Consider the following 61,016-nt stretch of genomic DNA (forward strand, 5'->3'; position numbering starts at 1 on the left):
TAATATAACAATGTTGTGTGACTGTCCCCACTAATATAACAATGTTGTGTGACTGTCCCCACTAATATAACACTGTTGTGTGACCGTCCCCACCAATATAACAATGTTGTGTGACTGTCCCCACTAATATAACACTGTTGTGTGACTGTCCCCACCAATATAACAATGTTGTGTGACTGTCCCCACTAATATAACAATGTTGTGTGACTGTCCCCACTAATATAACAATGTTGTGTGACCGTCCCCACCAATATAACACTGTTGTGTGACTGTCCCCACTAATATAACACTGTTGTGTGACCGTCCCCACCAATATAACACTGTTGTGTGACCGTCCCCACCAATATAACACTGTTGTGTGACTGTCCCCACCAATATAACAATGTTGTGTGACTGTCCACACCAATATTACAATGTTGTGTGACTGTTCCCACCAATATAACAATGTTGTGTGACTGTTCCCACCAATATAACAATGTTGTGTGACCGTCCCCACCAATATAACAATGTTGTGTGACTGTCCCCACCAATATAACACTGTTGTGTGACTGTCCCCACCAATATAACAATGTTGTGTGACTGTGCCCACCAATATAACACTGTTGTGTGACCGTCCCCACCAATATAACACTGTTGTGTGACCGTCCTCACCAATATAACAATGTTGTGTGACTGTCCACACCAATATAACACTGTTGTGTGACCGTCCCCACTAATATAACACTGTTGTGTGACCGTCCCCACCAATATAATACTGTTGTGTGACCGTCCCCACCAATATAACAATGTTGTGTGACCGTCCCCACCAATATAACAATGTTGTGTGACCGTCCCCACCAATATTACAATGTTGTGTGACCGTCCCCACCAATATAACAATGTTGTGTGACTGTCCCCACCAATATAACACTGTTGTGTGACTGTTCCCACCAATATAACACTGTTGTGTGACCGTCCCCACCAATATAACATGTCCCCACCAATATAACAATGTTGTGTGACTGTCCCCACCAATATAACAATGTTGTGTGACTGTCCCTTCCAATATAACACTGTTGTGTGACTGTCCCCACCAATATAACAATGTTGTGTGACCGTCCCCACCAATATAACAATGTTGTGTGACCGTCCCCACCAATATAACAATGTTGTGTGACCGTCCCCACCAATATAGCAATGTTGTGTGACCGTCCCCACCAATATAACACTGTTGTGTGACCGTCCCCACCAATATAACACTGTTGTGTGACCGTCCCCACCAATATAACACTGTTGTGTGACCGTCCCCACCAATATAACAATGTTGTGTGACTGTCCCCACTAATATAACACTGTTGTGTGACCGTCCCCACCAATATAACAATGTTGTGTGACTGTCCCCACCAATATAACACTGTTGTGTGACCGTCCCCACCAATATAACACTGTTGTGTGACTGTCCCCACCAATATAACACTGTTGTGTGACTGTCCCCACCAATATAACAATGTTGTGTGACTGTCCCCACCAATATAACACTGTTGTGTGACTGTCCCCACCTATATAACATTGTTGTGTGACTGTCCCCACCTATATAACATTGTTGTGTGACCGTCCCCACCAATATAACACTGTTGTGTGACCGTCCACACCAATATAACAATGTTGTGTGACCGTCCCCACCAATATAACACTGTTGTGTGACTGTCCCCACCAATATAACACTGTTGTGTGACCGTCCCCACCAATATAACACTGTTGTGTGACTGTACACACCAATATAACAATGTTGTGTGACTGTCCCCACCAATATAACACTAACAATGTTGTGTGACTGTCCCCACTAATATAACAATGTTGTGTGACTGTCCCCACTAATATAACACTGTTGTGTGACCGTCCCCACCAATATAACACTGTTGTGTGACCGTCCCCACCAATATAACAATGTTGTGTGACCGTCCCCACCAATATAACAATGTTGTGTGACCGTCCCCACCAATATAACAATGTTGTGTGACCGTCCCCACCAATATAACAATGTTGTGTGACCGTCCCCACCAATATAACAATGTTGTGTGACCGTCCCCACCAATATAACAATGTTGTGTGACCGTCCCCACCAATATAACAATGTTGTGTGACCGTCCCCACCAATATAACAATGTTGTGTGACCGTCCCCACCAATATAACAATGTTGTGTGACCGTCCCCACCAATATAACACTGTTGTGTTACCGTCCCCACCAATATAACAATGTTGTGTGACTGTCCCCACCAATATAACACTGTTGTGTGACCGTTCCCACCAATATAACACTGTTGTGTGACTGTCCCCACCAATATAACAATGTTGTGTGACCGTCCCCACCAATATAACAATGTTGTGTGACCGTCCCCACCAATATAACACTGTTGTGTGACTGTTCCCACCAATATAATGTCCCCACCAATATAACACTGTTGTGTGACTGTCCCCACCAATATAACAATGTTGTGTGACCGTCCCCACCAATATAACACTGTTGTGTGACCGTCCCCACCAATATAACACTGTTGTGTGACTGTCCCCACCAATATAACACTGTTGTGTGACCGTCCCCACCAATAAAACAATGTTGTGTGACCGTCCCCACCAATATAATAATGTTGTGTGACCGTCCCCACCAATATAACAATGTTGTGTGACCGTCCCCACCAATATAACACTGTTGTGTGACCGTCCCCACCAATATAACAATGTTGTGTGACCGTCCCCACCAATATAACAATGTTGTGTGACCGTCCCATCCAATATAACAATGTTGTGTGACTGTTCCCACCAATATAACAATGTTGTGTGACCGTCCCCACCAATATAACAATGTTGTTTGACTGTCCCCACCAATATAACACTGTTGTGTGACCGTCCCCACCAATATAACAATGTTGTGTGACCGTCCTCACCAATATTACAATGTTGTGTGACTGTCCACACCAATATAACACTGTTGTGTGACTGTCCCCACTAATATAACACTGTTGTGTGACCGTCCCCACCAATATAATACTGTTGTGTGACTGTCCCCACCAATATAACAATGTTGTGTGACCGTCCCCACAAATATAACAATGTTGTGTGACCGTCCCCACCAATATAACAATGTTGTGTGACCGTCCCCACCAATATAACAATGTTGTGTGACTGCCCCACCAATATAACACTGTTGTGTGACTGTTCCCACCAATATAACACTGTTGTGTGACTGTCCCCACCAATATAACATGTCCCCACCAATATTACACTGTTGTGTGACTGTCCCCACCAATATAACAATGTTGTGTGACTGTCCCCACCAATATTACAATGTTGTGTGACCATCCCCACCAATATAACAATGTTGTGTGACTGTCCCCACCAATATAACAATGTTGTGTGACCGTCCCCACCAATATAACAGTGTTGTGTGACTGTCCCCACTAATATAACACTGTTGTGTGACCGTCCCCACCAATATAACACTGTTGTGTGACTGTCCACACCAATATAACAATGTTGTGTGACTGTCCCCACCAATATAACACTGTTGTGTGACTGTCTCCACTAATATAACACTGTTGTGTGACCGTCCCCACCAATATAACAATGTTGTGTTACTGTCCCCACCAATATAACACTGTTGTGTGACCGTCCCCACCAATATAACACTGTTGTGTGACTGTCCCCACCAATATAACACTGTTGTGTGACTGTTTACACCAATATAACAATGTTGTGTGACTGTCCCCACCAATATAACACTGTTGTGTGACTGTCCCCACCAATATAACATTGTTGTGTGGCCGTCCCCACCAATATAACACTGTTGTGTGACTGTCCACACCAATATAACAATGTTGTGTGACCGTCCCCACCAATATAACAATGTTGTGTGACTGTCCCCACCAATATAACACTGTTGTGTGACCGTCCCCACCAATAGAACACTGTTGTGTGACTGTCCACACCAATATAACAATGTTGTGTGACTGTCCCCACCAATATAACACTAACAATGTTGTGTGACTGTCCCCACTAATATAACAATGTTGTGTGACTGTCCCCACTAATATAACACTGTTGTGTGACCGTCCCCACCAATATAACACTGTTGTGTGACTGTCCCCACCAATATAACAATGTTGTGTGACCGTCCCCACCAATATAACAATGTTGTGTGACCGTCCCCACCAATATAATAATGTTGTGTGACCGTCCCCACCAATATAACAATGTTGTGTGACCGTCCCCACCAATATAACAATGTTGTGTGACCGTCCCCACCAATATAACAATGTTGTGTGACCGTCCCCACCAATATAACAATGTTGTGTGACCGTCCCCACCAATATAACAATGTTGTCCCCACCAATATAACGCTGTTGTGTGACTGTCCCCACTAATATAACGCTGTTGTGTGACCGTCCCCACCAATATAACGCTGTTGTGTGACTGTCCCCACCAATATAACAATGTTGTGTGACCGTCCCCACCAATATAACAATGTTGTGTGACCGTCCCCACCAATATAGCAATGTTGTGTGACTGTCCCCACCAATATAACAATGTTGTGTGACTGTCCCCACTAATATAACAATGTTGTGTGACTGTCCACACCAATATAACAATGTTGTGTGACTGTCCACACCAATATAACAATGTTGTGTGACGTCCACACCAATATAACAATGTTGTGTGACTGTCCCCACTAATATAATAATGTTGTGTGACTCTCCCCACTAATATAACAATGTTGTGTGACTGTCCACACTAATATAACAATGTTGTGTGACTGTCCACACCAATATAACAATGTTGTGTGACTGTCCCCACCAATATAACAATGTTGTGTGACTGTCCCCACCAATATAACAATGTTGTGTGACTGTCCCCACTAATATAACAATGTTGTGTGACTGTCCCCACTAATATAACACTGTTGTGTGACTGTCCCCACTAATATAACACTGTTGTGTGACCGTCCCCACCAATATAACAATGTTGTGTGACCGTCCACACCAATATAACACTGTTGTGTGACCGTCCACACCAATATAACACTGTTGTGTGACTGTCCACACCAATATAACAATGTTGTGTGTCCGTCCCCACTAATATAACAATGTTGTGTGACTGTCCCCACTAATATAACACTGTTGTGTGACTGTCCCCACTAATATAACAATGTTGTGTGACTGTCCCCACTAATATAACAATGTTGTGTGACCGTCCCCACCAATATAACACTGTTGTGTGACCGTCCCCACCAATATAACACTGTTGTGTGACCGTCCCCACCAATATAACACTGTTGTGTGACCGTCCCCACCAATATAACACTGTTGTGTGACTGTCCACACTAATATAACAATGTTGTGTGACTGTCCCCACCAATATAACAATGTTGTGTGACTGTCCACACCAATATAACAATGTTGTGTGACTGTCCCCACCAATATAACACTGTTGTGTGACCGTCCCCACTAATATAACAATGTTGTGTGACCGTCCCCACTAATATAACAATGTTGTGTGACCGTCCCCACCAATATAACAATGTTGTGTGACCGTCCCCACCAATATAACACTGTTGTGTGACTGTCCCCACTAATATAACAATGTTGTGTGACTGTCCACACCAATATAACAATGTTGTGTGACTGTCCCCACTAATATAACAATGTTGTGTGACCGTCCCCACCAATATAACACTGTTGTGTGACTGTCCCCACTAATATAACAATGTTGTGTGACCGTCCCCACCAACATAACACTGTTGTGTGACTGTCCCCACCAATATAACAATGTTGTGTGACTGTCCCCACTAATATAACAATGTTGTGTGACCGTCCCCACCAATATAACAATGTTGTGTGACTGTCCCCACTAATATAACAATGTTGTGTGACTGTCCCCACTAATATAACAATGTTGTGTGACCGTCCCCACCAATATAACAATGTTGTGTGACTGTCCCCACCAATATAACACTGTTGTGTGACCGTCCCCACCAATATAACACTGTTGTGTGAACACTGTTGTGTGACCGTTCCCACCAATATAACAATGTTGTGTGACCGTTCCCACCAATATAACAATGTTGTGTGACCGTTCCCACCAATATAACACTGTTGTGTGACCGTTCCCACCAATATAACATTGTTGTGTGACTGTCCCCACCGATATATCAATGTTGTGTGACTGTCCCCACCAATATAACAATGTTGTGTGACTGTTCCTACCAATATAACAATGTTGTGTGACCGTCCCCACTAATATAACACTGTTGTGTGACTGTCCCCACCAATATAACACTGTTGTGTGACTGTCCCCACTAATATAACACTGTTGTGTGACTGTCCCCACCAATATAACAATGTTGTGTGACTGTCCCCACTAATATAACACTGTTGTGTGACTGTCCCCACCAATATAACAATGTTGTGTGACCGTCCCCACTAATATAACAATGTTGTGTGACCGTTCCCACCAATATAACACTGATGTGTGACTGTTCTACCAATTTTGCACTGTTGTGTGGCAGTACTGCCAATTTAACACTGTTGTGTGACTGTCCACACCAATATTACAATGTTGTGTGACTGGTTCACTGTCCCCACAAGCTAGTTTGTACAGCAAAGCCCATCACTCTGACTGTTAGCATGGTAATGTGACACAATATGGTAACTGACGAGTTCTTATTATTAAACACATCCTGGTCACGGCACCAATTATGAGGTATACTGTAAGTAGAAAAGATATGTTTTTTGGTTGATGAGTTAAACGGGCTGATTTCGATATACAAATAAGTTATCTACTAAATGGCTCAAGCAAGGAATAATATGCTATGTGTGTAGCTCGGTCGTTGTCTTGAATGCCGAAGTATTGAGAGAAGAGTTTGATAGGGAATCAGAATTCAGTCTACGTTAGAACTAGATTTATGAATTAAATAGAAATACGTAGCTCTATCATTCCCTGGAATAAGGCAATTTTGAGGGAAGAGTTTTCTAGTAGAATCAAAATTTAGTCTACATTAGAATATATTTGATAAAGATGAAATGACAATACAACCAACATTGGAAATATTTATTACTTCAAATAAAACAACATTCGGCATAATATATATTAACAACTATATAAATAGATACTTATATGCCTTTTATAACATACTTAATCAGCATACCTGAATTCAATGTCCTGTACTTAGTACATAATGTCAGCAGATGAACGATACATAAAACATTTTAAATGTTTTAACACATAGTATTAATACAAGCATCCATATTAATTTCATAAAAAAAACTTTCACACTTATAACAGCTTACTATCTAAAGAAAAACGATTTCGTCTATAGAAATTTAAAAAGTATCATTCATGTTTCTTACATATCATCTATTAGATTGAAGAAAAACAGCATAACATCAGCCATGGAACTGCCGTGGCTTACAAGTCAATCAATGTATGTTTCATTTTGCCTTTTACCCCAGATTAAACTACAAGAATGCTACCATTTATTGTGTGCATTAGCCATAGGTGACAGTATCGGTTAAAAATGTTGACAACATGTATGTATATAATCATGCTTATAATATATGTACCCTCTGCTGACCGATACTGTAACCAGTGGCTTATAAGTAAACATCGTTACTGCTGACAATGAATATAAAATGTAAATATGCAATGAGATGATCAAATAATTAATCCCCGTTACCCAATCCAATATTAAGCCAGATTTCTTTTCTGAGTTTCTTCCCTTTGATTAAGATTTGTTTATGTTAAAGTGATCTCCTACGCAGTGATCTCCCTTGACAAGCAACACTAAATCCACCTAAATATCTCAGTTGAGTGACTGTTTTTAACACGTATTAATGCACTATTAAATTCCAGTTCCATTAAAAAACGTTTAAGTTTAAACAGATAAACAAATCATATCAAATGGAAGAAAAAAACACACTTTTTTTAATGACGTCACGTGATATTGAAAATGATCACGTGACTTATGTGACGGCAGTGATTACTGTACAGAAATGGAAAGTAACCGCTATGTGGCGTCTGTAACTTGTCATCAGCTAGCAGGCACATCACTGCCATCAATTTCTACTTGGGAGTTGAGAATATCATCTTGAAATAACGTAGCTAGGTGTCGCAGTTCGGTGAGGACCTCCACTGATTTAGCGAACATGAGTGTACCGTCACCATGGCTCAAAATAAGCTGACACTTCAGTGCCAAACACAAGTCCGTCTCCATTGTTTCCAGGGCAACGCTGTGCGCTAAACCTTCACGATCTGTAAAAGACAAAGAAAGCAACATAATAACACTACACCGAAACTAAATTATAGGTTAAATTATTGCAGTTTAAACATGTCTTCATTTTTTCAACTAAAATTTGACGACATTGGCGTTTTTGCAATCTTTCAAGCACTTATAAAACTTGTATACAATATGTACTTCCGTATTGTTATTTAAAACATATTAATAATTTTGTTCTCTATTCATTGAACATTTTAAAGCTGCACTCTCACAAATTGACAGTTTTGATAACTCTTTGGTTTCTTGTCTTTAAATGAGCTATTTTTGCGCAAATGTGTGGAATCAGATGAGATAAGACTGGTGGCAAAAGATCAGATCACAGTTTTCATATTAACGTTCGAAAATTGATGTTTTATAGCTAAAAGCGTTAATAACGCTTGAAGAAAAATGCAAATTTCGGCAGTTATCCAAGCAATTGAGATCTGTCAATGGATGATTGCCATCGAAGTGTATTATTGCATACATAATTAAGATTCCCAAGAGTCAAGTCATTATGTTTAACTGCTTATTTGAAATTATTACGATCTACTTGAGGCGTAGTTAAATGTTATGATTTCTGACAATGTAAACTGTCCATATACATCCGATGTTGTTTTCGATAGAAAATGACCCAGGAGTTCCGAATGACAATTACCTGGACAAAACAGCACAATGGCTGACAACAGAGACAGCTCCACGTCGGAGAGAGTCAGTGAACGAAGTCTCCTTATCACAACTTCAAGGTCTTTGAACAGAGATCCAAGAAGTCCAATATTCTCGAGTCGGTCCTTTTCAATTACAATATTGAGTTTCCTGTTCACAAGCGAGCTACCGTCAATTTCTATGTGGGTGGAGTCACTGATAGCTGAAATCTCGAGTAGGCCGCTTTTTATGAGCAGTCTCTGATCGCTCTGTGTGAGGTTCTTAAAAAGTGGAATGTCTTTAGCGAATGCGGTGATGAATCGAACTGTCCCTGGTAGATACCGGAAGTAGAGATGTTTGGCGTCCTCTTTTTCCTCTATGAAAATCTGTGACAGAAAAAGAAAGAAGATTCCATATTGAAATACAATGAAATTTAAAGTTAAATAATGCCACTCCTTAAATAATATGGACTCCTTAAGGAATGCCCTTCCTTACGTTTCATTTTATATTGAATGCCCACTCATTAAGTTACCTAACATATGCAAATTTGCAAAGCACCTCCTGAAGTTTCATTATTTATTCGACCCCCCCCCCCCTTCCCCCCCCCCCCCCCCCGCATAAGGTTGCATTTTTTATGCTTCGCCCCTCCTTAGGCTTCGTTAAATATTGAATGCCTCTCTTTAAGTCCCATTAAATATTGAATTCCTCATTCTTAAGTCGCATGACATATGCAAAGCACCCACCCCTTAATTTACATGGCATGTTGAATGCCCCTCCTTAAGGTTTATTAAATATTGAATGCCCCCTTCTTAAGTTGCATGACATTATAAAGCCCCTTCTTAAGTTGCATTACATATGCAAAGCCCCTTTTAAGTTGCATTACATATGTGAAACCCTTCTTTTAAGTTGCATTGCATAATGTAAAGCCCCTTCTTAAGTTGCATAACATATGCAAAGTCCTTTTAAGTTGCATTACATATGTAAAACCCTTCTTTTAAGTTGCATTGCATATTTAAAGCCCCTTCTTAAGTTGCATTACATATGTAAAGCCCCTTCTTAAGATGCATTACATATGTAAAGCCCCATTTAAGTTGCATTACATATGCAAAGTCCCTTTTAAATTGCATTACATATGTAAAGTCACTTTTAAGTTCCATTACATATTCAAACCGCCTTTTAAGTTGCATTACAAATGCAAAGCTTTTTTTAAGTTGCATTACATATGTTAAGCCCCTTCTGAAGTTGCATTACATATGCAAAGCCCCTTCTGAAGTTACATTACATATGCAAAGCCCCTTTTAAGTTGCATTACATATGCAAAGCACCTATTAAGTTGCATTACATATGCAAAGCCCCTTTTTAAGTTACATTACATATGCAAAGCCCCTCCTTAAGTTACATTACATAAAAAAAAATATGCAAAGCCCCTTGTTTCATCTCAGGTTTCATTAAATATGCAAAACCTCTTTTAAAATTGTATAAAAGTTGCAGAAAATATGCAAATCCCCTCCATTTTCCCAGTACTAAGGGATATAAAATCGTAAAGACATATTTAAGCATTATCAAGAGTTGTCTCCGATTCCCAAACATTGAGCTACATGTCTATCGAACTATTTGCTTCCTTATTTGATGTCGCTATGCAATGCCCCCCCCCCCCCCACTCCCACCCACCCCCCTTTTCCGTATTTCGCCGTAGATTTATTTTAATTTCAAATGTAGTGAGTTCTTGATTTAAGTACGCATAAGTTAATTGCTGTGACATGAGATAAATATCATATTTCCGACGCATTTTGAAGTAAGTCGATACAAGGAAGTCGGACAAATATTGCTGGAGATAACACTATTTATGTACTAAAGCTACTGTTCACTGGAAGTGTGATTTGCCAATCCACCGATCGTATAGTTTGCCACGATGCATATGCACGTAGCTAATGATAATCCTCATTCAACTGATAATAATGGCCAGCCAGAACCACAATAATTCCTTCAGATAATCTAACTTTGAAAAAAACCCATCGTATCTCTTATATTAATATCACTGTGTAGAAATTCAAATATTCACAAACTAAGCATAATAAATAATGCTCAAACTAACAGATTTACAGATTATTAGTTTCTCAAATCAATAAATGTTTTTAAAAAAAATCTACAATCTAAATATACCTGATTTTGTTGAAATAGCGCTGAAAAGTCGTCAAAATCTTCACACGCTTTTCGGTACGCAGCGTGTACGGTAAGCACCATTTGCTCGGTACGAACTTGACGGTCAAGTTCATTCGTGGAATCCTGAGGCATGTACATGAAGCTGGCCTTCGCTGGTCGATCCTTTTTCGGGCACCTGCCCAGTCGCACAGCTGTGGACAACAGAAAAGATAATAAGCTTTGGTATATCATGGCATATTCGTGAATATCTTGAAAAAATAAGCGTTTTATGTGCCGACTGGGTATGACGTCATCGCTCATGAACAAACGAAACACAATACAGCCAAAACCACATGTGATCGTTGTGTAGGTTGGATACTTAAATATCGACTTTCAGTCCTTTGATATTTTTTATAAAGTTATAATACTAGTATGAAATTTTAATAAAATTCCAACATATATAATGATATTTTTCAAATAAAACAGGTATTAAAGAATTGTATAAAAATGACATGATATTACTCTTTAAATAACATCAAAGGACTGAAATGCCATATTTTAGATACCAAGTTATGTGACGATCACATTTGGTCAAAATGGCTGCCATGAGAGTTAACACTGTCTTTTACAACTCCGGTAAAACATGTTTTAACTTGCTTTTATGCAAAGTCATTATTTTGCACCACACGCCAAGATTCATAACTATTATTCCAATAAAGGTGTTTTTGTTATGAAAAACAGGCAGAGATTGGCAGTCGGCCATGCAGTACATTTAAAGCTGCACTCTCACAGATATACCGTTTTTACAACATTTTTATTTTTTGTCTTGGAAAGAGCAAAACTTTGCGTAAATACATGCAAACCAATGATAAAAGATTGCTGACAAAAGATCAGATCGCAGATTTCATATTTCCGTTCAAAAATTAATGTTTTATGGTTTAAACTGTTACTAACGGTTTAAGAAAAATGCATAAAATATCCATTTTATAAATCTGTGATCTAATTTTTTGTCAGCAGTCTTATATAACTGGTTTCCATGTATTTTCGCAAAAATTTGCTCGTTCCAAGACAAAAAATAAATAAATAAAAGTTGTCAAAACGTTCAATCTGAGAGAGTGCAGCATTATGCACCAGTCAATTGTAACCACGGCCCCCCAGGTCCGGGGAATAGCGGGGACTTTGACTTTCGATCCAGCCAACCCCGGTTAAAATTCCCGCCCTGCGGGGACGAACAGATGGTAAAATCCCCGCCAAATTCCCCCGCACCCCAGGGACCCTAGGTTAGGCCCATTCCCCGCTTAAAGCTGCACTCTCAAAGATATACCGTTTTAACAACTTTCTATTTTTTGTCTTGGAAAGAGCAATTTTTTGCGTAAATATCTGCAACCAATGATAAAAGATTGCTGACAAAAGATCAGATCACAGATTCTTATATTTCCGTTCGAAAATTAATGTTTTATGGCTTAAACCGTTACTTACGATTTTAGAAAAAATGCATAAAACATCATTTTTTGAACTTAAATATAGAATCTGCGATCTAATTTTTTGTCAGCACTCTCATATAACTGGTGTCCATGCATTTTCGCAAAATTTGGCTCGTTCCAAGACAAAAAATAAAAAAAGATGTGAAAACGTTCAATCTGTGAGAGTGCAGCTTTAATTTATGCTTAAAAAGGTTTATGGTTGAAATGACAACCCGAAAGTTTTCTCAAAGATAGAAAATTACATTAATGATTGAATTATAAAATATTAAACTGGAGAACAACATGGAAAAATTTGTAACCGACCCAAATTTATTTCCCTCATGGGTCGGTAGACAATTACAGTCGGTAACAGAGTTATAAAATATTTAACAATGGAACAGCATCGAACACTAGCATTTAAAAGGTTTGCATGTGTTTGCAATGGACCGACCCAAAGTATTATCCCCATGGGAAGGTAAATTGAAAATTCCTGGGCTAAGCAAACTTAGAGCAAGACTATTGTAACGCCTTCAGTTTCTATATTTAGTTACAACCATTTTGCACCAAACCCTCGAAATACATTATATAACCTGACCGGTATTCATAATGCATCTTAATTTATTTCCGAACTTAGTTTAATTCTAAAAACGTTTATAGTAACTTAAAAGAAAAGTATATGTGTTTTTGACATATAAGTACGTATTTTCAATGAAGTAAATGAAAAGTAAATGAAAATTTTAATAAGTATTTTAGAAATTGGTAAGTTTCAAAAGCTTTAAAGCTCCATTACAACAGCAATATATGGGTGATATTTCATTAAATACAAGAAAATGATATTGACATCAAGATTATTTGAAAAAAAGACGGCATTAAAGCTGTAGCATCACAGTTTTTAACCTTTTTATTATTTTTTATCTGAATAAGCTTATTTTGGCATCAATGCCTTTAATTCAGTCATATAAAATAACTCACAATAGAACATATCTCAATTAATCAGTAAACTGCCGAAAATTGCATTTTTTCTAAAAGCGTTAGTAACGCCTTTAGCCATAAAACATCAATTTTCAAATGTGAATGTTAAAAACTTCGATCTGCTCTTTTGTCAGCAGTATTTTATCCCTGGTTTCCAAACATTAACGCAAAAATTGGCTCATTCCAAGACAAAAAAAAACACTAAAAATATCACCAAAACAATTAATCTGTGAGAATGCAGCTTTAAGAAAAGTGATAATTTGGTTGAGGTTTACCTTCATGCGACATTCCGACGGCTATACATTTCTGTAGTCTGCAGTACTGGCACCGGTTCCTGCTGATTCGCATGATAAGGCATCCTTTCGGGTTCTCACATGCTTTATATTCCATTTTCTGACGAACCGTTCGGCGGAAAAAGCCCTGCAAACAGAATGGTCGGGAATGAAAGTAAATGCCTAGGAAGTCGCATGTTCAGCCGACAGTTCCTCTTGGAAACAATTCCGGGGCATGAGATGGATAGCAACGTATTTTTAAGACAATTAGGTTTAATTCACGGACCGTTTGTCGAAGAAAGCCGCTAGACATTTAGATTTTCGTGGTCAGTTCCTCGAAAAATATAATCCTCGAAAAAGGTTGTCCGGTTTTCGCAGTGGTTAGCGTACTCGCTTCTCACCTTGGCGACCCGGGTTCGATTTCCGGCCTGGGCGCATGTAAGTCTGGTTGGTGGTCGCCAAGCCGGACAAGTGGGTTTTCTCCGGGTACTCCGATTTACCCAACACCACAAGACCACACTCTCATGCAACATCGTACCAACAAGAGTGACATTGTACAAGTTCTCATAACTTTCTTCACAATCAGTGTAAAATATATAATGTTTAAAGAAAAAAATCCGCGACTCGGATGTTCCGCCAGTCGGGAGAGCCCATAATCTTCAAGAAACGGTCACGATGAAAAAGAATCGGTTCTTCGGATACATGTTTTATAATTAAACATATTGACCTCAAAATCGGTAAGGGTTATCTACTGAACATGATCAATACATATACAAAGTTTGAAGAAACCACACCAGGTCTTTCAAAAGTTCTTGCTCTGAAATAAAAGCGCCCGTAACCACGCCTACTAAACGCAAGCTCCTTCACTTTTCGGTGATGCAAAGAAAATGAGCTAGCGACACACCCGTTGTGTTGACTTCTTCACACATGAGTATGATTTATATTTGATTGAATACTTTTATTTTAAAAATCAGAGAATGTGGTACCGTGTTAGAACACTTTTACTGCAGGTTGGCAACGAATTCGTTTTAATATTGGGCAAACTGTGGCTCTTCCGAATCGGATTTGTGCATACTTGTTTAGATCTGCTAGCATTTGAAGAACACTCCGTTGCTTACACACACCGTACTTTATGAAACATTATTATTGCTCTGATAAAGCACTGTGGACAACGGGAAAGCCCATAATATCCGAAAGGCATTAAAGCTGCACTCTCACAGATATATCATTTTTACAACTTTTTTTATTTTTTGTCTTGGAAAGTGCTTTTTTTGCGTAAATGTCTGCAACCCAATGATATAAGATTGCTGACAAATAATCGGAATAGTTTTACATATTTCCGTTCAAAAGTTAATGTTTTATGGCTTAAACCGTTACTAACGGTTAAAGAAAAATGCATAAAACATCAATTTTTGAACTTAAATATAAAAAATCTGCGATATAATTTTTTGTAAGCAGTCTTATATAACTGGTTTCCATGGATATTCGCAAAAATTAGCTCGTTCCAAGACAAAAAAATAAAAAAGTTGTCAAAACGTTCAATATGTGGGAGTGCAGCTTTAATCTTTGCAGTAGCAAAATGTTATTTAATGAAAAGCGTAACAACTTTATGCATAAATGGAAAAATAATAATTGGTTTCTTAAGATATAATCATCGACATGTTAATCCAAGAATTGTTTGATTTTCGGATAACAAATTAACAAATGTTCGCTTTGTTGGCCATGCGCAATAATATGTTGTTGTTGTTTTTTATATATATTTGACTTTAAGTGTAACTATTTTGGACATATCAATAACAAAACAGTAGCAGTAATGAACTATCGAGCTGTACTGGTCAAGAACGAGGGTCAAACGAACAATGACCATGGTCAACATTCGGTCAGCCGATCAGAACAAAAAGGGAACATGGGCGTATAACAATACATTTAGCTGACCATGCGACCTCATAGTTTAACATTACCGCACCGACTGAAAGTGTTAGATAACCTAAACACAACTTGACTCCCATGCCCGGGTTATCGACCAGTACAAAATGGTCATTTATTGAAGTGGTGTTGAAGCCGATTTTAAAATATTAAAGTTGCACTCAGATTGACCGTTTCGACATTATTTTTATTTTTGTCTCAGAATGAATCCTTTTTGGCAAAAGGTCGGGAAACCAGTGATATAAGACTGCTGACAAATGATCAGATCGCTGTTTTTAATATTCACTTAATTTTTTAGTCATAAAACATTTTTTCCAAAGTAAATATGAAAACTGCGATCTAATATTTTGTACTGTAAAACTATAGTACGACCATCATCGATATCATCACCACCAAGTTCAACTACGGCAACAATATACTTTTAACCTTACACCCTTCGCAACAGAACACACTAAAGTGGAACCTTGTTATCATCATCACAAACTTCAACTACAACAACAACATATTTCTTATCTTACATCATTGGCAAATGAACGCAATGTTGTAACACCTTGATTGTCGTTTACTGTAAAACTACAGCACCACCATTACAGCTATCATCATCACCAACTTCAACTACAGCAACAATAAAGTTATTACCTTACATCCTTCACAACTAAACGCAATGTTGTAACATATTGATGGTCTGAACAACTACAACACCACTATCACCGCTATCATCATCACCAAACTACAGCAACAAGATTTTTCTTACCTTACACCCTTCACAACTGAACACCCCATAGTGAAACCCTGATGATTTGTCCCCGCAGACGCGACATAGAATGTGCTCATTGTTGCCCGACCCATACTTTTCTGCAAAGACACATTTTTAACGTTTTAACAACGTTGTAGCGAACTTAATTTTAAGATATTTAGGCCACACCAAATTGATATTTAGTTCCTCGGATTTTTGCCCAAAAAAATGGAGCGAGCGAGCGAAATAAAAATAAAAATATTTTTTTTTTATCATTTTTCATAAAATATGAAGCGAGCGCAAGCGAAAAACATATTAAAAATGGACAAATTACACTTCAACCTATAATTAAACTCAAAATATCTGGTTCACAGGTAAAAAAATTGGAGCGATCGCATGAAAAAAATAAAAATATTTTTTTTACATTTTCAAAAAAACAGGTGCGGCGAATCCGAGGAACGAAAGATCAATTTGGTGTGGCCTTATAAAAAGATTTGTTTGAGATCGAAATGTAAGGGGTTTCATAAAAATAACAAAATGGTTATTTTTCAATTTCTGGCTGAAGTCGAGATGATCTATTTTTAGATCTTATTTGTACTAGCGTTAACAGCTTATGCTAAAATAAAACTGGACTAGCGTTAAACTTTGTATATTTTTTTTTTCATTTTTAATTATCAAGCTATTTTGCAATTTTTCTTCCAATTTTCATTGGTTACATTATCAGATGAACATACCAGAAAGTGTATCATTAATTTTCATTTTATTACGTTTTAAGAAGAATGTGCGCCTGGCAGCATTTAGAATGATACTCATTAAAAAAAAATTGAGTTGAGACAATATTCGCTTTCTTTAAAGGGAAGCGCTCATTTTTGTAAGATGCATGTGTTGTATGAAGTCGAACAAATTGAATAGTCAGCATTAGCAACAACGTTTTACTCATTTTAATGTAAATCACTTTTTCACTTAAAATACAACCTACATTTTCAAGCTGAAATAACATTTGAGTGATTAAGAATGGCTCACTCCGCCCATTCTTAATCATTTAAATGTTATTTCATGTCATCAAACTATTACTTGGTGTGACTATTTGTAGTATTCTATTAAGTACCCTTTTTCTTGTTTTTCCCGGACATATTGCTCGGAAACTGGAAAGTTGTTCCTATCACCATGCTGACTAGGAAATGACGTTACACCTCTGAAAATGGAAGACCAATCATTGATAATTGTTATTATGCATACAATAACACAATTCAAAATCCATAAACGATACATCCCCCTATGACACAACATATGGTTCAGTCTGAGTTGATATAATTATATATTGGTTGTTTTTTATATAAATATAGATACAAAACAAAACACAATACACAATCCAGGATTGGTTCAGTCTGAGTTGATATAATTATATACTGTTTTTATATAAATATAGATACAAAATAAAACACAATACGCAATACAGGATTGGTTCAGTTTGAGTTGATACAATCATATATTGTTTTTTATATAAATATAGATACATAACAAAACACAATACACAATCCAGGATTGGTTCAGTCTGAGTTGATACAATCATATATTGTGTTTTATATAAATATAGATACAAAACAAAACACAATACACAATCCAGGATTGGTTCAGTCTGAGTTGATACAATCATATATTGTGTTTTATATAAATATAGATACAAAACAAAACACAATACACAATCCAGGATTGGTTCAGTCTGAGTTGATACAATCATATATTGTGTTTTATATAAATATAGATACAAAACAAAACACAATACACAATCCAGGATTGGTTCAGTCTGAGTTGATATAATTATATACTGTTTTTATATAAATATAGATACAAAATAAAACACAATACACAATCAAGGATTGGTTCAGTCTGAGTTGATACAATCATATATTGTTTCTTATATAAATATAAATACAAAACAAAACACAATACGCAATACAGGATTGGTTCAGTCGGAGTTGATATAATCATATATTGTTTTTTTTTTATATAAATATAGATACAAAACAAAACATAATACACAATCCAGGATTGATTCAGTCTGAGTTGATACAATCATATATTGTTTTTTATATAAATATAAATACAAAACAAAACACAATACACAATTCAGGATTGGTTCAGTCTGAGTTGATACAATCATATATTGTTTTTTATATAAATATAGATACAAAACAAAACACAATACACAATTCAGGATTGGTTCAGTCTGAGTTGATACAATCATATATTGTTTTTTATATAAATATAGATACAAAACAAAACACAATACACAATTCAGGATTGGTTCAGTCTGAGTTGATACAATCATATATTGTTTTTTATATAAAATATAGATACAAAACAAAACATAATACACAATCCAGGATTGGTTCAGTCTGAGTTGATACAATCATATATTGTTTTTTATATAAATATAGGTACAAAACAAAACATAATACGCAATACAGGATTGGTTCAGTCTGAGTTGATACAATCATATATTGTTTTTTATATAAAATATAGATACAAAACAAAACATAATACACAATCCAGGATTGGTTCAGTCTGAGTTGATACAATCATATATTGTTTTTTATATAAATATAGATACAAAACAAAACACAATACACAATTCAGGATTGGTTCAGTCTGAATTGATATAATCATATATTGTTTTTTATATAAATATAGATACAAAACAAAACACAATACACAATTCAGGATTGGTTCAGTCTGAGTTGATACAATCATATATTGTTTTTTTATATAAATATAGATACAAAACAAAACATAATACACAATCCAGGATTGGTTCAGTCTGAGTTGATACAATCATATATTGTTTTTTATATAAATATAGATACAAAACAAAACACAATACACAATCCAGGATTGGTTCAGTCTGAGTTGATACAATCATATATTGTTTTTTTATATAAATATAGATACAAAACAAAACACAATACGCAATACAGGATTGGTTCATTCTGAGTTGATACAATCATATATTGTGTTTTATATAAATATAGATACAAAACAAAACACAATACACAATCCAGGATTGGTTCAGTCGGAGTTGATATAATTATATACTGTTTTTTATATAAATATAGATACAAAACAAAACACCATACACAATACAGGATTGGTTCAGTCTGAGTTGATACAATCATATATTGTTTTGTTTTTACAATTACAGATAAAAAAAATACATAATTACATAATACACAGTCCAGGACCGATATTGCCCAAATATTGGTTCAGGCTGAGTTGATATAATTATATATTGTTTTTATATAATTATAGATACAATAGAACAATACAAAATCTACTGGCCGATATTGCCGAAAATATTGGTTCGGTCTGAGTTGATATAATTATTTATTGTTTTTATTTAACTATAAACATAATACACCAATCAGGACCGATACTGGCATTTATGAGAATCGTTCATTCGGTCGTATTGCCAGAGGTAGAGAGAAACCATAGATACTTGGAATTTTTCCCTGCTTTGGACTACATGATTAAGTTTTCGGATAAAGTGTCTTTTCTTAATATATCAATAAACGTTTAGCATTACTTTAAGAATAGAAAATATACTCCCTTTTTTCAATAAAATAGGTCCATATTTTACAGAAAATATGGAAATCAAGATAAATTACATCAATACTATATTTTTTATGACATAACTTTTCACAAACTTGGTCATGTTGTGGACTTTTTATTTAAATTTTATAATAATTCCAAATAACAAAATCTGTTTATAATGGTTAAAATCATTTATGTACCAATAAGGTGACCGTATTAAAAACAAGGTTAATTTTTCGTATTGGTCGACGTTTTATCACGTGACTTCAACGGGGTTTTCATATGTGTCACCACGGGTCAAAACCGATGTAAACAAACAAGTAAGTGACGTTAATTTCTAAATAACCTCTTTGACATAAAAGATATGAAAACATTTCTTAAGCTAACTATGCTATTTTCTGAGTATACATGTGTGAAATAGTTTAGATTTGCTTGTATTGAAGTGATATTTTTGCCAATGATTGCATCTTTAAATGAAATTTGCATCGTAACAAAAACATTTCAACCATTATACGTTTTCATTTATTTGGATGTCTACATGAAAGTTTATCGTTGTCACACTTGAACAATTCATTTTCATACAGATCTCTAAATAAACTATAACCTGTACTTAAAGATGCACTCTTACTCCTAAATAAGATTTACCACAATTAATACCATTGTTTTGATATATAAAACATTCAATAATTATTATTGATATATATATTTAGTACAAATACCTTAAACAGGCTATAACATTCAATAATTATTATTGATATATATATTTAGTGCAAATACCTTAAACAGGCTATAACATTCAATAATTATTATTGATATATATATTTAGTACAAATACTTTAAACAGGCTATAACATTCAGTTACACAATTTAGAGCAAAAAGAACCACAACAGCATACCTTTTATGTAAAGTCTGACTAAATCCCACAAAAACTTTGACTTCGCTGATTCTGCACATACACACTCACAGTACAAAATAACACCGGTTTCAATGCGCATGTCCTATTATCATTCATTCTTATAAACGGATATAAATACTGTACTTTAGCACAAGTGCACTTCTATCAAGACAAGTCGACCCATTGTGCAGCGACCTTACCAGCATAAGTAGGACACTGCCTTAATACGTGTGTATAATATGGTCGATTAATTGCTGTTTACTTTAAGAACTTAGGCTTCACATTCTTAATACCCTACATCAGACAAAAGCGTCAAAGAACAGTAATGACAAACCATTGAACATATTGTTTTTGAATGAAGAAAAAAGAAAGTTTATAGAAGAAAATATAACACACTATATATAACATTAACTGGGAATACGAACGTTGACATGAACAGCAGTACTACGAATACAAATATGAGTTATGCTGCCCAGCCCACCGCCCAGCCCATGTACGGCATGCAGACCCCCCAGAACCCCCAGCATTATTCAGCGGGCTACCTATCTTCGCCGATGTCACAGTACAGTCTACCCCCGCCCCAGAACCCCTCCCCACAACCCGGTATACCCCCATGGGCCTCCGAACTCTTAGAAGACATAAAAGAACTCAAGTCCGTCCTTCCAAGTATAAATAAAATAGAACAGACACTTTCTATAATGAATGCAAAAATGTCAGATTTAGAAGGAAACCTCAAAAATATAGACATTAGAGTCACAGAAGTTGAAAATTCCTGCAAATTTATTAGCCAAGGCTTTGAAAAACATTCACAGGAACTGAAAACGGCCAGCGAAACAGTAAAAAAAGTTGACAAAAAATGTATTTCCCTTGATGCTACACTGAAAAAGGTAAATGAAGAAAATGAGATACTAAAAAGCAAAGTGCTTGACCTAGAAAACCGCTCAATGAGAAACAACTTGATGTTTTGGGAAATCCCTGAGCAAACAAACCATGGAAGCCCGGAGAACTGTGACAATTTGGTAAAAAAGTTCATATCCGATGAGCTTGAAGTCGATGCAACAGCAATGACATTTGAACGAGCCCATAGAATCCCGGCGACAATAGGTCCAAACACCAAAACGCCCAGGCCAATGGTTGTGAACTTCCACTATTTCCAGGAAAGAGAAAAGGTCATGGCGGAATCGGCAAAACGTTCACAAGCCCTGCGAGGAAAAGGTTATGGTGTCGGGCCACAGCGTCCGAAGGAAATACGTGATGCACGGAGAGCACTTCGTGACGTCATGGATAACGCTCACGCCCGTGGACAGCACGTAAGAATGTATGGCGACAAACTATACATTAACAACAAGCTGTATCGCCCACCACCAATGGAAGGAGAGACTGCGGAAGCCACTTCCGGGAACAAGGGACGTCAAGAGATGCAACTGAAGATAGTTAGCTGGAATGTGAACGGTTTAGTGCGGAAATTAGCAGATCCTGATTTTCTATGTTACCTTAAAATATATGCTATTATTGTTTTGAGTGAAACCTGGTTATCGAAAAACACCGCTTTTAATTTAGATATTGAAGGTTATGATTGTAAACATTTATTTGGAAACAAATCCAGAAATACACGTCAAGGACGTGCGAGTGGTGGATTGACAATTTATTATAAACAAGAACTCAAAACAAAAATATCGATTGAAGAACTGAATCAAAGTGGTATTATTTGGTTTAAAATTTGTAAAACTTTGCTTGAAATAGAAAAAGATGTATATATTTGTGCTGTATATATTCCGCCCAAAAACTCTCGTATTATTAATCAAAATGAGATTGTTTGTTTGAATTGCTAGAAACAGATATAGAAAAATATGACAATAAAGGTATATTGCTCTTAACAGGAGACATGAACAGTAGAACATCGAACTGTAAGGATTTTATTGCATTTGATAGATACCTTGATGTCGATAGTAATACTTTCTTGGATACAACAGAAATCCCAAAGCGAAGTAATAAAGACGTAATTATTGATGACTATGGCAAAAAGTTAATAGCATTATGTAAGTCAACAAACTTATTGATTGGCAACGGTCGCCTTGACAACGACGCAAACGTTGGCAACTACACTTTCAAAGGTCTAAACGGATCAAGCACTGTAAATTATGTGTTGCTTAACAGGAACGACTTTGACTTCATACATGACTTCGAAATTTCAGCTCCAAATGAATTTTCAGATCACTGTGCACTCATTTTTACATTGAAGAGCAACATAAATTCAAACGAAAATATTAATGATGATTCCGTGCCAGAAACATACATAAAATACGATGTAAATCAAACAGAACATTTTAAAAACGAAATCAACTCCAAAATTAACGTAATTACACAATTAAGATTAAACTTAGATGATAGGCAAATAGATGAATCAGTGAATAGCTTTGCTGAGATAATAAAATCATGTGCGGCTAAGTCTTTTGGTAAAATAAAAACACCAAAAAGTAAAGAAAGTAAAACAACCAATCGAGCCAGAAATCCATGGTTCACTGAGGTTCACTGAGGAATGTAACAATGCAAGGAAAGAATATAGAAACAAATCCCATGAAAACAGAATAGCTTATATACGGTACAAAAATATTTATGATAAAATTAAAACTAAGCATAAATTAAAATATCGGAGGGACGAGGGAATTAAAATAACTAAACTAGCAAAAACGGAGCCAAAACAGTTTTGGAAATACATTAAAAAAACAATATAAAACTAAAAAAAGCAACAGAAAAGTCACCGCCAAAAAATGAATTATTCGATCATTTCAATTCGCTTCTACGGAGACGAACCAAACAGAAACAACCAACAAAATGAAAATACAACAGAAGGAAATATACAAAATGAAACACTCGATAGTCCTTTTTCAATCACAGAACTAAAAAACGCAGTATTTTCACAAAATAATTCAAAAAGCCAAGGGCCTGATCAAATTACTGCAGAAATGTTTAAAGATACGTTTGAAATACTATCACCATTTCTGTTAGAGTTATATAATAAACTATTGCGCGAAGGAGAATATCCTTAATCTTGGGGGGTTGGCATTATTGTTCCAATTTTTAAAGGGGGAAATCCAGGCGAAACCAAAAATTATCGTGGCATAAAAGAATAGCACAGCACTCATCACACTCTTTGCACAATCTATTTATAATTTATAATCAAACGGATTTACCAATTTCAGAAAAAATAAAATTTTGTTCAACACATTAGTTGCACCAATACTAAACTATGGCGCAGAGATAATTGGATATCACGAATGTAAAGACATCAAACTAATCCATAACAAATACTGCAGAAAACTTCTATGTGTAAAAAAATCAACACATATAGACGCACTAAATGGAGTACTTGGGATTCTCCCAAAGGAAAATCATTCTAATTAAATACTGGTCGAAACTACTAGACAGTAACCCAAACTCTTTATTATTCAAATCGTACAGTATGCTTAAAAATACAGTGGACGATGGATCAATTAATAAAGCCAACTGGGCATTTCATATAAAAAGCATTCTACAAGAATGCGGAATGAATGACATATGGGTGAACCAAGCAAGAACTCAAATTAACACCACATTAATTATTCAAAGAATAACAGATATCTATAAACAGTCATGGTACTCAAGAATATACAACTCTAGTAAATTTGAAACATACTGTCTATTTAAACACGAATTTGTACTTGAAAATTATCTAGACCGAATTAAATGTAAAATGTAACGAAAAGCTTTAACCAAATTTAGAACCAGTTCTCACACACTACAAATAGAAACGGGGAGATATAACAATATACCAAGAACACAGAGAATTTGTACAAACTGCAGTCAAAACCAAGTAGAATCAGAATACCATTTTCTTTTAGTATGTCCAAAATTTAGGGATGTACGTAAACAATTCTTTAAACCATACTATTGCCACTGGCCTAATATACACAAGTTTACAAAATTATTATGCGAAGAAACCATTAACACAACCATCAATATGGCAAAATATATATACCATGCAAATAACCTAAGAACTTAAAATAAATAACATCATTATTCAATCTCACCAGCTGGACAGTCTACATATGAATAATACCATACAACATATTGCAACTTACCATACATTGCTGCAACTAATTCGCTATATAATCACGGTTGGAATGTCATTCACAAATGTATAATACATTTCATTCATAGAAAGTTGGTTGTAGTACCACATAGCACGTGGGTGTCAAGTCATTGAGTACATACAAAAACACGAGTTAGCTCAAGATATTTACGACTAGATAAATACTACTACATCTAACTTCTGTTAAACAAACACTCGGACTTTGGTGAATTAATTTTTGTTCTATCAAATTGTTAATAACAAAATGTTTTATTTAAGCATTCTAGATTTACCTTTAATTGCAAAATAATTTACTACTACTGACTAACAATCATTTATCTTTATGTTCACGTTTTATTTTTATGCTTCTCGCTAAGTTCTACCTGTTTGCTCATAAACTGTTTGTATGCTTATAGGCATTATTGCCTGAATGCATTAAAAGTTGTTGTTGTTGTTGTTGTTGTTGTTGTTGTATATAAGAAATAGGCCATCTTGACCTGGGATCAAATTCATAGAAATAAGGCTTACGTATACAAATGGGAACATGTGAACTACAAACTTGTACTTGTGTTTGATAGTGTTGATAACTGCTTCTGTAGTATTTGATAAACACATGGTAAAGCTGCATTCTCACAGATTGAACGTTTTGACAACTTTTTTTATTTTTTGTCTTGGAACGAGCCAATTTTTGCGAAAATCCATGGAAACCAGTTATATAAGACTGCTGACAAAAAATTAGATCGCAGATTTTTATATTTTAGTTAAAAAAATGATGTTTCAGGCATTTTTCGTATAAGACATAAAACATTAATTTTCGAACGGAAATATGATAATCTACGATCTGTTTTTTGTCAGCAATTTTATATTGGTTTGCAGATATCTATTCAAAAATTTGCTCTTTCCAAGACAAAAAAAACAGACAAAAAAGTTGTAAAAATTGTATATCTGTGAGAGTGCAGCTTTAACTCCGAAATAGTTAGATGACAAGAATTAAAATCTTAATGATTTATAATTGTCGAAGTGAGTGAACGTGACTACCATTATCTTAGCGCATGGTAAAATAAAGGTATTATAATAATAAAAAAAACATTTGCAAGTTTTGATTATTTTACATTTGATTTCAGTTAAAAACAACAACAACAAGATACAAGATACAAACTACAAGAATCTTTATTTAAAGTCGGGTATATATATGCTTACAAGAAACATTTACTCAATGGGCTACTTTCCGACATGAATAACAAACATACGTAACATAACAAAACATAGCACAGATCTGGTGACCTTAAAATAAAAGCGTACTGTTTTAAATATGTACAATATTGGAATAAGTATTTACAAAGGCCGTTTCATATTATAGTCATGCATACAAGCTGCAATTACTTTATGTATAATGAACTTTTGATTATTTATTTTACGAGATAAAGAACCAGCAAACGAATCCAAAATCGTGTACGGTCAAGAGGCATTTATTTATTCATGCATGCATTCATTGACTGATTTATTTATTTATTTATTTATTTGTTTGTTTGTTTGTTTGTTTGTTTGTTTGTTTGTTTGTTTGTTTGTTTGTTTGTTTGTTTGTTTGTTTGTTTGTTTATTTATTTATTTATACCAAACAGGAAAAAGTGTAAAAGAGAAATTAGGCCTCGTAATGTTTATAAATATGTTTGTGTTCAATTGGTTTCATTAAAGCGGCTCACTCATGTTTTGGGCTCCAAAAAATAGGTTTCCCGGTAAGGCATCTAAAAAGCACTTATTTTATCATTATTTTACTTTATGATATCGAAATTGCATTAAAATTACTATATACAGTATAAAAATAAATTGGTTTTAGTAGGGTACTAACCCACGCCGGTAAAGTCAAGTAAAAATTTAGTAGACAGAGCCTTTACCACTATGCCATCAGGAATAACACATCAAAAAGGGATATTTTGACATTTTCCGAATACATTGATAACATCACGTGATAATGTCAATGAACCAATCACACAGCAATTAAATCTCTCAATGCCATGAATGCCATTAATAACGATACTGAAAATTATATCTTCAAAGACGAAATTTGAGCATATATCAACTTTAGCTGAAGTGTTCCAGCTGCCAGTATCTTAGCTTTAATTCGTAGCAAAAAATTGCATTTTACAAACCATGAGCCAGTCTCTTTAAAACAATGTTTACGATATAAGGTATAAACAGTGTCTATTGTATATGTGTGCTTCTATTGACGACGTGTTTGGCATAAGTCCCAAGAAAACAACATTCAAGAATAATTTGTTTTTTTACAGATATCAGAATTATATATCATTTTCTCAATTAAAATTTGTTGAGAATTGTGATCAATATCAATACCGCTCATAGAATGTATCGATGAAATATCTGTGAATTTGACTTAAATTGGCAAAAAAATAGTATGTTCCTATACACAAATTTATTTACTCTATATTTCAACCCAAAAGTTATTTAAATTTCAATACGTAAAAAATAATTACTGTAATTCGATTCAATGCCTTCTGATCAGTTTGAATTATTGCCTTTAAAAAATAAAAAATATCTCTCATATCGAAGAAAAACATATAATGTGTTTTATGGAGATCGTATATCATAATGTTCACTATTTGTTAAATGAATTGTAGTAAAAATTCATTTTGTTTTAAAGCTGCACTCTCACATATAATTATACCGTTTTTACTGTTTTATTTTTTGTCTTTTTGCGTAAATACCTGCAAACCGATGATAAAAGATTGCTGACAAAAGATCAGATCACAGATTTTCATATTTCCGTTCGAAAATTAATGTTTTATGGCTTAAACTGTTACGAACGGTTTAAGAAAAATGCATAAAACATCAATGTTTTAACTTAAATTTACAAATCTGCGACCTGAATTTTGTCAGCAGTCTTATATAACTGGTTTCCATGCATTTTTGCAAAAATTGTCTAGTTCCTAGACAAAAAAAGTTGTCAAAACATTAAGAGAGTGCAGCTTTAAGAGTATCTTTAAAAAATAAAATATCCCTCATATCGAAGAAACCATTTTATGTGTTTTATGAAGATCGTATATCATAATGTTCACTTTTTGTTAAATGCATTGTAGTAAAGATTGGCTCGTTCCAAGACAAAAAAAAATATAAAAAAGTTGTCAAAACGTTCATTCTGTGAGAGTGCAGCTTAAATTCATTAGAAAAATGGACCTGTAGTAAAATTTCAATCACACACAAATAAGCTTTGCTTCACAAATGTATTCTTTTCCCTATACAACAAACTTAATATAATTATTGCATACGTCAGAATGCCTTATTTCCATGCATTTAGAATATTGGACTTATTGTCAAATACCGCCACGCTCTCCTGCCGATTCGTCTGAAGGTTATTTATAACTACTTTTCGGTTTGCTTTAGTGCACTGGTAAATGCATGCACGGCCTAGTTACCGCCAGAAGTTATCGGCCTATTTACTCTATTGCACAATTCGCTTACCGAGGTGGCATACAAATGTTTATCCGTCTCCAAATGTTACAATGCGGTGTTATCTGTTATCGGTGTTGTATAATACGCGCATAAAAAGATGACCACTAATGTTTATACCGATTTTGTTTAAGTTTTATTGTTAATTCACACACTGTAAAAATCATTCGGAGCTCCTCCGCCATTTTTATCGAAAACAACCTCGGATGTAACCCGGTACATCAGTAAAAGTCGTTCGTAAAAAAATTGAAGCATTATATTATTGATTAAATAAGGTGTTTAACCTTGTATTTATAGATCTAAGTTTAAATTGATTACACCATCGAAATGTATAAAAGCAAACATAATAAAGATTACCAAGAGTTAAGTCATTAAGTTAAACTGCTAAATTGAGATTACTACGCGATCTACTTGCAGCGTGTTTAAAGTGTACCGATTTCTGACATTGTAAACCGTCCATATATATCTGAGGTTATTTCGATAGAAAATGGCCGAGGAGCTCCGAATGGTAAAAAAAATATAATGAAATAATTTCATACATTCGTAGATCATCCACTGATCGGTTAAATTAAATGAATTGAAAAGTTAAAACTTATCAAATGAAATAAGAAGGCTTATGACATGTTTTTGCTCTATAACGACGATATGTTTCAGCATGTTACAATGAATTGGCCAAACAATGCGCGAAAGTTAAATCGACAAGGGGTGGTATTCAATATTCAACTTAAGTTAAAGCTGCACTCTCACAGATTTACCGTTTTGACATTATTATTTTTGTCAGTTCTAAATAACAACTGATCCGATTAGCTACATCATTCTTAGATCCAATTAAGACCAAAACTGAGTACCAGGCCAGTCGTTATAGCTTAATTAAATCAGTAAATGAGTGTCGTACGAGTGTTAATTCTAGCGGCTTTGCGAATATTTCATAAAAGCTAATAAAATCAACTATTCATTGTACGAATTATAATAATTGTAATAATTGTAATTGTAATATATTTAATATGTATATGAAACACACAAAAAATGTATAGTTTACGTGTAATAAATTCTGTTCTGTTGCACGTAAAGGGAAAAGCACCAGAATATGAACTTTAGGTTACTTTTAAAAATCAACAAATTGTAGATATTTGGACTATTATGAATACCTCGGCACGTTTGCAAAGTACAGTTACTGGGATGACATGGTTAATTTTGTCATTGTCATTGCTAGCGGTGTTATGCTCTGCCCGATAACTTTATTCAGATCACTTTTCGCATGAGAATGATTATCATAAAAAAATTCGGAGCTCCTCGGCATTTTTTTTATCAAAAACAACCTTGAATGTACAATGTATGCCGGTACATCAGTAGAAGTAGTTCGTATTTTTTTTAATTAAATCATTAATTTTAGCTTGTATTTATTGATCTAAGTTTAAATTGATTGCCAGTGAAATGCATTATCGCAGACATAATTAAGATTCCCATGAGTTAAGCCATTAACTTTGACTGCTAAATTAAATTACTACGCGATCTATTTGCAGCGGACTTAAACTTACCGAGTATGTAAACCGTCCATACACGTTCCGATTGTCATAAAAAAACAACTTTGGTACTAAATCGTGCTTGCTTGGTTATACATCAGAAAGAAAATAAAAAAAGAAGTAGAACATCTAACGTAAATGTTTATCTTTTATTCGAATAATGTCAAATAAATATTTTATATGAGAACTGAATACGATTCGCTATCTGATTACACATCTCTCTATTTTAAATTTAGGTTTATGACTTGAAGGTTCAACTGCCTCCAGACAACGGAATCCTTAGCTTTCAATCATAGTTACTTCGCGCATGCACAGAGAGAGTAGCGGACTATGAAAGATAGCTACGAAATTCACCGTCATCACTACAAGATAATTATTTAGAATACAACCTACATTTTAAGCCAATGAAATTAAGCCAATGAAATTGCAGATAGCTAATCATTAAGTTGTAGACTTAATCATTACGAATTCTACCTTTCGCTGGTGTTTAAATATCCCTCTACTGTCACTCATCCGATGTATAAACACTCCTTTAAACATCCCCCTACTGCCACTCATCCGATCTATACACACTCCTTTAAACATCCCCCTACTGCAATGCATCCGATGTATACACACTCCTTTAAACATCCCCCTTCTGCCACTCATCCGATGTATACACACTCCTTTAAACATCCCCCTTCTGCCACTCATCCGATGTATACACACTCCTTTAAACATCCCCCTACTGTCACTCATCCGACGTATACACACTCCTTCAAACATCCCCCTACTGCCACTCATCCGATGTATACACACTCCTTTAAACATCCTCCTTCTGCCACTCATCCGATGTACATACACACTCCTTTAAACATCCCCCTTCTGCCACTCATCCGATGTATACACACTCCTTTAAACATCCCCCTTCTGCCACTCACCCGATACATACACACTCCTTTAAACATCCCCCTACTGCCACTCATCCGATGTACATACACACTCCTTTAAACATCCCCCTTCTGCCACTCATCCGATGTATACACACTCCTTTAAACATCCCCCTTCTGCCACTCATCCGATGTATACACACTCCTTGCGTCCAATTTTGCGTTGTCAATGTATCAGCCAATGAGGTTCGCTACGCCCATACCCTCCATTCTTATCGGCATTAACAATTTACTTCATGTCATCTAACAATTACTTAGAATACAACCTACTTTTATTACAGATAGGCAACTATTAAGTAGTAGACTTAATCATTCAGATTTTCAACTTTCGCTACGCTCACCCCGCCAATTCTTAATCATTTAGAATTCACTTCATGTCATCTAACTATTACGAAGCTACAGGGAATGTGGTTAGTGGCCCACAAATATGTGTGCGAACACCAAGTATGAAACATACTTCATTTAATTAACATCATTGTATGTAATCTTTTCCAGCTGACGTGTATGTATAAATACACACTGTGCACAAAAACCTATGAACTGTCTGCACGCGTGTGAACAAACATAACTGTTAAACACGGAAAGGCAGGTGCGTAGCTTTGCTGTAAAGAGTGTGTAGTCCTAGTTCTACGAGGGTTTTGGTGGCACACCTTTCACCCCTGATTTATGTTAAGCTAAGCTTTTTGATATGCAATTTGGCTTGTATTTCGTATCGTTAAATATTTTTATAAGAACATTAATATCCTAACATTGCTTTCATATGTATGACAATTCAACGTTAACATATATATTTGCATTTTTACGTATTCGCAAACAAAAATGTAGGCCACGGCCTTCACAGCTTAAATAAAGCTACGCCCCTTGCAGGAACACATTGAATGTATTATACAGCCGTGTTACCAATTGTTGCTAAACGAACTTAACATATCTGCACTAAGGAGTTTATTGCCCGATTTCTGTATACTGCCGAATACTGCACTGGTTTTGCACCACATTGTTAATCATGAGGTAATATGTAAACTAACATGGATTGCATCTATGGACGTCTCATTTTACGATAACGTTGAAGATAATGGATTGGCCTTAGTATAAGATAAAATTAATGCGGTACACTGATGTTTACCTGGCCTGGTGTTCAATATTATTATTAATTAGATATATGAACGATGTAGCTAATCGGATTGGTTTTTTTCAATAACTGGAACAATAGAGTGAATAAAATCAATAATGCATGACCATAACATTAATTAAGTTGAATATTGAATACCTCTGTCCAATCTTTTCCATATAAGTTTTTAAATAGAAGCAAACTTCTTTTGAATGCTGAAAGTAGCACTTTTTTCAACATTAGTTTGATCTCATTTAAACATATTTATTTTACAAAGTTTGCGAAACAAGTCATTAGAACATGATATTAATCACTCTCGTTGGCACGATGGTACGCGAGATGGTGGTCGAAGGAAATCAATTAATCAATCTTGGTGGCCTCATACCAAACTCACGGGCGCCCGGGCCGCAAATCGAACCCGGGTCGCTTAATTAAGTGGGAAGCGAGTGCGCTAACAGAACAACTACGTAATCAGACAATATTACAATCATCCTGTACGTGCAGTCAGGCACGTTTTGTCATATAGATTTATATAGTTCTATATTTGCCTTATGCTTCATTTATATCTTAATGACCAACAAAGACGTGGGTTGTCCGGTTAGCGCAGTGGTTAGCGCACTCGCTTCTCACCAAGGCGACCCGAGTTTGATTTCCGGCCTGGGCGCATGTGAGTTTGGTTAGTGGTCACCAAGCCGGACAAGTGGGTTTTCTCCGGGTTCTCCGGTTTCCCCCACAACACAAGACCACACTCTCGCGCAACATCGTGCCAACGACAGTGACTTAGCATAAGCTATCATAGCTTTCTTCACAATCGTTGTAAAATATAAATAAAGACGTGGGTACATTAGTGTATGAGCCGCAACGCGTGATTTTGGGCTTTCAGACATATACTTGCTTTGATTGATTTATTGGGTATTTTCAATAAAATGACATTTTAGGAAGTTATAATGCAATGTTAAATAGCGATATTTCTAAAATTGCGTAAAATACTAGTTAGTTCTAACTGCATTCATCCTTCAACGTTGTAAAGAAAGTTCTGTTAGCTTCATTCGGAATTCTTCGGCCATTTTCCAACGAATGGACGGTCTACAATGTCAGAAATTTTTAACTAGTTTAACTACGCTGCAAGTAGATCGCTAAGTAGTTTCAATTTAACAGTTAAACTTAAACTTGGTATACAAAATACGCGTTAAAACACTACTATTTATTAATAATATTAATTAAAATTTAACGAACTACTTCTACTGATGTACCGGCATACATCCGAGGTTGTGTTCGATGAAAAATGGCCGAGGATGATCGAATGATTTTAGCTTATGCTAAGTCAATCTCGCTCGCACGATGTTGCGCGAGAGTGTGGCCTTGTGTTGTTTGTGAAGCCGGATAATCCAGAGAAAACCCAATAGTCTGGCTTGTTGACCACGAACCAAGCTCACATGCCCTGGCAAGAGACGTGTTTACAAGTAAGGCCATGCGCAATGCGCATTTTTAAAACTGAATTTGATCATGACGTCATTCCGAAAGTACATTTTTGAAGCGACGAGCATCATGGACGTATCAATATTCCAACTAGCTTATGTTTTTTGTTGTATTACCTTACAAGGCATCCATATGAAACAACAATAGAATAACGTTTGATGTTTCACTTTTGTTTCTTTAAATTATCGGACCTGTTTAGACAGACACTATGAATGCAAGTCATATAACTTCGGGACGAAATACGTGGTTGCTATCGAAACTTTAAAAAAGTAAGTGTCATAAATCGTCAAGAAAACGATGCGCCAATGGCAATCCTTTAAAAAGAAAGGCGTTTTGGAAAATAATAAACCCATGGAAAAACTCATTATTCTGACATTTTTTTCTAATGATTATGTAGCTCAAATGGCCGAAATCACACGATGCGACCCATATTTTATTAACATCACTGCCCTACATTCTGATCTCGGTTCACGGTGAACTTTAATCCGCTTTATAATTTCATTAACATCAATGTCCTACATTATGATCTGGGTTCACGGTGAAACTTAAATCCGCTTTATAACTTCAGTAACATCACTGCCCTACATTCTGATCTGGGTTCACGGTGGAACTAAAATCCGCTTTATAATTTCATTAACATCACTACCCTACATTCTGATCTCGGTTCACGGTGGAACTAAAATCCGCTTTATAATTTCATTAACATCACTACCCTACATTCTGATCTCGGTTCACGGTGGAACTAAAATCCGCTTTATAATTTCATTAACATCAATGTCCTACATTATGATCTCGGTTCACGGTGAAACTTCAATCTGCTTTATGATTTCATGAACATCACTACCCTTCATTCCGAACTCGGTTCACGATGAAACTTAAACCTGCTTTATAATTTCATTAACATCACTGCCCTACATTCTGATCTCGGTTCACGATGAAACTTAAACCCGCTTTATAATTTCATTGACATCACTACCCTACATTGCGATCTCGGTTCACGGTGAAACTTAAATCCGCTATATATTTTCATTAACATCAATGTCCTACATTATGATTTCGGTTCACGGTAAAACTTAAATCCGCTTTATAATTTCATGAGCATCAATGTCCTACATTGTGATCTCGGTTGACGTTGAAACTTAAATCCGTTTTATAATTTCATTTACATCATTGCCCTTAATTCTGATCTTGGTTGGGTGAAAAGTAATTACGCGTTATATATTTATGTCACTATCAAATATACAAGTAAATGTATTAACAGAAATAGCCATAATGCTGCATCAAACCGTGAGTATGGTCACCGAAATAGTCATAATGCTGCATCAAACCGTAAGTATGGTCACCGAAATAGCCATAATGCTGCATGAAAACCGTAAGTACGGTCAACTAAATAGCCAAAATGCTGCATCAAACCGTAAGTACGGTCAACGAAACAGCCATAATGCTGCATCAAACCGTAAGTATGGTCAATGAAATAGCCATAATGATGCATCAAACCGTAAGTATGGTCAACGAAACAGCCATAATGTTGCATGAAAACCGTAAGTACGGTCAACGAAATAGCCATAATGCTGCATGAAAACCGTAAGTACGGTCAACGAAATAGCCATAATGCTGCATGAAAACCGTAAGTACGGTCAACGAAGTAGCAATAATGCTGCATCAAACCGTAAGTACCGTCAACGAAATAGCCATAATGCTGCATCAAACCGTAAGTACGGTCACCGAAATAGCCATAATGCTGCATCAAACCGTAAGTACGGTCAACGAAATAGCCATAATGCTGCATGAAAACCGTAAGTACGGTCAACAAAATAGCCATAATGCTGCATCAAACCGTAAGTATGGTCACAAAAATAGCCATAATTACTAGCCACACCTAAAGTGTTCACATAAAAAGCCATAATTTATAGCCGTCCCTGTTTAACATAAATAATATAAAAGTAAGTATTATAAAGTCGTACACTAATGTTTTCCCGGAAAAGCAATAATTTATAGCAATATATAAAGTGTTCACATAAATAGCCACAATTTAATGCCATTCATAAACGCGTCTACCCAAATTTACATTTTTCCCCACTCATAATTTTCAACTGTGATTTCAAGTTTGACAATAATTTATAGCTTTTTATTAAAGTTTTCCAAGAAAAGACATGTTTTAAAGTTAATATTGCCTCAAGATGTAAGTCATTAAAAACAAGAAATAGGATTGGTTGGGAAGTTGACTGAGTGTAGTTCACCATATGGCTTACTTGTACTGAAATTTAATTTTATTTCATGTCAAGGGCATTACAAGTAAAATGCTGAAATGCAGACAAGGCTGTTGATATATTAAGAAAGATGGTTAAATAGTTAGGGAAATGTTATGTAATAATGTACAATTTAGATGCTTAAACTAAAGTGCAATTGTTTCAGGCTTAAGAGGGATTTTGGCGTGTGTTTTTTCCCCTTAGTAGGAATTGTAGTGGGATGAATAATAATCTTGAGCGGCCAAATTCCGATCAAAAACAGGCGAACAAATCCCTGTGTTTTAATTTGGAATCTTGGGCGGCCCATACACGTTGAATATATTTGACAATAATGTTAATGACTGAATCAAATAGTATTATTTTTTGCCACCCAAGAAGTTATCATTATTATTATTATTATTATTATTATTAGTAGTAGTAGTAGTAGTAGTAGTAGTAGTAGTAGTGGTAGTAGTAGTAGTAGTAGTAGTAGTATTATTGTTATCATTATTATTATCATTATTATTATTATTATTATTATTATTATTATTATTATTATTATTATTATTATTATTATCATTATCATTATTATCTGTATCATTATTATTATTATTATTATTATTATTTTTATTTTTATTATTATTATTATTATTATTATTATTATTATTATTATTATTATTATTATCATTATTATCATTATTATTATCATTATTATTAATATCATCATCATCATCATCATCATCATCATCATCATCATTATTATTATTATTATTATTATTATTATTATTATCATTATTATTATTATTTGATCTCAATCAACCATATTATGTATGAAACTAATAATATTGATAATGTTTCTCAAATATTGACATTTTCCGTGGTAATAAATTGATCAAGTGTTCAATTTTGATCACTCATATTATTGATGCAGATCAATCCATTATTTGTGTGTCCCTGTATCGCTTGTCCGAACATCATTGCAAGTCAGGGCGAGCAATCACGTGACTTAAAAGGGGTTCTAATATTGGTCACCACTAGGTCACCTTGACCTAGACGCTACTGACATCAAATGCAATCCAAATTTACATATTTACATAAGCTTCCTTCAGAACATTTTTCAGCAATATAAGTTATTCTTTATTGATTTTTTTTAGTGGAAACCATATTTCTTTGAACAGCGACCCTGAACTTACCGAACTCAAAGGGAGTTGTTATAATTATGAACCTTTCTTTTTACAAAATAATGATCGTCATCACTGTTATCAATTCTATTTATCATTATTTTAATCATTTTGTTATCATTTGTTGTTTTTATCATAATGACTTATATTAAGACCATTTTTTTATCTTTTTATTATCATTATTATTCATCTTTATTTCACTACTTCTGCTCTAATTATGATTATTTTTACCATTGTTTATTTATCTATTTTTTATTTATTTAGTTATTTGTGTAGTTTTTGTATTTTTTTTGTATTTTTTATTTATTTATTTTTTTTTTATTTTTTTTTTAAATACTTTTTTTTTTCTTGTTAAACCAACAGGCACAACACTTTTTAAACCTTCTTGAACCCTTCACATCAATCTTTTTTACCTTACTAATACTAAATTATTCCATGAACATTTGACCATGAACTGATTACTTTTCAAATGTGTTAGGAGACGTTAAAAGAACAAACGGCTTTCAATCGCACGGTTTTCCTTGACCTACCTATTTATAATCATTCGTATTCATCAGAGGTAGGATATTGATAAATCTATTGCACTCATAGCATCATCGCTCTGGTGTACGAGAATGACTTTTAATTAGAGAAAAATATTATTATGAATGAGATGGTTATTGCCCTCGTAGTGGGATACTTGCCCGAGCTTGCCTCTTTTCAATAATGACTAAAAGTGCATCGAGTAACCTACATTGATATTATAGTCAATGGGTCAACGCCTTTAATGCGCAAATGAGCTAATATCTACATTAATAGTTATACCCTGGCATCGGCTATACAAACATAATAGTCATGGCCTGGCATCGGTAATATCTACATAATAGTTATAGCCTGGCATTGGTAATATCTACATAATTGTTATACACTGGCATTGGTAAAATCTACATAATAGTTATACTCTGGTATTTGTAATATTTGTATAACCCGGCATCGGTAATAGTCTACATTATAGTTATAACCCGGCATTGGTAATAGTCTACATTTTAGTTATAACCCGGCATTGGTAATAGTCTACATTATAGTTATAACCCGGCATCGGTAATAGTCTACATTATAGTTATAACCCGGCATCGGTAATAGTCTACATTATAGTTATAACCCGGCATCGGTAATAGTCTACATTATAGTTATAACCCGGTATTGGTAATAGTCTACATTATAGTTATAACCCGGCATCGGTAATAGTCTACATTATAGTTATAACCCGGCATCGGTAATAGTCTACATTATAGTTATAACCCGGCATCGGTAATAGTCTACATTATAGTTATAACCCGGCATCGGTAATAGTCTACATTATAGTTATAACCCGGCATCGGTAATAGTCTACATTATAGTTATAACCCGGCATCGGTAATAGTCTACATTTTAGTTATAACCCGGCATCGGTAATAGTCTACATTTTAGTTATAACCCGGCATCGGTAATAGTCTACATTTTAGTTATAACCCGGCATTGGTAATAGTCTACATTATAGTTATAACCCGGTATTGGTATCCTTTTCTGTGATTGACAACGTGTTCTGACTTGATCCTACATTTTCAGCACAGATTCTTACAAAAGCTTAGGTCAATATTGTACCCGCATTCCTCATCCAAAAGTCATGTAACTTCAAATTATTGAACAGTTAGTGAATACTTAACATGACAATTTGTTAGGAATGTGACTCTCTTATTTAAAATCAATGCACACACATGTAAAACAAATATACATTACAAGTGATAAACCTTTACCTACTTGCTCAATAATGCATTTATGGAAAATATTAACGACTGATAACAAGACCTTGTATTTAACAGCTGAAAACACAAAAAAAAATAGTAAATGATAGGTGAGTGGTAAATATTTACAGTGATCTTCTATCATCTCATTATGTAGACGGTAAAAAATATCGTGTTTTCTGCACCTTTCTTTCAAATTAAACACGATATCATTCATAAGAACCATTGCTTTTGATATTCATTCATCATTTTCAGTAAATTTAAACAATTGTATGAATTACGGTACATCATAATTGGGAGTAAGAGTGCATCTTTAACATTGAAGAATGATATGCTGAAATGTTGAATAACCAAGCGACATTTTACCATACTGTTAACCTTGACATATGTTTAATTACATGTGCATCAATATTAAAGCAAAAAAATAAATAGTTTATTATTATTGAAGTACCAAAATATATATTCTTTAAGTAGGTGCTACAGCGCTTGGAAATATATGGTACCTTCACCTACATATTTGGCACTAAAAATCTTACCTACACACCGGTCAAATCTGAACTGGCACTTCTAATCCCATTTCAAACAATTAATCAGTGTACTTTAACCTCCGCGTTCTTCAAACAAAAATCACCTTGTAATAAAACTTTTAGCATGTAGAAATTGATGTTAGAAAACCAAGCGACATTACAGCGGCAATACATTGAACTATCGCTGAAGTATGTCAGGCCGCCCTGCTCTCGCTTCGTGTCAATGAACGCTTATACAGTGCAGACGATATTTTTATCGAGTGCAGCTAGGCTATGCTAAGAGCGCGCGCTGTGCAGTTTATTTCTGGTTAATAACCTCGTTGCATAAATATGGCATTGTACAAACTCTGCGAAAATTACACTCGCGTTGTCACAAACAAACACAGCAAAACATCTCTTGTTTTTAAGATGCACTCTTACTCCGAAATAAGATGTACCACAATTAATACAATTGTATTTATTTTGCATAGGATGCTTACAAATGTATACAAACTGAATATTTGAATACTTGAAATTTGAACAGATCTATTAAACTGAATATTTGAATACTTAAGATTTAAACAGATCTTTTTAGTGTTAAACATTCGACACAGAGTGATTTGGAGTGTGTGTTTAACTTGTCCTTTATTTAAGTCCCATGATTATTGGATGGATGCCGGTACAATATTGACCTAAGATTTGGTAAGAACAATGAAAGTGCTGAAAATGTAGGTTAACACAGCAGATCTGGGGCGGTATTCAACATTCAACTTAAAGTGACACTCTTATTCATAATCAAAACATACCCATGTATAACAAACACAAATTTTGAGTGATAAACAATTTACTAAATAATGCATTGATGGACAATATTGATTACTGAAAACAAGATTGAAACCGAGTATTTAATAGCTGAATACGCAAAAATATTAAATGGTTGGTGAGTGCTAAAAGATTTACTGTGAAATACATTGAACTATCGCTGAAGTATGTCAGGCCGCCCTGCTCTCGCTTCGTGTCAATGAACGCTTATACAGTGCAGACGATATTTTTATCGAGTGCAGCTAGGCTAAGCTAAGAGCGCGCGCTGTGCAGTTTATTTCTGGTTAATAACCTCGTTGCATAAATATGGCATTGTACAAACTCTGCGAAAATTACACTCGCGTTGTCACAAACAAACACAGCAAAACATCTCTTGTTTTAAAGATGCACTCTTACTCCGAAATAAGATGTACCACAATTAATACAATTGTATTTATTTTGCATAGGATGCTTACAAATGTATACAAACTGAATATTTGAATACTTGAAATTTGAACAGATCTATTAAACTGAATATTTGAATACTTAAGATTTAAACAGATCTTTTTTAGTGTTTAACATTCGACACAGAGTGATTTGGAGTGTGTGTTTAACTTGTCCTTTATTTGAAGTCCCATGATTATTGGATGGATGCCGGTACAATATTGACCCAAGCTTTGGTAAGAACGATAAAAGTGCTGAAAATGTAGGTTAACACAGCAGATCTGGGCTGGAATTTAACTTTAAATGACACTCATTCAGAATCAATATAAACACTTGTATAACAAACATATATTTTGAGTGATAAACCTTAACAATTTACTAAATAATGCATTGATGGAAAATATTGATTACTGAAAACAAGATTGTAACCGTGTTTTAAATAGCTGAATACGCTAACAAATATTAAATGGTTGGTGAATGCTAAAAGATTTACGGTGATCTACTATCATTTTATAAGGTAAAAATAACATGTTTTCTGCATCGTTCTTTCAAGTTAAACCCGGTATCCTTTATAAGAATCAATGTGGGTTTTTTTAAATGTATTCATCCGTTTTGGTATATTTAAACAATTGTGTTAATCCTTTGAGGTAAATGTTATTCTGGACTGAGAGTGCATCTTTAGGTAAATATTATGGCCACTCTATTGGTCTTCTATAAATTACCAGTAATCCGATTAGCTACATCGTTTTTAGATCCAAATAAGACTAATAATGAATACCAGCCCAGGGAGCACGTTGTAGCACACAGAAACGGAGCAAACTGCCTGCAACAATGATCAACTTCTTTGAAAATACGACATTTTGCCGAAAAACGAGAGTAACGGTACTGAAATTGGCTTGCATTTACAAAATTCCGTTCAAATGATTACCTGAATGCTGCTGTTCGTAATTACGCTATTTCTTATAATTCCCTTATTTTTGAACGTTTTTCGATATTTTGTGCAGAAAATGCCATTTGAAGTATCCTTTTTATGAAAGTATATCAGAAAGGGCAAAATGGAAATTCTTCTACTTTACGCAATCGTTTATGATAGAGAGTTACGGCGGAGCAATCTATATGTAGATCGGCGCAAGCTTATCAGATTTTCCCATGTGTGTATTAAAGTATTCATGTAACAGCTTGAATTATGAACTACATAATGAAGTACAGCCAATGTAAGGGACTCGCACACAGCCTTCACACTCACAATGTGTGTATACCACGTGATAAATTACATTATATATGCTACGTCGGAAGGCCATATTTTGCTTAAACTGAAGACTTAAATCAAAGATAACTTTTCCTTTACTACACTATTTTAAATAAAACAAAGGGCAGTCTATGCCGCTTAAATAGCCCTGCCTTCATTGTATTACCGCAGTTTGATAAGGTGATCAGTTTCATCAAACACTTCGACAAACCAAAATAGTGTTTTGACAGTGCTCCGTCAGACGGCCGTTCTGTGAAAAGGTTTGTCGAAGTGTTTTAAGAAACTAAACCCTCAATCAAACTCTGGTAAAGACAGAAGGTGGTGCTCCGTAATAGACTATGCTTTGTTTCATTTAAAATGGTGAAGAAATAGTGAAGTTATCTTTGTTTTAAGTCTTCATTAGAAGCAAAAAATTGCCTTCCGACGTTGCATTTATGACGCAATTTATACACACACTGACTCACAGTTTCTTGATATTTGGACTGCATTTTTGGCTACCTGATTCGAGCGATTGGTGGACTTAAGTGGATTGTTTGTTTACTATGTGTATCATAGAGTACTAGAACACATATTTTATGATTCTCAGTCCAAGAAATCCCCTAGGGACCAAATCTGTTACCGCTCGAATCAGGTAGCTCGACTGGCCAAAAATGCAGTCCAAATACCAAGTAACTGTTTTTACTTTTAGAACATTGTTTCAAACTTTGGTCAAAACGAGTTTAATACTTGGTTTAAAGTGACACTTACAAATCAATATATACACCTCTATAACAAACATACAATTTGACTGATAAATCTTTAACTACTTTCTAAATAATGTATTGATGGAAAATATTAATTACTGATAACAAGATTGTAAGTATGTATTTAATAGCAGAAAGCGCAAAAATATTAAATGATTGGTGAATGCTTAAAGATTTTCTGTGGTCTACTATAGTCTCATAAGGCAGAAATACCGTGTTTTATGCTCATTTCGTTCAAATTCAACTCGGTGTCCTTCATAAGAACCTTTGTTGCGACATTTATTCATTCTTTTTGGAATATTAAAACAATATTAAAAATTGTGGTAAATATTATCTGTGAGTAAGAGTGCATCTTTAATATTTGGTTTAATAAATTACATCAAACTGCAACTGGCAGCTTTGAACATTACATGTACATTCAATCATAACGTTATTTAACATTCAACAACGGTACTAACGCTTTTTTTTAACCCAAAATACATTTTTCTGTCATATTTTAAAATAATTTTACCCTTGCTGTAAAATGGTTAATGCTTTTCACTAAGTAATAGTAAGATGACATGAAGTAAATTCTTAATTATCAAGAAAAGGTGGAGGGAGCGTAGCGGACGAGCCCTTCTTTATCATTAAAATATTACTTTAAGTCATCTAACTGACTTTGAATTCCACCTCGTTGTCTTATACATTGTAAACGCAAAATCTGACGTTTGTATCGGATGAGCCGCAGTGGGCGGACCTTTAAACACCCGCGAAAGTTGAAATTCTTAATGATAAAGCGTAGTACTTAATGATTGCCTATCTGAAATTGCATTGGCTGAAAAAGTAGGTCGTATTTTAAAACGCTTTTTTACATCATAATAAAAAAGTAACTCTGTATAATTTTGAATTTAAAGACAATTTAGAATACAAACGCCAGGACTGCCAATGTGTAATGCAATGAGATTGTATCCTTAGTCAGTTAGATGACTTCAAGTAATATCTTAATTATAAAATAATCTAAATCATTAAGACTTTACTCCATGTCTTTTAAATATTACCAAGTGGCCAGTCACTTCGATAGAGAGATTTAATAAATGATAATTGCGTTTTGATTTAACACTGAAAGTGTGTTTCCTGTGTTTTAAGTAGTATGTCTGAATTTAAATTGAAGTGTTCCAGACATAACATTTGCAAAGAGGAAATAATTCATTGATTGCCCGTATCATTTTAGCTTTCTTTTGAGATATACCGTAAGGTATTCTTTTCAACTCGTCTGATTTTTCAAGGAAAAGGTCGAGCTCACGTTGTCGTCGGAGCGCAAAATTAGCCTTGACCATAACTCTAAAATTGGTGAAGATTAACAAATGTAATTTGGTACACATGTTGACGGAGACAATACACGCATGTACATAAAGGCCCATAACTCTGACTTTAATAAGTGTTAAATCATGCTCCTATTCTCACTGAACAGAAGAAAATGACATACGAGCGTTGACGTTCGCTCCGAGACGCTGTTGTTTGAATCGTGCACTGTGTACAGATATGTTTCAAATATTTTCCACAACCTATTGATGTGTAAACCTTTATTCTCGCACTCGGGCCTTGTCCATTCGGCGAGTGCTCCGATAAGATTGTAAAGCATTTTATTTTATTTTTTGATCCAAAAGTGCACAGACAGAATGTAACCCTGGTTAGAGCTACCCTGGTTCTTTTACCTGCACTAATGTATAGCACTGTCACGCGGGACCCCCATTTAACGTCCATCCCAGAAGACGATTAGAATTGTTAAAGTGGTGCGGCGGGGAATCGAACCTGTGATCCCTGGATAACCAGTCAAATGTGTGACAACTAGACCACGGATCCGCCATTTCCGTTTCAAAAGCAGAAGATTGTTAATTATACTAGCCTGTGTAACAGTTTGTGTCGATTTTTGTGGCGAGAAATGGTAAGGCAATGTACCTTATATATATGGTAGTGTTATATTTGATGAAATAAGGGCAGTAATCATCGCCCATTTGGCGAACACACGCTGAAAGTGACGCTATTATTCAAAATCAATACATACACATGTATAACAAACATATATTATGAGTGCAAAACATTTAACTACCTACTAATTAATGCATTTATGGAAAATATTATTTACTGATAACAAGGCTGTAAGGTGTTTGCTTATACTAGTTAGTAAATAACAAATTTCAACAAAGCTGCCATCATGATATATGTGAGACCATTTGGAAGAAGTAGGCCATCTTTTAAAAGTACACATGATATATCGTCGCAAACCTCCGTTACTATGAAACATTCATGATCGATCGCATTTTTGCGTTTTTTCTGCATGAACGCAGTAGGGCAAGCGTGAAAATTCCATGCAGCGCGCTATTTACATTTTAAATAATTTTTCATTACAATTCAAAATTAGAAGTATCTTCTGCAATTGATTTTGTGTTCTTAAAGAAATGCAACCGACGTTTGTGTAAAAGAATAGCTAATACTTATTACGTCGAGTATCATTGGTTAAATGATGCCGCGCTAATCCAATCGAATCGCAATATTGAAATAAACAATGACGTCATTGCCATCGTCAACTCCTTGCCTGTTTTACAATACGAATTATACAAAGGACTATGCGAATGTTAATATTCAAAAATGAACACTGTTTAGGCGCACAAGGCCTTTTAAAGGCACAACCGACAGTGAACTAGAGATAGAAGCATATAAGCAACGCCAAATACCACTAACAAACCACATACTCATCAAAATTATTATTTGGGCCATGTTTATACTGTTTTGAGCTTTCGGTTTTATTTGGGTCATGATAAAACTACTCTGATTTTTTCGGATTTATTGCAGCATAATGAATCAGGTCTGATAATTCTGAGCTTTCGGTCTTATTTTGGACATAATGAAACAGCTTTGACCTTTAGGTCTTATGTTGGACATAATGAAACAGTTTTGACGTTTAGGTCTTATTTTAGACATAATGAAACAGTTTTGACCTTTCGGTCTTATCTGGGGCATGATGAAACTGTTTTGACCTTTCGGTCTTATTTGGGGCATGGTAAAACTGTTTTGACCTTTCGGTCTTATTTGGGGCATGGTAAAACTGTTTTGACCTTTTGGTCTTATTTTGGACATAATGAAACAGTTTTGACCTTTAGGTCTTATTTTGGACATAATGAAACAGTTTTAACCGTTAGGTCTTATTTTGGACATAATGAAACAGTTTTGACCGTTAGGTCTTATTTTGGACATAATGAAACTGTTTTGACCGTTAGGTCTTATTTTGGACATAACGAAACAGTTTTGACCTTTTGGTCTTATTTTCGACATAATGAAACAGTTTTGACCGTTAGGTCTTATTTTGGACATAATGAAACAGTTTTGACCTTTTGGTCTTATTTGGGGCATGATAAAACTGTTTTGACCTTTCGGTCTTATTTGGGGCATGATAAAACTGTTTTGACCTTTAGGTCTTATTTTGGACATAATGAAACAGTTTTGACCTTTTGGTCTTATTTGGGGCATGATGAAACGGTTTTGACCTTTTGGTCTTATTTGGGGCATGATGAAACTGTTTTGACCTTTCGGTCTTATTTGGGGCATGGTAAAACTGTTTTGACCTTTTGGTCTTATTTTGGACATAATGAAACAGTGTTGACCTTTAGGTCTTATTTTGGACATAATGACACAGTTTTGACCTTTTGGTCTTATTTGGGGCATGATGAAACTGTTTTGACCTTTCGGTCTTATTTGGGGCATGGTAAAACTGTTTTGACCTTTCGGTCTGATTTGGGGCATGGTAAAACTGTTTTGACCTTTTGGTCTTATTTTGGACATAGTGAAACAGTTTTGACCTTTAGGTCTTATTTTGGACATAATGAAACAGTTTTAACCGTTAGGTCTTATTTTGGACATAATGAAACAGTTTTGACCGTTAGGTCTTATTTTAGACATAATGAAACAGTTTTGACCTTTTGGTCTTATTTGGGGCATGATAAAACTGTTTTGACCTTTCGGTCTTATTTGGGGCATGATAAAACTGTTTTGACCTTTAGGTCTTATTTTGGACATAATGAAACAGTTTTAACCTTTTGGTCTTATTTGGGGCATGATGAAACTGTTTTGACCTTTTGGTCTTATTTGGGGCATGATGAAACAGTTTTGACCGTTCGGTCTTATTTGGGGCATGGTAAAACTGTTTTGACCTTTTGGTCTTATTTTGGACATAATGAAACAGTGTTGATCTTTAGGTCTTATTTTGGACATAATGAAACAGTTTTGCCCTTTTGGTCTTATTTGGGGCATGTTAAAACTGTTCCGACCGTTCGGTCTTATTTTGTGCATAATTTAACTGCTCTGACCTTTAGGTCTTATTTCAGGCATGATGAAACCAATCTGACCTTTCGGTCTTATTTTGGGCATATTTTAACTGCTCTGACCTTTCGGTGTTATTTGGGGCATGATAAAACTGTTTTGACCTTTCGGTCTTATGTTGGACATAATGAAACAGCTTTGACCTTTCGGTCTTATTTGGGGCATGGTAAAACCGTTTTGACCTTTCGGTCTTATTTTGGACATAATGAAACAGTTTTGACCTTTAGGTCTTATGTTGGACATAATGAAACAGTTTTGACCGTTTGGTCTTATTTGGGGCATGGTAAAACTGTTTTGACCTTTCGGTGTTATTTGGGGCATGGTAAAACTGTTTTGACCTTTCGGTCTTATTTTGGACATAATGAAACAGTTTTGACCTTTAGGTCTTATTTTGGACATAATGAAACAGTTTTGACCGTTAGGTCTTATTTTGGACATAATGAAACAGTTTTGACCGTTAGGTCTTATTTTGGACATAATGAAACAGTTTTGACCGTTAGGTCTTATTTTGGACATAATGAAACAGTTTTGACCTTTTGGTCTTATTTTGGACATAATGAAACAGTTTTGACCGTTAGGTCTTATTTTCGACATAATGAAACAGTTTTGACCTTTTGGTCTTATTTGGGGCATGATAGAACTGTTTTAACCTTTCGGTCTTATTTGGGGCATGGTAAAACTGTTTTGACCTTTCGGTTTTATTTTGGACATAATGAAACAGTTTTGACCTTTTGGTCTTATTTGGGGCATGATGAAACTGTTTTGACCTTTTGGTCTTATTTAGGGCATGATGAAACTGTTTTGACCTTTCGGTCTTATTTGGGGCATGGTAAAACTGTTTTGACCTTTTGGTCTTATTTTTGACATAATGAAACAGTTTTGACCTTTAGGTCTTATTTTGGACATAATGACACAGTTTTGACCTTTTGGTCTTATTTGGGGCATGTTAAAACTGTTCTGACCGTTCGGTCTTATTTTGTGCATAATTTAACTGCTCTGACCTTTAGGTCTTATTTCAGGCATGATGAAACCAATCTGACCTTTCGGTCTTATTTTGGGCATAATTTTACTGCTCTGACCTTTCGGTGTTATTTGGGGCATGATAAAACTGTTTTGACCTTTCGGTCTTATTTTGGGTATGATAAAACTGTTTTGACCTTTGGTCTTATTTGGGGCAAGATAAAACTGTTTTGACCTTTCGGTCTTATTTTGGGCATGATCTAACTGTTTTGAACTTTCGGTCTTATTTTGAGCATGATCTAACTGTTTTGAAATTTCGATTTTATTGCTGCATTATGAGTCTAGTCTGATAATTCTGACCTCTAGGTCTTATTTGGTGCATTATCAAATTGTTTTGTTCTTCTTGCAGCATATGAATCAGTCTAATAATTCTGACCTTTCGGTCTTAATTTGGGCATAATGCAACTTTGAACTTTCGCTGTTATTTGGGACAGAATGAATTTTGTCTGACTTTTCGGCTTTATATCGGCATAATGAATCAGGTCTGATCATTTTGACCCCACGGTCTTAATTTGGACATCATGAAACTATTTGTCAGAATGAAACCAATTATAGTTATTGTATTGCATTACTCCTTTAATTTGAATACAAATACCATGAGTATGCTATTTAAATACAACAAAAAGCATATTAACACATATCAAATAGTTATACTTTCAATCAAAACCTCGTTCTAGCAACCTTTAATAAAAAAATACAGTTTTAGTAGACAAACCTAGTGTTCGTATTTAGAACATGTGCACAGCCATAGGGAAAATGTCACGATGGCTGTTTCTTATTGATGCCTTATTGCGCATGTAGGCCATTTGTAAGCGACAATTAAAAAAGCCCTGATTCCCTAGTTGTAGCCCTGCGCATCGCCATTAAATGGAGGATTCTAGTACACTTTCAGTGCGAATGTAGTTAAATTACAATAATTGTAGTTCACAGATGCGGTTACATTGAAATATAGTTATTTCTATATATGTATACCGAATGTGTTTAATTTTCGCTGTCTGCTGTGTGTCCAGATGGCTGTCTGTAACGTCCACTGTACGTCGCCTGTCTATATCCGTGGCTGTCTTCCTGTCCGTCTACCTGTCTGCTTCAATGTCTGTCTTCCTGCCCGCCTGCCCTGCCCGCCTGCATGTCTGCCTCAGTGTGTGTCGTCCTGCCCGCCTGCCCTGCCCGCCTGCCTATATGTCTCAATGTCAGTCTTCCTACCCGCCTGTCCTGTCCGCCTTTCTGTCCGTATCAATGTCTGTCTTCCTGCTCGCCTGCCCTGTCCTGCCCGCCTGCCCTGCCCGCCTGTCTGTCTGTCTCAATGTCTGTATTCCTGCCCGCCTGCCCTGCCCACCTGCCCTGCCCGCATGCCCTGCCTGCCTGCCTGTCTGTCCCAATGTCTGTCTTCCTGCCCTGCCCTGCCCTGCCCTGCCCTGCCCTGCCCTGCCCTGCCCTGCCCTGCCCTGCCCTGCCCTGCCCTGCCCTGCCCTGCCCGCCTGACACAATGTCTGTCTTTCTGCCCGAATGCCCTGCCCTGTCCGCCAGCCTGACTGCCTGTCTGTCTCAATGTCTGTCTTCCTGCCCGCCTGCCCTGCCCTGCCCTGCCCGCCTGCCTGTCTGTCTCAATGTCGGTCTTTCTGCCCACCTGCCCGTCTGCCTATTTGCCCTGTCGGCCTGCCTGTCTGCCTCAGTGTATGTCTTACTGCCTGCCTGCCCTGTCGGCCTGCCTGTCTGCCCGCCTGCCCTGTCTTCCGGCCCGCCTGCCCCGTCGTCCTGCCTGTCTGCCTCAGTGTATGTCTTACTGCCCGTTTGCCTATTTGTCTCAATGTCTTTTGTTCTGCCCGCCTGCCCTGTCGGCCTGCCTGTCTGCCTCAGTGTCTGGCTTCATGTCCGCCTGTATGTCTGTTTCAGTGTCTGCCTTCATGCCCGCCTGTTCTGCCCGCCTCAGTGTCTGCCTTCTTGCCCGCCTGTTCTGCCCGCCTCAGTGTCTGCCTTCTTGCCTGCCTGTTCTGCCCGCCTCAGTGTCTGTCTTCCTGCCCGCCTGTTTGTCTGTCTCAGTGTCTGTCTTCCTACCCGCCTGTCTGTCTGCCTCACTGTCTGCCTTCTTGCCCGCCTGCATGTCTGCCTGCTTGTCTGCCTTCCTGCCCGCATGCTTGTCTGCCTCAGTGTCTGCCTTGATGCCCGCCTGCCTGTCTGCTTCAGTGTCTGCCTTCTTGCACGCCTGCATGTCTGCCTCAGTATCTGCCTTCTTGCCAGCCTGCTCTGTCTGCCTCAGTGTCTGCCTTCTTGCCCGCCTGTCTGTCTGCCTCAGTGTCTCCCATCTTGCCAGCCTGTCTGTATGCCTCAGTGTCTGCCTTCCTGCCCGTTTGCTCTGCCCGCTCAATGTCTGCCTTCTTGCCAGTCTGTCTGTCTGCCTCGATGTCTGCCTTCTTGCCCGTCTGTCTGTCTGCCGCAGTGTCTGCCTTCCTGCCCACCTGATTTGCCCGCCTGCTCTGTCCGCCTGCTCGGCCCGCCTTAGTGTCTGCCTTCTTGTCCGCCTGCTCGGACCGCCTCAGTTTCTGCCTTCTTGTCCGCCTGCCTGTCTGCCTCAGTGTCTGCCTTCCTGCCCGCCTGCTCTGCCCGCCTCAGTGTCTGCCATTTTGACCGCCTGCCTGTCTGCCTCAGTGTATGCCTTCTTGCCCACCTCAGTGTCTGCCATTTTGACCGCCTGCCTGTCTGCCTCAGTGTCTGCCTTCTTGCCCGCCTGTCTGTTTGCCTCAGTATTTCCCTTCCTGCCCGCCTGTCTGTCTACCTCAGTCTCTGCCTTCTTGCCCGCCTGTCTGTATGTTTCAGTGACTGCCTTCTTGCCCGCCGGTCTGTCTGCCTCAGCGTCTGCCTTCTTGCCCGCCTGTCTGTCTGCCTCAGCGTCTGCCTTCTTGCCCGCCTGCCTGTCTGCCTCAGTGTCTGCATTCCTGCCCGCCTGCTCTGTCTGCCTCAGTGTCTGCCTTCCTGTCCGCCTGCTCTGTCCGCCTCAGTGTCTGCCTTCTTGTCCGCCTGCATGTCTGCCTCAGTGTCTGCCTTCCTGCCCGCCTGCTCTGCCCGCCTGCTCTGTCTGCCTCAGTGTATGCCTTCCTGTCCGCCTGCTCTGTCCGCCTCAGTGTCTGCCTTCTTGTCCGCCTGCCTGTCTGCCGCAGTGTCTGCCTTCCTGCCGGCCTGCTCTGCACGCCTCAGTGTCTGCCTTCTTGCCCGCCTGTCTGTCTGCCTCAGCGTCTGTCTTCTTGCCCGCCTGTCTGTCTGCCTCAGTGTCTGCCTTCTTGCCCACCTGTCTGTATGTCTCAGTGTCTGCCTTCTTGCCCGCCTCCCTGTCTACCTCAGTGTCTACCTTCTTGCCCGCCTGCCTGTCAGCCTCAGTGTCTGTCTTCCTGCCCGCCTACTTGCCCGCCTCAGTGTCTGCCTTCTTGCCCGCCTGCCCGTCTGCCTCAGTGTCTGCCTTCTTGCCCGCCTGCTTTGCCCGCCTCAGTGTCTGCCTTTCTGTCCGCCTGCTGGCCCGCCTCAGTGTCTGCCTGCCTGCCCGCCTGCTTGTCTGCCTCAGTGTCTGCCTTCTTGCTCGTCTGTCTGTCTGCCGCAGTGTCTGCCTTCTTGCCCGCCTGCTTGTCTGCCGCAGTGTCTGCCTTCTTGCCCGCATGCTTGTCTCGGTGTCTGCCTTCTTGCCCGCCTGCTTTGCCCGCCTCAGTGTCTGCCTTTCTGTCCGCCTGCTGGCCCGCCTCAGTGTCAGCCTGCCTGCCCGCCTGCTTGTCTGCCTCAGTGTCTGCCTTCTTGCCCGTCTGTCTGTCTGCCGCAGTGTCTGCCTTCTTGCCCGCCTGCTTGTCTGCCTCGGTGTCTGCCTTCCTGCCCGTCTGTCTGTCTGCTGCAGTGTCTACCTTCTTGCCCGCATGTCTGTCCGCCTCAGTGTCTGCCTTCTTGCCCGCCAGCTCTGCCCGCATCAGTGTCTGCCTTTTTTACCGCCTGCCTGTCTGCCTTCTTTTCTCGCCTTCAGCCATACTTTCTGTCTGTTATAGTTATCCGATCTTCTAATCGCTACTGGCCCCGATTTCTCGAAACTTCTTAAGCATAACAGGCTTAAGTAGCTTATTTCAATTAGCTAAAATACATACTTGAATTTAGCTTTTATGAAAGGAAAATGGTTTATTGTGATTATCATAAATTTAATTCTTATCTAAAGTATAAAAGTTCTTGAAGAAGTTAATATTACGCAAATTATTGAAAAACAAAAATAGGGAGCTTAGCTTAATCCGGTTATAAAGGACTTAAGAAGTTTCGAGAAATTGGGCCCAGATCCTCTAATTAGCCTATCATTTTGTTATTATTAATTGACATATGAATAGTTTTGTCTGCAGTCAAACGAGGACATCACAGATCTCAGAAAGAAAAAAAATAGGTGAATACACTGTACATGAAATTCTTCCCGCTATGGCCTTATGAGGAGATATACCAATCATTATTAAAGGAATTAGACACCAGATGGTATGTACAATGGCAAGAAAAAAAGGAAATTGTCAAAACCTTACATAAAATTGATACCTTTGTGTACAACGCATTCTTACTTACTGATGTAACGCATCGCTTAGGACACGTGTATTTCGCAGTTTTTGCGGGTGGGTGGGGGTCCATTTCGAAATTTACTGGGATTGCCGACGACGTAAATACCAGTTATTAGTTATTTTAAAAAAAATAGCGCCTGTATATGTATCTGTACTAATGACGTGACTTTCATTATGTTAAATAAATACACTATAAACTGCGAAACCATTATGCGCAATTCTTAAACGGTAAACTCAGCTGAGGCAGTGACAAAATATTATTTCAATCATGTAAAATGCTGCACTATCGGCCCAAAACTAGCTTGTATTGACAATTCTAGGCTTGTTTAGTGGAAATAATGTATTTGCCGATTTTGAAACCATCTGGTGTCAAGTCCCTTTAACTCTTAATCAGAGTGATCAGAGTGATGCAAACGATAGTGATAATTCACTCCTACACACAAGGTACAGAAGGTAGAAAATCAGATCTCTGTGTGCTTATCAAATATTGCTCTCTCTGAGCAAATTTATGACCATTCTGCACTTGAGTGAATTACGAGAGAAAAACGTTTGCATTTTTTTCTGCATATACACGTAGCGACCTAAAATATTCATATTAAACCATTCAGCCTATTTCTTGCGTTCAACAGCCTTTACCAATAAAATAAAACTCGGCTACCGAACTATTTATTATTCCTCTATGTGAGTGCTCCAATAGTTCAACATTTCAAGAATCGATCGAGCTCAGCTAACAGAGAATGATACCATCAAGCACTCTTAAAATACAAGCTCAATACGAGGCAGACTGGCTTAATAGTGGGCTGTGACCGACTTTCACGCCAGGTCGGGGTGAATAACCTGTCATGACGCGGTCGCCGTGTTTATTTATACTAGTCATGACCTGGGTCACGTCGATTATATCAGGGTCAACCGGAGTATCAAGGATAGGACGAATTATAGGGGTAGTGTATCAATTTAGAAGTAGAGTAGAATAAATAAGTTTCCGTATATACTTTTCCAACGTATGCTGAGATTAAAATTTAATAATGCATGTACATGAATGGAACTTAAAACATTATTAGTCGATATTCACACATGTAGATAGTGGGTTTAGTAATATATAATGGGGATTTGCAATATTACCGATATTATAAGTTACGGGGTTAGTAGGTGTCCCGATATGACCGGGATATACGGGGCAAACGTGTTATAGTGAACCCGAGTATGGTTTCCTGTGCCCCCCGCATATCTTCTATATCTCATATATCGGTCACCTACTAACCCCGTATCATATCACGTCGAGAATATATTTACATGTTTTTAAAATGTTTCATTTATTCATCGAAATATTCATCGGAATCGTAAAATAGACGTCACATTGGAACGATATAAATTTGGTGACTCAATATGGATAAATATGGGGTCACCTCGTGACCAGTCCTGGACCAATGGCGTTGCGTCATTTATGTTGGAGGCGTGATATATTAAGAAACGGAGCAGAAGTAATACGTATCGATATACATTGGCGGATTATATCGACAGTGTTCTAGTTTAGTGTATTTTTTTTCTTAAATCGTATTGTAAATGTATTTACAACCCCCCCCCCCCCCCGCCTTCCCCAATCCGCAAGTGGTTAGGTAGTCAACGCAAAAGAAACAGAGCAAAATACATCATGTTGGTGTTAAATACCATATTATATATTTCCACCCGAAAGAGTTTTAAGCATACCCGACAATCAAGCGGTCATATTTACAGTTTATACAGCAATACATATGACATACTATACACTTTTAAACTGAATGTACTTTCTGAATGTATGGCTATTATGATTTAGAATACAACCTACATTTACAACCAATGAAATTTTAGACTGGAGCTTCGCTCATTTCGCCCATTCTTAGTCATAAAGAATTTAGTTCAGGTCATATAAGTATTACCTACGTTATGTACAATGCACTGACGACGTCATTAAAGGTGCTTAAAAATATCACGAGGCATATTTTTTCGGATTGAATAACACTGCTAAAACGTAAGAGTTTCTTTGCTCTTTTATAATAATAATAATTAATTCTGAATCAATACAGCATGTTTGAAATCAATGTTTTAATGACAAGGATGGAGAAATATAGGTTGAACGGTTTCATTGTATAACGGTTTACTGTAGAGTGCATACTGGCTTAAAGGGACAAGACACCATATGGTCCCAAAATCTCCAAATGCAGTATGTCCCTAAAACAAGTCTACAGTTGTGTTTACAAAGAAGCATGAGGTCGATAATATTAATACATCACCTTATATGATTAAAATAATATTTCGTCGCTGTCATGTGTCGTAAGCGATGTAATACATCAGTAAATAAGTTTTTGTAATTGTATCAAATGATGTCTAGTTCCTTAATTCCTTAATGACTCGCTCATGTTTTGAACCAAAAATTAGTTTTCCCGGTAATGCATCTGAAAACATTATTATAACATAATTGTTTCATCATTATTTTACTCTGTGGTATCGAAATTGCAGAAAAATACAGTTATAGCATAAAAAGTATTTTTGGTTTTAGCGGGGTTCGAATCCTCGCCGGTTAATTGAAGATAAAAAAGAAGAAAACAGCCTACTTGTCCACACGGCCACCGTGACCTTAACAACAATGTTGGATATGTTGACCTGTTACGGATACATTGATACATCACGTGCTATTGTCAATCAACCAATCACGCAACACCACAGCCGTAATTATTTTTCAATCGCGTCATAAATGCTTATGAAAAATCTGGTCTTCAAAGACGATATTTGATCAAATATCAACATTTGCTGAAGGGTTCCAGTTTGGTTTTTTGGTTTTAACACTCCTTATGATTTGCCACACTTTATTTCATAATTAAAAAAGCAAATTTTGCAAACCATGAACGAGTCGCTTTAAAACCACTCAGATTGAAACGTGTTCACTTACCGAATATAGATCATTTGAGTACATGTAAAAATATCTAAAATATTAAAATGGTTGAAATAAGTTATGAACCAATGAGACGACAGAATTAATTAAATTAATTGAAGCGTTATATTTCCATTGGTCGATGTTTTATGTGCTGTACTTATAGATTGAGGCATGCACCTTAAACCCATTTTAATTGTATATAGGTCGCCAACATTTGATGTGTGTCTATTTAAATTACTGAATGAGTGTACATGTAACCTGATTAAGCTAGCTAGCTAAAAATGTATCGACTGTAGAAGTAAATGAGCTGTTTTTACTAGCGGTAAAAGAGAGGGCTCATCCGGCGCGCGCCCCCTCTTAAATCGCCCAGGATTACTTTTTATTTCAATATGGGAGAGAAAAATTAATAAAACATGCTTAAAATGCACCATTTTTTATCACAAATTGTTACAATGTTCTTGAGGCAGTAACCCCAAACCTACACGCAAATAGTTTATGCCATATGTTTTAGGTTTTTAGGGAGAGGCGCATGTAAAAGGTTGCGCCTATAAGTTACGCCCCCTCTAACGTCAATTCCTGTAACCGCCCCTGGGGTGCGTTTCAGATAGATTTTACGATCTGCCATTATCGTAAATTTACGATCGTAATAACGACCAACTTAACGATAATCATAAAGGCGTTTCAGAAACGTCTCGTAAACTCTCCGGTCGTACGTAAAAAATAACGATAAAGCACAGCGTTAAAGCGAGTGACCCAGTCTGAAGTTAAATGACGTTACGTCACTTTGACCTGATGAGCGCACCTGTCTTTTTTAATAATAATAATAATAATAATAATAATAATAATAATAATAATAATAATAATAATAATACCGATAATCTCTTGAATGGAATCAATTAATGAAACTCTCCTTTTTATAATGATTAACACAAATGATACAAACTCGTGGTCTCTATTCTGATTAACCATGTGCTATTTATGTTACAATTGTATCTTAAGTACATCGTCATCCGGGATTTTTGGTGATGGAGGCAGTGGCGGTTCCGACGCTCATTTTAATATTTGTGTAATCATTATGAAAATTGGACAACAACAAATTACGTTGTTTTTTTCAGGCTGGTGATTTTACTTTAAATTCGTCTTTGATAAGGGAAATATTATAGTATGCGTTGTGTAAAGTAAATGCAAACGTGCAGCATAGTGCTGATGATGATAGTCACGATGATGCAATGACAACGGCAATGATGATTTAATAATAATAATGCGACAACGACACTATAATGATGATGCGATGACAACGATAGTGATAATGCGACGACGACGACTTAGATGATGATAATAATAATGATGATGCGACGACGGCAATGATACTAATTATGTTGTGACGATGACGACAATGCTCATGACGAGATGATGATGCGTAGATGTTGCTGATGATTGATGATGTGGATGATGATGCAGGTGTGAAGTTGGTGGTGAAGGTGGTTGTGGTTGGTGCGGTGGATGATGATGATGATGATGATGATGATGATGATGATGATGATGATGATGATGATGATGACTGATTCCAATCATCAACAACCGGCCTTAGTTCAGATAACGCGTAAAGTTCATACACACCAAAACTGTGACTAAGAGTTATTGTATTGGGAAACAGTTCGAAAATACATTGACTGGTTGGGTTTTTTGTATGAAGACAATTCATAAATCCATCTTTATTGTGTCAATCGTTGTAATAACAGTTAAATAAACAGCATTTCAGATCCATTCAAAATACATGATAAAATCTACATTTGCAGACATGCTTCAAATACACAAAATTACTAAAAGAAATACAGATATTTTACAAGCTCGTCTCTTCAAAACACATTATTCAACAAAAAGTATCTTAACTGGTGCAGATTGCCATAGAGGTTAAGTGTTCAGAGTTTCATGCAAATATTATCTATTATCTATTTCAATCATGTTATGATATACACTGGAGTATACACTTTATGTAGCATTCTGTGTTTATAAATGAGCCAGTCAAAGTAAAAAATAAATGTATTCAGAAATATCGAAAGATTCACTTAATTTCTATAAAAAGATAGTATGAATGTTTACATGATCAGCCATGGTAGTGTGTTTTCTATATATTCATAAGTTTGAATAAATGTATCATTAAGATAATCCTATATAATTCACAAACATGTACAACTGGATATACATCACAGTTGAATTTATATAAATATATATATATTTTTGAAAAATCTAATGCTAATGGCTTTTAAATGCAAAGTCAAACTTAAAATAAATACTATAAGAAATTTCATTTCAAATAATGAAGGTTACACAAATGCCTCATCGCCTATTTAACAGTTTAAAGTCTTATGTTGTGTTGGGATATGCAATTAATTTCAGATTCTGTGTCAATATATCTGTAATTATCTGCTTGGTCTGGTATCTCCAGTGTATGTAGGTATAAAGTACTGTTCTGACAAAGTCTCCTAAAACACACTGGAACCTTTAAGGTGAGTAGTAGACTGACTGTGAGCATATTCTAGATCTTTGAAACCTTGTGATATCTCAGTGTCCTGAAAAGGCAAAAAGTTACAAAATATTGTTTAATACAGCACAATAATTATAATACATTTTTGAAAACTCCTTTTAATGGTTAAACTACAAGTAACACATAATTTACATTCCCATATTTCAACTGAAATAGTTTGCATATTTTATGAAAATTATTGTCTTTTTAAAAAAAAAAATAAGTAGGGTTTTTAAGAAAACATGAAAAACACCATTCTGGTCACATTTTATTTCTTGTTTAATGTTCATATAAGTTAAATAACAAGTATGTTGAACCAGTTAACTGCTCAAAGTAAGATGCCCAACATTGTATCAATATAAAATTCATCTTATTGTATTATTCATAACATTGGTTAATATCCTTTTGCATTTTATCATTTCCTACCTACTTTTACATTTCCCTCCATTGCCAGCTTGAAGCATTCCTGATAGTTTTCTATCACCAGCCTGAAATAATTAACTAAAACAAATATTTAACAAGTAAAAACAGTAAAAAATGAAAACATAGAATATCAATAAGCATCTGTACATAGCCTGTGCATTAACTGCAGATACATAATATGGTTTTGCAGTTTAGTTTCTACATAAGTCCTTATGACAATGTGTTCAAATGTTGAATATGTATACCTCCATTATTATTCATAAAATCAACATTAAAATTTAATTCCCTTTTCCATACCATTATTAAACAGATGTCAATGAAGAACACAGCATTTTCCACCAAGACCATGACACTTCTGTTGGCAATTTTCATTTCAGTTTTTATTGTACACTTGGCATCAAATGGTACCATTTACAGTACTGTACAGTATATTTACATATTTAGCATCAGTTTTAGATGTGTAAAAATAAGAAAAAATAATTATGTTATATCATGACATGATAAAATGATAACACTGTTCAATAATTCACTGACTACATGCCACAAAGGCCGGTAATATTACAACAAAATATGTACAGGCATTTATTTATCCGAATTAAAAACCATCCGAAATAGAAGAATTTTAAGAAAATGTTTTACATGACATATTTAACAGCAATGAAACCAAATCAAATTCTTCATCATATTCCATGTTTTAGATGTACACAATATCATCATACTTCACAGATATAACAAAAAGCTTACATCTTCTACAGTTAAAATCCATTTTTGACAGAACGGCGGAAATAGAACATTTTCATACTGTTTTCAGCTATTTTTAGACATAGTTTGAAAATTCCACACCAGCGAACATTCTACACGCAATATTAAACTCTCAAATGTTGATAAAAAGTAAAAGTATACTTTGATATGGAGAAAATCTTCATCCGCCATCTTGATCGTTAAGTTAACGAGTGCCTCTTACCGGTCGTAGGTTTACGAGCAAAATAAACGATAAAGCAGGTGCACGTTGTGTCTCTGAAACGGTGCCGATCGGTAATTTTGGTCGTACTACCAAAATCACCTAACGATCGCCTTAACGATCGTCTCTGAAACGCACCCCTGGTTCCATAAGAGGCTTAATAAGTCTGTTAAAGATCGTGAATGTTGTGTAATTGACAGAAATAAACTTATATCCTAATAATTCATATTGCTTTAAATACCGCCTCTAACTCATACATATGTTGAGTTAAAAGGGAAAGCGCCCAAGAATGAGGCGGGGCTTATCAGTAACAAAATAATATCAACCATTATGTCACGTTATCATTTGGTTTTGACGTATATATAATAATGAACGAAATTCGTTCGTCGGGCTGCGCCGGACTCAAACGATTAATTTTGATATAAACCTCAAAATAAATACTAAAATAAACAATATTTAGGAATATAAACCTCAAAATAAATACTAAAATAAACAATATTTAGGTGATAGATGTTTATTTTCGATGTTTAAAATGATAACCATACTATAGATTTTATTATGTTAATGAAGATACCATAACTTCAATTCTGCATAATTTACCTTCAACTATACTAAGAAGAAATGAATCACCTAACAAGTAAGTCAGTTATAAGTACAGGGTCATGGTGACACTAGACCACTGTTCAATCACGAGTATCATGTCTTTTGTTCGATATTTGTGTGCAATGACAAAACTAATAATCGTAAAAACAAGTACTGCATTGCTATATTACCTAGGCTAGCATTCTCGATAAAAACACATAAGACAAGAACACAACTTGTAAGATACTGCGGTTTTATGAGCCCAACTTTTGATTTAGTACAGCAGTTGCCACAGTTTTGCCCTAATAATTGAACAACTTCTATCGCAATCGGAACACCTCGGCCAGTATCAAACAGAATTGCCTATCTCGAATCTTGCCGGAGATGGCCGAGTTGTTACGTCCGCTTATATCGGTTATGCTTGTAGTAACCTAGTTAGACTCAGGGGTCATGCACTACAAAGAATAAATGAGTCTCGTCTTAAAGGCGTCTCATAGGATATTGTTCAGATGCACTCTAAAACGTTCCACAGTTTCAAATTTGGAAATGAGTTTAAAGTGTTCTCTGTTAAAAGTGTATTTCAAACTTGATCAAGTGGTAGAATTATTTATACATTTAACAACTATGCAATGCTTTAAATACGGGTTTAATCAATGGAGCGATCATATATATTAAGATGTTTTAGATGTTGTATAAGTCATGTATACATGTAGTACATGTATTATTTTGTGTGTGCTATAGTCTCTTATAACTCATACACTGAGTTGCAATGCATGTTTTAAAGTATATTTATTATGTGATGTTTATATGTTGTATTGATTAGACTTTAATAAACTTTCAAATATATATTTACGATATATAAGTTTACTACCGCATCCCCACCGACCCCTCTCGACCCCATCTGTAACTCATTTTCAGCAGGAATGCGCCCCATATACGGCGACAAAAAAGAAAGAAATTAATATCTTAAAATCTGTACCACAGTTCCACCGACCCCTTCCGACCCCTGACTCAATTTCAGCCGGAAAAATGAATCTCTTAAAAACTGAACCACACTTCCACCGAACCCGAATCACCAAATCCTAAACTTAATTTCAGTCGGAATATACCCAATATGCAGCGACAAACACAAGACATGAAAAAGGAACTAGTCCCTCTTAAAAACTGTACCACACACACACACACACACACACACACGCGCACACACACACACACC

General features: G+C 36.2%; 2 protein-coding genes across 8 annotated transcripts; both read right to left on the reverse strand.

Annotated features, from left to right (window-relative positions):
• Positions 1-7,076: 7,076 nt before the first annotated feature.
• Positions 7,077-39,407, reverse strand: LOC128239782 (ecdysone-inducible protein E75-like). 7 transcript variants are annotated; one of them, XM_052956211.1, is made up of 7 exons: positions 39,252-39,407; positions 17,550-17,636; positions 16,460-16,560; positions 13,783-13,927; positions 11,094-11,284; positions 8,944-9,316; positions 7,077-8,284 (listed from the first exon to the last, which is right to left on the reverse strand). In XM_052956211.1, exons 2-7 carry the CDS (start codon positions 17,608-17,610, stop codon positions 8,064-8,066), a joined length of 1,092 nt encoding a protein of 363 aa, XP_052812171.1. In that variant the 5' UTR covers positions 17,611-17,636; positions 39,252-39,407; the 3' UTR covers positions 7,077-8,063. The 7 variants fall into 7 exon arrangements, with proteins under 7 accessions (XP_052812171.1, XP_052812178.1, XP_052812174.1 ...); XM_052956218.1 differs by having other exon boundaries at positions 39,347-39,359; XM_052956214.1 differs by lacking the exon at positions 39,252-39,407 and adding an exon at positions 31,227-31,272.
• Positions 39,408-50,050: 10,643 nt separating this feature from the next.
• On the reverse strand, positions 50,051-51,778 carry LOC128241108 (serine-aspartate repeat-containing protein I-like). Its single transcript, XM_052958086.1, has 4 exons — positions 51,294-51,778; positions 50,977-51,193; positions 50,500-50,817; positions 50,051-50,353 (listed from the first exon to the last, which is right to left on the reverse strand). Exons 1-4 carry the CDS (start codon positions 51,776-51,778, stop codon positions 50,051-50,053), a joined length of 1,323 nt encoding a protein of 440 aa, XP_052814046.1.
• Between the last annotated feature and the right edge of the window lie 9,238 nt (positions 51,779-61,016).

Source organism: Mya arenaria, chromosome 7 (genome assembly GCF_026914265.1).
Source record: "Mya arenaria isolate MELC-2E11 chromosome 7, ASM2691426v1".
NCBI lineage: Eukaryota > Metazoa > Mollusca > Bivalvia > Myida > Myidae > Mya > Mya arenaria.

Excerpts from the sequence above, each read along its gene's own strand:
- LOC128239782 (XM_052956211.1), bottom strand. The coding sequence starts at position 17,610 with ATGGTGATAGGAACAACTTTCCAGTTTCCGAGCAATATGTCCGGGAAA. Across the intron at positions 16,561-17,549 it reads CGGGAAAAACAAGAAAAAGG|AAAAGTATGGGTCGGGCAAC; the intron begins GTACTTAATAGA and ends GTGTCTTTGCAG. Across the intron at positions 13,928-16,459 it reads TCAGTTGTGAAGGGTGTAAG|GGCTTTTTCCGCCGAACGGT; the intron begins GTAAGAAAAATC and ends TTCTGTTTGCAG.
- LOC128241108 (XM_052958086.1), bottom strand. The coding sequence starts at position 51,778 with ATGCGGGCAGAGCTGGCGGGCAAGAAGGCAGACACTGAGGCGGACAGA. Across the intron at positions 51,194-51,293 it reads GAGGCGGGCAAAGCAGGCGG|GCAGGCGGGCAAGAAGGTAG; the intron begins GCAAGAAGGCAG and ends TGAGGCTGACAG. Across the intron at positions 50,818-50,976 it reads GCAGACACTGCGGCAGACAG|AGCAGGCGGACAGGAAGGCA; the intron begins GCAGGCGGACAA and ends TGAGGCGGACAG.